General features: G+C 31.2%; 4 protein-coding genes across 6 annotated transcripts in view; 2 read left to right on the top strand and 2 right to left on the bottom strand.

The window, feature by feature from the left end:
* The window catches only part of LOC127262467 (AT-rich interactive domain-containing protein 2-like), a 6,604-nt gene extending 2,872 nt beyond the window's left edge, over window positions 1–3,732 (bottom strand). Inside the window, exons 1-2 of one of the 2 annotated variants that reach the window (XM_051291158.1) lie at window positions 3,621–3,732; window positions 2,502–3,267 (exon numbers count right to left, since the gene is read on the bottom strand). In XM_051291158.1, the coding sequence (XP_051147115.1) occupies window positions 2,502–3,257 (756 nt within the window). In that variant the 5' untranslated portion in view covers window positions 3,258–3,267; window positions 3,621–3,732. Of the gene's footprint in view, window positions 1–2,501; window positions 3,509–3,620 lie in introns of those variants that run through there. The other variant, XR_007841136.1, reaches the window with a different exon arrangement.
* Window positions 3,733–19,595: 15,863 nt separating this feature from the next.
* LOC127262581 (3-hydroxyisobutyryl-CoA hydrolase-like protein 1, mitochondrial) lies at window positions 19,596–24,340 on the top strand. Of its 2 annotated transcripts, XM_051291328.1 has the most exons (15): window positions 19,596–19,918; window positions 20,026–20,180; window positions 20,273–20,353; window positions 20,602–20,670; window positions 20,758–20,821; window positions 21,276–21,355; window positions 21,681–21,764; window positions 22,360–22,444; window positions 22,829–22,914; window positions 22,994–23,115; window positions 23,222–23,282; window positions 23,404–23,502; window positions 23,626–23,727; window positions 23,822–23,863; window positions 23,955–24,340. In XM_051291328.1, exons 2-15 carry the CDS (start codon window positions 20,058–20,060, stop codon window positions 24,072–24,074), a joined length of 1,218 nt encoding a protein of 405 aa, XP_051147285.1. In that variant the 5' UTR covers window positions 19,596–19,918; window positions 20,026–20,057; the 3' UTR covers window positions 24,075–24,340. The 2 variants fall into 2 exon arrangements, with proteins under 2 accessions (XP_051147285.1, XP_051147284.1); XM_051291327.1 differs by having other exon boundaries at window positions 19,596–20,180.
* Window positions 24,341–36,337: 11,997 nt separating this feature from the next.
* LOC127262561 (protein DETOXIFICATION 34) lies at window positions 36,338–41,489 on the bottom strand. Its single transcript, XM_051291294.1, has 7 exons — window positions 41,169–41,489; window positions 39,916–40,541; window positions 39,018–39,074; window positions 38,682–38,920; window positions 38,199–38,317; window positions 37,605–37,691; window positions 36,338–36,431 (listed from the first exon to the last, which is right to left on the bottom strand). Exons 1-7 carry the CDS (start codon window positions 41,487–41,489, stop codon window positions 36,378–36,380), a joined length of 1,503 nt encoding a protein of 500 aa, XP_051147251.1. The 3' UTR covers window positions 36,338–36,377.
* Window positions 41,490–65,540: 24,051 nt separating this feature from the next.
* Window positions 65,541–66,410, top strand: LOC127262394 (uncharacterized mitochondrial protein AtMg00810-like). Its single transcript, XM_051291050.1, has 2 exons — window positions 65,541–65,967; window positions 66,283–66,410. The coding sequence occupies exons 1-2, from the start codon at window positions 65,541–65,543 to the stop codon at window positions 66,408–66,410; spliced, it is 555 nt and encodes a 184-aa protein (XP_051147007.1).
* The last annotated feature ends 5,679 nt before the right edge of the window (window positions 66,411–72,089 follow it).

The following is a 72,089-nucleotide window of genomic DNA, read 5'->3' as shown; positions in this document are numbered from 1 at the left end:
ACGTAAAACTTTTGAAGAAAATAAGCATGCAAAATTGTACATTGCTACCACACAAGCTGATGCAACAGCTCTTGCTTTATTAAATATACTTGCAAGTTGTAGCGTGCATATTTTATGCCTTGGCACACAATATTCAAGGCACTGTTTCGATTTATAGGACTACTTTTCTCGTATACTTTTTAAAAGAAACCAAAGAACATAAAATCTTCACATTTCTTCGTGTCTTGATAATTTTTGTTCTTTAATTAAAAAAATGTTTGGCATTGCCATCACAATTTATTGAATATCTTAAAGATCTAAACACAACTTGAGTGTATAAACTACTTTAAACAACTAGGTGGATTATGAGATCTAAATTTTGTAACTTTATTTTCTAGTCTTACTATATTTTTTCCTTCCAAAAAAATTTTGGATTATATTTCGAACCACGCAATACTCTGATGTTACTAAATATAACGGTTCAACAATTTTTTTAAAATAATTTTCTTATATAAAAGTGCAATGAATACTCAAAAGATTTTTTCATCGTTCAAATATATAAACGTTGAACAAATTTATACACTATAATCCTACATTTTTTTAAATTCAATATAAAGGGTTCAACAAAATATTTACAACTTAGTTTAACATATTTACCTTGTATAGTCCAACAGATTTTATATACAGTTCAACAACATGGTTTTAAGATATAGGCAACATATAATCTAAGCCCTTAAATAACAGTTACATTACCTTATCAAAAAGAATATCTCATTCAAAAAATAATATGATGCATCTTATAAACACTTAAAACATTTTATAAGAGCTATGCAAGTTTATCAAATTCTTAATGTAACATGTTATAAAAACATCTTGAAGTTTTGGATTTGTTCACTTGTGGTTAGATTTTGTATTTTGGTTATAAATTTTTATTTGAATAATATTTTTTATGCTATGTTCAATGAGAAGAAACAATGGTTTAGTTTGGTTTTTGTTCGAATTTTTTATTTGAATTCTATTTAAATAGTATTTTAATTTAATATTTTGTAAAAAAATTATTGTATTTTAATTGAAAAAAAAAATCTGAATACTAGTATTTTTGTTTGAAACAAAAAGAAAAAAAAAAAGACAAACCCAATGTTTTCTTAGTGATAATCGAGAAGATTGCATAATAAAAAAAACTAAAATAAAGCCCAATAAACAAAAGTCTTTCCCAATTTGTTTCTTACCATGCAATCTCATAGTTTTCAATAAAAGAATAAGAAACATGCATCAAATAACTATTTAGCTTAAAAAATTAAAAAAAAAAAAACTTTTACTGAGCTTTCATTTTATCTTATTGCTTCATATCTTCTTGACATTTGGATTCATTTCTTCACTTTCATTTTCTTATTCTTCCAATTCTTCTTTCTATTATACATTATTTTAGCCTCACCAACAATCTGTTATTAGCATTCATTTAGTTTTATAAATTTTCATATTTGCTATTAATCAAGACATCACATAGCTTACTTTTATCTTATGAAACTTACAAAAAATCTAAAAATATTACTTCATATATAAATTCTTATTGCACCATGGCCTCGAAAAGCTTTTGATTAACTATAACTAAGAGAGCATGTCTTCTACAACAATTTTTGTTATGAAATCGTATGGTTCCCTAATAGGCCGAATCCTTGTCAAAGAAAACAATGATATTCAAAACACAATATTTGGGAGGCAACTATACCCTTTTTCTCCAAATGAAAATGCGCTATTACCACACTAATCCTCATCTTACATCATACAATTCCGAAACCATATTATGATGCTTTAATTCATGATAACATTAACTTTATTTCTATTTTTATCTTAGTGATTTATGAGGGAATCAATAAGACATTGGGAAACCATATAAAACCATGTTTAGTTTCCAATAAAACGATCAATTTCCTAGATCAAGTTCCCAACAAACCCAAAAGCTAACTTAGCTAACTAAACATGTCCAAAATACATCCTACCATTCCAAAACTATAGTATTACGCTTTAATTCCTTATAATACAAAGGGATCACATTAACTTTATTTCTATCTTTGTCTTAATGATTTATGAGGGAATCGACAAGATATTGGAAAGGAAATCCTATAAAACCATGTTTACTTTCCAATCAAACAATCAAATTCCTAGATCAAGTTCCCCACAAACACAAATTCTAACTTAGCTAACTAAGCATGTCCAAGATACACCGTCCAACTTCGAAACCATATTATTGCGCTTCAATTCCTCATATAAAGGGATCGCATTAACTTTGTTTCTATCTTTGGCTTAATGGGTTATGAGGGAAACGAATAAGATATAGGAAAGGAAGATCATATAAAACCATGTTTAGTTTCTAGTAATTAACTAATCGATCAATTTCCTAAAACAAGTTCCCAACAAACCTAACTTAGCTAACTAAACATGTCCAAAAACATCACAACATATCTGAATCGAAAGCACCACATGTATATGCAAGCATAATTGAAATGCAGTCTAAAGTATACCTGCCAAACCGATTGATCGATCTTTTTCACAAGAACAGCCTCCCGAGCCATCAAAATCTGCTTCCATTGCACCTCACTCCCATAGCTCTTCCACTTTTGCATCTCCGGCATTGTACCGACATCCCGACTGCAAGGATCCTTGGCAACATTGTGCAGCCACTTCAGCACCCCCAAGCAACACTCACGCTTCCTCTTCCTGCACGGACCACCATCATCTTTTCCCGAACCTTCGACATCTTCCGTATGTCCCAATTTACCATCCTCATCCTTGGCATTGCCCATTTCCTCATCACCACACAGCACAACCTCCAAACCTAATTCTAAGTCATCCACAAGATTACCAAACCCCCCCTTCTCCCCGCGCCTATCCTCAACAATTTTCCTCAAAAACCTATCGAGTGTATCCAAATACTTGACGTAAACCAACTTCAAGGCGGCGCCGGCGTTTGGATCGACACCGCAGTCCGCCGCCACTGAGCTCCAGAGACGATTCTCCGACACGATGCAATACCCGCCCCTGCTTCTCACAACACAATGGAGCTTGAACAAATCGATTTCCTTACCCTGGTCGACCACCGGGGGGAGCGGCCTGTAATGAGAAATGGTAGGGATTTGATTCAAAAATCTTTCGAGAAACTCGTCGAACAACTGCTTAAGCCTCCGATCGCCGTCGATTTGACGACGACGCCGACATTCGCGATCCTTCTCGAGAGCGAACGATGATTCCTCCACAGACGCGTTCAAAAATCCTGCCATTGATTAAACCCTAAAAACAAGTCGCATAAATATCTCACACACAAGTCACAACGCGAATGAAATCAAAAGGCACCAAAACCCTTCCAAACATCGACGGATTTGAAAAGTGGATCGAACACCATGTAAGTATGAACATTTGGGAATCTATTAAGCAACATGGAATTTGAATTGTCCCTTTTGGCGGGCCAAAAAAACCAAAATTTTCAAGTCCCGCTCTTTTTTCTCTCCAAGAAAACAGTGGCTTTCGATGTAAGAGAGAGAGAGTGTGTGTGTGTAGGAGAGAGAAAGAAATGATAATAAATCAAGAAAATGGAATTCCTTGGGGCCACTGCCCACTGGGGACACAGCGAAGACGAGACTTACCCACAGTAATTGAGAGATTTGCAGGGCAATCAGGGTTGACTGTTCTACTCCTTCGATGAAAGTTAGGACAAATCAATGTCAATTTCGCCCAAATGGATTTGGGGAATGTTCCTGAGGGCAAAGGCGAGCGCTTTTCGGGCCAAATCAAAAAATCTACAAACAAAAAAACTGAAATGGGGAAAGAGGAACCGCAAATGGAATTTTTGGGATTGGTTTTTGAAAGGGTCACACTACTTGCTTATTATAATTGGGGTATTTAGGTTAACCATGGTTAATTTACTGGGTTATGGAGTTGGTTCAGAGTTAAAAGTAGGAGTACTTTTGGCTATTTTGAATTTGATTTTGTATTATCTATTACCTCGTTCAAAATTATAAAAAAAATATATATAGAAAGTGCTTTAGAAAGAATGATCGGATGACTGTAGAAGTAAATTTTATTTAAAAATTATTAAAAAAAGCGACGGCAAATTTTCACATCATAAATATATATATTTGTTTTTTTTAAATAAAAATTCAATTGTTTATTTCTTAATTAAAATATATAATTTTTTATTATAAAATCACGTTAAAATAATATTAAAATCAAAATTCAAATTACAATTTTAATTTCAAATCCAAATCAAACCGTTGGGAGGAGTTAAACAGAAGCAACAATAGTAAAATAAAAAAAAAAAAAAATGACTATTGTTAAAATAATTATTATAACAAGTTTAACGGATAAAATTTTGAAATCAAAATCTAAATTGAAAAACAAGTGTAAATGAAGTAAATAAATCTTTATTAGAAAAAAGAAATAGAAAAAAAAAAACACAAGTAAAAGTCAACATACAATTTGTGACTCAAAAGTTTTAAGTTAGTCCTTATCGATCAAGAGCAATAATAATAATAATAATAAACAGTGTGAGGCCGACGATGACAAACGGACACTTATCGGAGATGACCAGGTCTTCAAAAGCAATGATGAACTTGCACTTCCACCCGGTCCGATTACACGAAAAAAAGCCAAGAATTTTCAAACTAATGTTATGACATTAGTTCTACATTTGGAAAAGAAGAACATGCATAAAGTGGAAGTATAAAAGTCAATGCGAAAAGTCTTGTCAACATCGGAGTAACTTCATGATCTATGTACTTCATTCCCTCGAAGACCACAATTTATAACACCTATGGGAGTTGCTACTCACAACATTATCCCATATGAGATAAGAAGTGTTCTACTTTATTTAATAAGGTGAGCTTTTTTAATCTAATTAATTGGACCTATTTTAGTTATTTAACTAATTGGGCCTTATTTTTATTCTTAAGTTAGTGGACTTTAAATAATGTGCATTTATTGTCCCACATTGGTTATAGAATATTTTGTCAATCTAGTCTTCCCTATAAATACGACACTCTCATTGGTAAAACACCTTGAAATTTATATCAATTGAAAATTTTCTCCATTATTCCATTATATTGGAATTAGTGTGTGAGTGAGAGTTTTCTCTTGCATACGCGTATTATTATCAAATCGGGTATTCAGATTGATTCCTTGGGCTCGTGGTTTTCGAAACAGACCGGAGAGTCTAGCCATATTGTTCATATGAATTTAGCTTTAAGTTTTAAGTTTTGACTAGTATAGTTTAGCTATATGGGTTGATACCGAATTGATGATGCAACCCAGATAAATAATCTATACTAGTCAAAATTTAATACTTAAAGCTAAATTTTCAAATAAAAACTAAATAAATAAAGAGGGATATTATTGGTGTCCAATTCGTCAATCAATTCAATGTGAACTCAAGAAATCAACCCAAAGACCTAATTTGAGAATAATACGCCCATGCAAGGAAAAAATCCTCACTCACACACTAATTTCAACCTAATGAAACAACGAAGGAAAACTTTAGTTGTTGTAAATTTCAAAGAGTTTTACTAATGAGAGCAAATGTCTTATTTATAGGTGAAGCTAATGTTTGATAAATTAACTGGACTCTACAATGTTACATGCTCTGAAGATAGTCAATACATAAATTGCATCCATCTGAGCATAAATATATGTTGAATCCATCTGAGCATAAATATATGCTGAGTTCAAATAGGAAAATATCTGAAGCTAATGTAATTCTAGCAGCATTGAATCAAGATGCAGAGATTCAATTAGGACATTCTTATGATTTGATGGAAATAGTTGCATGAGGGAAACAAATGTTGGGTTTTTTAAATCAAATCTTGGGAATCAAATGAAGAAGAATCGAGAATAAACATTAAAAGAAGGAAAATCTAGTACTATGTTAAAGTATCAGTCAAAGAACAATAGATAATTCATACTTCTTCTATGAGCTTGAAGTTGATATGGATGAAAGAATTGCAAATATTTTCTGGTCTGATGCTCAAATGAGAATAGATTACACATTTTTTTGTGATTGTATCGCATTTGATAAACTTACCAGACAAACAAGAATAGTAGATTTATTGGTAAGAAAAATTATAAACATTTGTATTTGTATGATTTTTTTACATATTCTAATGCTTTTTCAATGTGTAGGTGTTTTTGTTCGATTTAATCATCATGGACAAACTTATGTATTTGGTGTCACATTATTATATTATGAAATGGAACAATCTTTCTTTTGACTTTTTACGGCATTTATGAAGTTCATGAATGTGAAAATACCAAAAACTATATTTACAGATCAAGACTCAACGATGACCAACAATAAAGAGTGCTATGCCAAACACATCTCATGCATTGTGTACATGACATATATTGCAAAATGAAAAAAATAAAAAATAAATAAATAAATTGTGATGCGTGTACAATTCCAAGCTTGGTTTTCTTGTAAAACAGGTACCTATTTCATTAAATATTTTTTTCACATTGCTAAGTCGATTTTGCTTTTTATATAAACATTTTTTTGAGCATTTTCAAAATCTACTATATAGAGTTCGAGATGAAAATGAATTTTACATTGCATTGTGGAATATGTCTGATATGTGCTTTCGTAATTGATTGCATAAATGAATGGAAGAGATTTCCAATTAAAAGAGCATTGGTCCTCAACATGGACAACAAAATTTTTTACAGCATTAATGAAAAGTACTCAACTTAGTAAATATTCAATAGTTCTTGAAAAACATATTTGATTCACTTTACTTAGTGTAATTTGTCAGGATTGATTAATTATATAATGAGAGCATTAAATACACATATTAAAAGCGCTATATTGTTAATTTTATAGAATGTTTATGTGTTCTTTACTTCTCTGTTTGTGTGCTCTTTTTAAAGAGAATTGATTATGTTAATTTTTACTTTATTCTTATAGTTATTCTTGTCTGCTTTATATTTTTTTAATCTTATTTTATTAATATTTACATATTCTTGCAATCAAATAGGAGCATCGTTAGTTTTTCCATCAAGTTGAAAGGGTTCTTGAAAATATCAGGGAAATAGAAATTCGACAAGATTTTGATGCACGGAAAAAGCGATTGGTGGTAAATCATATGTTTAATCATTTGTTTAAAAATACATCACTTCACGTCAAATAGTTTGTAGATGATTGTTTCATAAGAAGTCATTTGAATACATAGTTAGCTGTGTTGAGGAGGAGAAATGTATCATTTTCAAAGAACTACAAGGCATAATTTAATTCAAGTTTGCATTGAAAATATGAGTATGAAATGCGGTTGTTGGATGTGGGTGTATTGTGGGATTCTTTACTGCCACTGCATTAAACTGATGCATATTCTTGGTGGAACAGGCTATTCATAGTTTCAACAATTTTTAAAAAATTGTATTTTAAATAAATAGACAAAAGATGTAAAGAAAGATGAAGAAGTCATTCTTAGCAGTGTAAATATGGAGCAGCACAATCAGATAACATTTGAAGAAAGACACAAATCTTTGTGCCAATTGTTTTTAAACTCTGCCCGATTACATGCATCTAGCCAGACGTCTTATGATATTTGTTTGGCTAAGTTTGACAAGCTAATCAAGGAGATATATTTCTCTACGGCAGCAACAATGACAACATCAAGGGTTGAAATGAATAATACAATTACCACAAGTTTGACTTAAAAAAAACAATAATAATAATCCAAAAGGCAGAGTCCTAAGAACAATAGCTATAAGTAATTATGAACGACAGAAAAAAGCGAAGGAGAATAGTAAAAAAACAAAACATGAAAACTACACAAGTTAATAGTTTAGTTAATAGTGATGGGACAAAAAACAATGAAGTTGCACAAGAAACTACTTTGTTTAATAATAGTAGGACACTAGATTTATTTTGAGAGTTTATATAGTAATAAGAAATAGTGAGTAAATGTTGGTATATTCATAATATTCAATATTCTTCTTTTTTGTTTTAGTGATAATATCTTTTGCATTTATATAACGTATTTTAAAATTTATACTCTCATTTTTGTCTTAGTCATGCTCTTGGTATTTTTACTAAAAAAAATAATATATTTGTAACGGAGTTTTGTCCCTAAAGTTTACATAATTAACATAATTTCTTTTCTAATATTATTAGTAACGAAAAAAGTAGATTCAGAGACAAAAAAAATTTGTTACAAAAATAATTTTTTCTTGTAGTGTTTAAACTCGTGTTTTTTGTAATATTTCTTAATTTTTTTATTTTGAATTACATACTCTAAATAACATTTTTTTTTTAATTCAAACATTCTCCTGAGTATTTAGACTTTTATAAAAACAAAGCACGGTAATTAAAAATCCAGAGCACAAAGTATATTACTATAAAACACCATAATTGAAAAATATGAGTATGACAACAAGAGCATGAACTATAATTCTATTCTTAGTGTTCTCAAGTGCTTTTGTCTGTAACTGAAATTAGAGACAATGACTATATAGAAATCGAAGCACTAATTATATAGTGCAGAAAGCACAAATTTTATGTTAGACTATACAAATATTATGCTCTCTATACTAATAATAATAATAATAATAATAATAAAGTGTTCTATCATGTAACTGAAAGACGAGAACAATGAATGTTAAGGGTGTGTTTGTTGGAGGTTTTCGATTTTGAGATGAAGTTTAAATAGTTGTATAATGTGATATAAATAGGTGTTGATGTGATATTTTGAATGTAAAATTAATTTTTAGTATAATATAAAAAATTGAAAAATAGGTGTTTGATTTGATATTTTTGGAGGAAAAAAATAGGATGAATAATGTATTTGAGGGAGAATGCCCCAAACAAACACACCCTAATAGTTAGGGTGTGTTTGTTTGGGGGATTGGGTTAAATTTCCACTATTCATCCCATTTCTTTCCCCCAAAAACATCAAATCAAACATTTATTTTTTATTTTTTATATTATACTAAAAATCAATTTTACATTCAAAACATCACATCAATACCTATTTATATCACATCATACAACTATTCAAATTCAAAATTTTTACTATTCAAATCCCAATTCAAAATTCAAACCCCCAAACAAACACACCCTTAATTTATAAAGCATTGTGTAATTAAAAATGAAAGCATCATATTTCCATAAAGCACATTATCGAGTCTTTAAGTAATGTTAATATTTATTTTTTTCTAATTTTCCAGGTTATATGTAATGTCTCGGTTTCAGATGTATAAAATAATATTATTATTGCAGATAAATATTTTTATAATATTTTGAGATCAAAAAATTAATATTTTAAATTAAATTTATTTTTATTTATATATTGATTATGATTAAAAAGACGATTAAAAAGACGATTAAAATGATAAATATTGGTAAATATAAAAATAAATATATAATATAATATAATATAATATATAAATATATATAAATAATGATGGCGGTGGATGAAGACATTGATAATAACGAAAATAATAATAATAATAATAATAATATATAAATTAATAAAGAAAGCAAACTTATTCAACCCCTTACCCATTTTCGAAGGAAGCAACGCCCGGGAAGAAAATGAGAAGAAGAAAGGAAGAAGAAAAAGGAAAAAAAAAAAAAAAATTTAGCTGTTCGATTTAAATTCGAGTTTGATATTGTATTTTTTTTCTATATGTAGAGTTTAATTATAAATTTTAATATAAATTTTTGAATATTGGAATATTAAATTAGAAATTTTTCGAAAATTCATAATTAGCTATTTGGTTATTTAGTCGACGAATTTCTTTAGATAATAGGCTATTTAGAGTCCCAGTGTTATATTCCGAGAATTTCACATCGATCTAAGCTGAATTGAAAACGATAGTGTATTGTACTTGACTGTTTTTTCATATTTTTAAAAATTTATATTTAATAATTGGGAGATATAAATAATAGGAGGTATAATGTTTTATAGTTAGAATATCGTATTCTACTAAATATAAAAGTTTGAAGTCCGATAAGCTAATTATAAAAATTAGTTTTTGAATAAGCAGGTAGCTTATATGAATAAACATATAACTCATTTGATTTGAGTAACTAATGAGGCATATGTACGTTGGAGGAGATTTGGGTGAAATTGCAAAAGTAAAAAAGAATGTCAATAAGAGATAACCAATAGGTTTGTTAGCTGATTCAATTAGCTGATTTGACTAGCTAATTCAATTAACTGTTTGTATTAAAGTGTTTAGTAAAATAACGATTTTATATTAGTTGTTTATATGTAAAATGATAATTGAGGATATTTATATTTTAACTTTTAAAATTTTTTAATTATTTTTTTTAGTTTTAAAATTTTTTAATTTTTGTTATTAGTTATTTGAAATTACCAATATGTTATAATTTTCTTTTTTTTTATTAATTTTAGATGTGAGAAAAATAATAAATAGTATATATTTTTATTAAGAAATATGAATATTTTTTATTAAAAATAATGTAAAATATAAAATAATATGATTTTTGTATATATATATTTATTAGTGATTAATTGATTATATTTATAATTTTTAATAAATTTATTCTATATTTTTTTAATTTTAATATAAAAATAAAATAATAATCACTACAAAAAAATAATATATTTGTAACGGAATTCCGTCCCTAAAGTTCACGTAGGTAACGTAATTCCGTTCCTAATTCCGTCTTTAATGTCATTAGTAACGGAAAAAATAGATTTAGAGACAAAAAAGTTTTGTTACAAAAATGATTTTTTCTTGTAGTGAATATTTATGTTTTTATATTTATTTTATTTTAATAAATATATATAGTTTACAAATAAAATTAATTATATATAAAAATCAATTAATTTAAATTTATAAAAATAAAATTATAATTTAATGAATAATATATTAAAATAATTTATAATTATTGCACTAGAAAATCTATTTATATGCATATGAAATAAAAACCCTATGTTATATAGCTTTTTAGAAATTAGTTTTTTGAAGTCAATAAGTTATTTCAAAAGACTAATTTATCAAACATCTAAATTAGTTTTTTGACCGGTCAAACTGCTAAAAACTGTTCAATAAGCTAAAAGCTTTTAAAAAAGTTGTTTGTCAAACACCCCCTAAATCTAATTTTAAAAAAATAGTTATGCATGTTGCATGCAATTACGATTATAATGTTAATGTGATATTATGTGAATCATTTTGTTAGTGCATGTATATATATATCTATATGTGTGTGTGTATGCATGTGTGAAGCTTCGCACTTTATGATATTTGATATACGTATTTGATCGTGTTTGTAAATTTATGAAAAGGAGGAGAGGTGAGCTGTCTCACCAGTTCTTTTAAGTAAATTCACTTATTTGACATGTGCACACATATTGCATGACTTATCGGATATTTTATGGTCTATCGTTTAGTTGTCGTGTGCGGTAGTGCTAGGCGAAGGCATCATCTGGGGTTAGGGTATTCGACCCCGATGTACTATAACACTTTGATGATAGTGGATGATAGTAGTCGGACAACTGGATGACTTAGTCGCATGGTCATTCAGATATTAGACCAATTGTAGTTGAGACGTATATGATGTAATTATTCGTGTTCGGTGTTGTTTCACTCACTGGAGTAGCTACTAGTGAGGTCTACCGGTAGTTTAGGATCATATGCCAAACTTCAAACATGATCCCGTTACGACGCGCAAGAAGAAGTAGAGTTCCCGGGTTTCCCTTGGGTGATTTCAGGTTGCACGGATTCTACTACATTACACGAGTAGGGCTAGATATGGGGGTTCTATCTTCTATATTACAGACTATGAGAAGTCTTATGGTTAATGCCAACAATGTTCGGCTATCCATTTATTGATTGTGGGAGTCGTATGGTAGGTATATGAAAGTGACTGGATGACCTTTATATTATTATGGGTTTATCAGATCTTTCTTTGAGCCGTGATTTTTTCGGCTATTTATCGATGATGGTCTAGTGAGCTTGTTATTATGGGGCCGAAGTTATTCCGGTTGCCTACTTAGACATATGCAATGAGCCTATTATTATGGAGCCGAGGTTATTCCGGCTGCACACATCGTCGAATGCATATATATATATGTATGTGCGTGGTTGTTGAGTTTTATATCTTTGTTGCATCATTTCATTATTGACATGACACGTATTTTGTGATTGACGGAGATTAGACGTTATTTTAAAAAGTATGACCTGACATATTTCATGGTAGTTCTTAAAATGGATTAAGGTGTGTAGCTATTTTTCAAAAAAAAATAAAAAATGACATGAATCGTGGACAGATATAAATGGCAATGTGGAGATGGTAAGTGTAACGGATGGAGTAATTAATCTATCAAATCTATATTTATTTTTTTTCTCTTTTATTTGTCTATAAACAAATATCTTTTTTTGTAGAAAAGAATTTTTACATACTCTTTAATTTATATTATTAAATATTACACTTATTTATAAAAATGCTACAACTATTTACACATTTAATCTATTAAAAAACATCTCTCACTTTATTAACTCACTAATATAGTTTCAAAATACTTTTAGTTGATGTCACAATCAATATATATATATATATTTGGTGTATGGTAATTAACTTTTTGAACAACTTTGACCTTATTTAATCGGGTTTTAGTTATTTGACTAATTAAAAAATTAATTACGATGTTTGATAAATAAGTTTTTTAAAACAGTTTATTGGACCTAAAAGTTAATTTTAGAAAATCTATTATACCTAGTGTTTTATAACTGTTTTTTCACTTTAATTATATTTATTCCATATTTACACTTATATATTAATTATTTTCCTTACATATATTTTTCTTTATTATTTTAATATATTATATTATTGATAATTATGGTTTTATTTTTTAAATTTTAAATAATTGAAAAGTATTAATTATTTTATATATATATTTTAAAATATATATATTGTTATTTGATTAAAGAAAAAATATAATATTATTAATTTATGATATATATTTATTACATAAATTTTATATTTAAAATAAATAAAATAGATTAAATTTATTGAAAACTATAATAATAAATTAATATAATTAAAATAGATATATTATAATTTTGTTCTTTTTATATTTTATATATTTTCAATTCATATATTATTATTTAGTTAGTAAATATTATTTTTTACAAAAATATTTAAAAATAGCAAAATAAATATATTAATAATACTTTCATAATTTTCTATAATAAAAATTATTAAAAATTCTAAAACTCCAAATAATATAATTAAATATTTTTAAAATACAATATAAATGTCTTCGATTGTCATTTTACATATAAACCGCTAATACCGAATAATTGTTTTACCAAACACTATAATATTGAATCAGCTAGTCAAACCAGCTATTGAATCAGCTAACACTTAGCTAATTGAATCAGTTAACAATTAAAAGTTATCAACTAATTGTCAAATACATCAATAATGTATATATATATTTTTTTATTAAAACTCATATTCAACCCAAATAAGCATACGTTTGATAGACAAAAAGAATATATAGTATATGTATAGTTTTGGTTGAGAATATGGGAAAAATAGCAAAAAAACCCCATAGTTTCCCGAATTCGTTGGAAACCCGTCGTGGTTTTAAAATTCTAAAAAAATATACTCGTGATTTCCAAAATATTGCACACTCGCCCCTCTCCTCTAAATTATACTAGTAGACATTAAAATTTATCATATTTGACCGTTATGACCTTATTTATATTTTTTCTAATTTATTTCTCTCTTATGTTCTTTCTTCCATTTTCTCGCACGCATCACTCTTTGTCTTCTTCTTCCCTCTTCTCCCAGGCATTCACTCCCATCATCTTCTTTTCTTCTTTCTTTTTTTTTTTTTCCCTCCAATTTTCTTTCAGAAGATCGGTGAAAGAATCGTAGCACTAGACACCATTATTGTTCGGAGTCGAAGCCGCCGTTGCGCCGAAGGAGCAGCCACTGAGTGTTTGTTTTTCTCCAATTTTTTTTTCTTATTTTCTTCTTTCCCAATTCTTTTTCAGGGCGAACGGTTCTTTCTTTTCTTTTTTTTTTAATTTTTTTTTCTTCCCCAATTTTTCTTCAAGCGAACAGGTTAATTATTATTTTTTTCTTTTTCTAATTTTTTTCTTCCTTGCTCTTCTTCCCCAATTCTTCTTCAGGCCAACATGTTATTTTTTTTCCCAATTTTTTTCTTCCTTGCTCTTCTTCCCAATTCTTCTTCAGACCAACAAGTTATTTATTTATTTTTTTTCTTTTTTATTCTTCTTCTTCCCCAATTCTTCTTTAGGCGAACACATTATTATTTTTCTCTCCAATATTTTTCTTCCTTCTTCTTCTTGCCCAATTCTTCTTCAGGCGAATAAAGTTCTTTCTTTTCTTATTTTTTTCCAATTTGTTTTCTTCATTTTTCTTCTTTTTCTCCAATTCTTGTTCAGGGGCACATGTTTTTTTTCTTCTCTTTTTGTCTATTTTTTTTTCCTTCTTATTCTTCCCAAATTTTTCTTCAGACCCACCACGTTTTTTCTATTTTTTTTTTTCAATTTTTTTTCTTCAGGCCCACCACGTTTTTTCTATTTCTTTTTTTTTTTCAATTTTTTTTCTTTCTCTTTCTTCTTCTCCAATTCTTCTTCATCAAGCGCTCCAGGTTCAAGAATCGGCGGCTTGGAATCAAATATTTATTATTTCTGAGCTTGAATGGACAAATAAAAGAAGGGGAATGAGAGAAGGAAAAGACGAGAATAGTGCTCAGAGGGTCATTTTAGTAACTTGCGGAAATATTTATCACTTTTTAGACAAAAAAATCGCATTTGAGGCGCGTCTCATACACTCTCCGTTAAGTCCTAACGGATGGGGGTTTTATGCAACGTTTTACGAGCTACAAGAAGGTTTTTTTTGGAGTTTTAGAACAAGAGGATTTTTTTATAGCAAATTCAACAAACCACAAGGGAGTTTCATGCTATTTTGCCTGATAATATTTAATTTTTTCTCAAAAAAATTTTTTTGAAAAAATGTTAAAAAATCCTTCCCATATACTCAGTTATCACTTTTGTCATTTATTTATCTTACTAGAAAAATACTCAATTAATTTTTTATGACATATTTCAAATCAATTAAAATTTTCTACATATAGGTTAATGTATGATCAATTAGCACAAAACTTAGTAGAATTCATCATATCGAAGATGTTTGCAACCTTTGAATTACAAAACATCGCAAATGTCAGAAAAATTCATATTTTTGATTTATGATATAAAAAAATGTACATACTCTATACTTAGCATATATATACAGGTAAGATTCTATATCATTTTAAATAAAAACAAATATAAAATATACAGGTTCCGTTTGATCGTATACCTGCGCACATACAATAAATCGACGGACATGATATGAAATTCTTTGTTCAATTCATCTTTGTAACACATTGATTTAAAGTTTATATTCCAGTTTTACCGTTCGTTCATAAAACACTTGATATAACATGTATATTAAATTAGAGATGCTTTGTTTATGTATGACGTGTTTTCAATTTCTTACATACACATATATGTGGTGGCTGGTATAGTGTTGAGAATGCAATGAGTTCAACTCCATGCCGAATTTATAAAAATCATTAGATCGATTTATTTTTTAAACTTGCGGCTTAAAATGATCATATCAAGGGTAGTTTAGTATGGAGTAATAGTTGATTTTATAAATTTTTAATTAAATGAATCAATAAAATTAATTTCATGCGTTATATCTTGAAATAAAAATCAATCCAAACTATAAAAATTTAAGCGAAAGATTTATAACCAAAGTAATATGATATTAGCAACATACAAATATGCTCCCAACAAGGCAACAATATGATGTATTATTTAAAATTACACATAAATGATATGATGTGATGAATATTCAAATAATGTAATTATTGCGATAAGATGATGATATATTTTTTACCAATAAGTCATTATAAATAAAATTATTTGGAGTTTAATACTTTTTTAAAAGAATATAGTTGACTACAAAAATGTAGTCTCTACATGTGGATCTATTTTTAGGAAACTAAATCACAATTGTTTACTAATTTATCTTTTTACATAACACACCTAAAATAATATTTCTTACCATATTTTGTTATAATGATCTATATTATATTTTCAATAATTTATATACTTTTCATATAATACACTTAATTTATAAAATATTGGGACTACCTCCAACAATTAAAAAAAAAAAAAAAAAACAAACAAAAAAACAAAATCAAAACAAAAAAGAAAAAATCAAATTAAAATTAAAATTAACCTAAATTAATTTATCCTCCCGCACCGTCCACCCAGGGCACCAAATTTCCACGCCCGTTTTGCATCACCAAAAACCTTCCCGAAGTGCCATTCCAAGAAGTCGTCAGATTCGACCACCCCCGCACCATCGTCCATTGATTCAAACAGCGCCACCGTAACATTTCATTTCCGACTTGATTCATCACTCATTTGTGTCATTCGTTTTATAAAATATATTTGATATGCATACCGACCATTTTTTTTATATATAAATAAAAAGTAAAACCGACTTCCAGCAATGGCTATGAAAATCAATTCAGTTAAAGTATCCGTTGTTGTCTTACTTCATTATCATTTTTTTCTCTCTTATCCACATCATATTTATCTTAACATTCAAATTACTTTATTAATCACATTCAACATATTACATTTTCTAATTTTATAGAACCCACAATAATTTATTTATTCTATATGTTTTCATTACATAATATATATTGTCTAATAACATTTTTATATAATATTTATAATTTAATTTTTAAATATTAATTTATATAAACTTTAATATATTGAAATATATAATTTATTATTTTAAAATTTAAATTATTCGAATACATAGATAGTTTCTATTAAATTTAAAATTTTAAATAATAGTTAATTACTTTTTTTTAATTATTATTGAAGGTAATCCGTTCTTGAGAAACTGTATTTCAAAGTTAGATAATGACAAATATAGCTAGTTGAATAGTTGTTGTAGTAAAAACTGAAAAAGACAATTATAAGACCATTTTCAACCATAACTCTATTTTTGCATGACCTACTATATATTTTTCTATTTTTGCATGAGGTTTTTCTGTAATTTATCGTCAATCATATCCTTTATTTTTGCACTTTACACTAACTCATCTCTAATTACACTCTCTATTTTTGCATGTTAAAAAATATTTTATTTATATTCTATTTTATATACTTCCTCCGTCCGATTCAAAGGGACCCTATAGGGTTTTGTAGTAGATTAAGAAACAATAACATTTTATTAATTACTGAAAATATGTAAGAGGTTTTGACATTTTTTTTCTTTGACTTTATGTAAAAAATAATTGTATATGTAATGATATATTTGTAATTTAGATAAAAATTAAAGTTATTTTAGTATTTGTATATGATTACTTTTACTAAAATAATAAAAAGATACTTTGAAATGAGATTGATGAAAATAGTAAAAAATGTACTTTTAGTTTTCATAATTTTTGAAATTTATAAACAATACTAAATATTTTATTGTTTATATATTTAATTTATAAAAATATTTTAAATAATATATTAATAAATTAATTTTATAAATTTTTAATTGTTTGATTATACAAAATAATAATTTTTTTAAAATTAAATAAATTTAAATATTATTATTATTAAATAATATTTATGAAAAATATAAATAAAAATAATATATAATATCATTTGATTAAATATAATAATTTAATGTTAATAAAATTAAAATATAAATATACTAATTTATTTTATAACTAATAAAATAAAAAACACAAAAAGTAAAATAAATAAATATAATATAATTTTTAATTTTTAAAAAATAAAAAATAAAGAAAAAAATCATCTATTTCAGAGAGAATTAGAGCTGGCAAACGAATCAGGTCAGATCAGATTCGGATTCGGGTTAGCTATAAATTGGTTAGAAAACCTTTGACCTACATGCAACCTTAACCTAATCTTTTATTAATCGGGTCAACCTGACCTGTATAAGCTGTTTAATTCTGAAATTTTTAAATTTCAATTTCTCCTAACAAAATTTTCAAATGCATAGTATATAAGCAAAAACTATTTATTCATATAATTAAAACTGATTTCAAGAATCGAATTAACAAACGTTATATAATAATACACAATACAATATTTTGTTTAATCCTAATTTTGTAGAATTTTAACTTAAATTTTATTTTATTTTATTTTTATAAAGTTGGCCATGAATATTTGAATTGAATTGGTAAAATTTAAAATAATATTAATTAAACAAGTTACACGGATTATTTTCAGGTTGAAAATTTGGATCTAAATCTAACCCATTTAATTAATGGGTTAAGCGGGTTTGACCAAATTATTAATTAGATCAAAATTTCAATCTAAACTCAATTATTTCGGATCAAGTTCAGGTCCGATTATCAGGTCGAATCAATTTTTGACAGCCCGAGAGAGAATGCCCTCTATTACAAAATGAAATCTGTCTCACACTCTTAGAGGGTGACGAGAAGGTGAAAGACTAAAAATATGAAAGTAGAGTGGAGTAACCCACCGTCCTATACAGGCAAATGCTGTTAATAAATATTACTCCATCTGTTCTATAAATATAGTCTTGAGTTAGATACGAGATTTAAAAAATATTAATATTATATTGATAGTCGGTAAAAAAATAGGGATAAATGACTTTTTTGCTCTTGTGAGTATATTAGTGTAAAAGTAGTGACAATTGTGTAATAAAAATGAAAAAGTAGAAGTAATTTTACGGTGATATAGTTATTTATGGAAATAAGAATATTGTTTTGGGACAGACAAAAATGGTAAACAAGACTATTGTATTGATATGGAGGGAGTATCATGTTCTCTCCGTCCGTCCGCTTCTAAGGGTGATATTTACCTTTTGTGTAAAATTAAAAATATCCTTAGTAGTTGTGCAGTTTTTTTTTTTTTTAATTTGTACTACATAATAATTAATATTAAAGATCAACGTATAAAAAGTAAACGAGACCTTAGAGCCGAATTGTGTAGTATTATTTATCACGTATAGAACAAAAACAACAATAACAACAACAATAATAATAATAATAATAATTTTAATTTTAAGAATCCATCCAAATCTCTACAATTTTATACTATACAATATTTTTTTATAATTTTTTGATAATTTGAATATAAAATGAATTTATAGTATAATATAAAAGAGAAAGATAATTATTTGATACAATATAAAAAAAATCTAAATAATAAAAACTTATGAATTATTAAATAATTTTAAAAAGCCTTAAAAATATAGACTGAATATTTTTAAATTTTAAAAACGGTGTGTTTGTTTGTGGGTTTGGATTTTTTTTGAATAGTAAAATATTATTGTGGGTTTGAATTTTTTTTTAATAGTAAAATATTAAATTTGAATAGTTATTTGATATGATATTTTAAATATAAAATAAAATTGTAATATAATATTAAAAAAAATAATTATTTAATGTGATATTTAAAAAAAAATGAAATTTAAATAGTAAAAAGTGTGATAAAATTCATAAAAGAACACAACATAAAGTCTTGAATATCCTCATATCTTAAATAAAATTTTCAATGCACCTAAATTTTAAAATGTCCAGCAAAAGTTTACCTGATTGGATAGACCCCTGAAAGGCTATATATAAAGTATCAGCTTCGCCTCACCCACGCCGCCGAGCGCCGCCGCCGGGTTCGGAAAGGAACTATAAAGCCGAGGCCAGTAGGGGCGGCGATAGATTTCATGCACTACCCATCGACGGAATCCATATCGAGTAAACACAATTTATAAACCTGGAAGGAACAAAATCAGATCAAATGCAAGGGATTCACTGTAGCTGAGCGAAAAGGGCGTGAGAGAATTTCAACTCTTCGGAACTCGGAACTACTACTAACATTCTCCTTCCTTCATTCAGTTCATATCCACTGTTGAAATTTTTACTATTTTACCCTTCCACGGAAGATCTTCTCTGTCCAATTTACCCTTCCGTCTTCCATTTCTCCGTTTTGTGTTTCTAATAGAGAGTAATTGTGGAGTAATTGGGCGAGGAAGTATGCGAAGCTGTAAATCTGCATTGCTTCTCCGGCGATTATTGTCTCGGACCACTCCCAGCTATGGCTGCAGGCGTCTTGCGTCTCTGTCCGGGACTCCGCTTGTTGATGATTCTGATAATTTAGTCGGTTTTCGCAACCCACTTCGATTTTTTTGCTAGATGCTTTGTTTACTACATCAATAGTTAGAGAAATGGAGTTTTAAAATTTTTTTCAGGTGTTGGTTGAAGGTGGAGGTAATTCGAGAACCGCAATTCTGAATAGGCCACATTCTCTGAATGCTATTAACACCGCCATGGTTTGTTTCTGTGTATCCAGCAATGTTATAATCAGTGTGTTGATTGAATGTACCTTGGTTCTGTGTTTTTTAAGCCAAAACCTTGGCTTGACTGTATCTATAAATTGCTTGCTTTAAATTAGCAGAAAATATAATCTATTTGTTTAGGCTCAAGTTTGAGATATCTTGAATACTGAAATGTTACTTAATAATCAATTCAATTCTTCGGTCTCATAACTACATGATATTTAAATCTATGTGCATAACAGGTAGACAGGCTTCAATCGTTGTACAGAAGTTGGGAAGAAGACCCTGACGTTGGGTTTGTAGTTTTGAAGGTTGTCTTTTTACCTCTCAAATCACTTTTTTTTTTTTTTTTTTCATTTTTCTGTTTTTGCCTAACATATGGTTGGAAATTTTTAAAGGGTAGAGACAAGGCATTTGCAGCTGGTGGTGATATTGTGTCCATTTATAATATGCTGAAAGAAGGTAGAATTATAATTTCATAACCCTGTATGGACATGTGTAATATGTGATACATTGAAAACCATTGCATCACTACCTCTGGGACATTGCTATGGTCTATCTCCGGAAGTTAAGTCGTACATGTTTGTCTAGAGTACCCATCATCACTCATTGCTCCACTTATTTCTCATGTTTTTGCTTTATTCAGTATTGCGATTTTGTTTGATTGCTGGATTATTCAGCTAATGAATGTGTCTGTGTGGTTTCTTCTATATGCATTATAGTCAAGGGTTCTATTTCGGTAGGATGCAAATACTTTTTATTAACTGTTTTATGTTAATACTTTTGGGTTTGGTAATAAATAAAGGTCATAACTTCTAACTGAGAATAATTTTGTCTGCTGTCCTTGCCCCTTCTCTTATATTCATTCCATCAATTTTGTAAAAATAGTTATAGGTTATTGTTTCGATTCATGCAGGGAATCTAGAAGCTTGCAAACATTTCTTCTGGACAATATATAGTTTTATATACTTTCTTGGTACTTATTTGAAGCCACATGTGAGTATCTTTTAGCTCATGATTGTTTTGTATATTAATTAATGTTGCAGTATCGATCATCCTCTTTAAGATCATGTAATTTTGATACATATATATTGGTTAAAAAAAAAAGTTGTAAATCATTAAGATAAATTAGCCGGTTGTGACTTCCATATCAAACTCTGTTTATATCTTCATGCCTTATGCACCACCAAATAGTAAAATTATTTGTTCAGTGAGTCATTGTTTTCACCAAATTATAAATTCTTTTGTGTAGTTACTCTTTGGTCACTAATGTTTCTCAGACAGGCCTTTGTTGGCTTGCTAATTAATATTCTTATTGCAGGTGGCTCTTTTAAATGGAATTACGATGGGTGGCGGTGCAGGGATTTCGATCCCAGGAACATTCCGGATTGCAACTGATAAAACTGTATGCTCTCTATATACCCCCCACACTGAATACTTTTGATTCTTTGCAGTATTTCATTCTCTATTATCAGGATTGTGGTACGTAGGTTGGAATGTTCCAATCCTAGAATTAAATTTTAAGAATAAATGCATAAATGCAAACCTATATGATCTGTTCAGCTGGTGCTAATCCTAGCCAGGAACTTATATTATTAAAATAAAACATGCGAAACAAAAAACAACACACTAAGGTAAGTCTGAGGTTCTCTCTTGAAACACAAACAGGGCTTTCCTGTACACGCTGCTAATTATCAAAAAGAAAGCTAGATTACATGCAAATTCTTCAAAATGGTATTTACTTGTGTAAAGACATGTCTATTTCCAGTTGGTTATTTCTTTGTCTGCCCTCCGATTTGACTCAACTGTATCAATCTCGCTCGTCGCATTGTATCGCCAATTCTGTTTAATTGCTGTTAGTGGTTTTGAGTGCAATGCTATTTTGTTGAGAAAAGGGGCTTTCTGCTCAAATTTTGTGTAAGTTGACGATGGCATATACACTGAACAACAGGATAAAGTATTTTCTGTACACCTGAACTAGCTCTTTGCAATTACTGCAGATCTTTGCCACACCCGAGACATTAATTGGGTTCCATCCTGATGCAGGAGCTTCTTTCTACCTTTCCCACCTTCCTGGCTATTTGGGTATAATATGTTGCTTCATTGATAACAGTTTTGCAGTATATAATAGTGGAAGGCTCTCTAAATAGTTATGGATGATCATCTGGATTTTCACTCAGCTTGTCTTGGGTTTAGCAATACTGTTCTCAACTTCAATTTTGTGTGATTATACCATTGAAAGCACATCACAAAAATTAGTTTCTGCTTTTGCAATTGCTCCCTTATTTTATAACTTTTGCTCCTAATTCACAGTCTTGTTTCTTATGTGCTCATTTAAACATACAATCTCGAGCTTCTTTTTATTTGATGAAGTTTTTTTTGTTTCTAACTCGGTTTTTTGTCCCGATGAGATTACTCTATACCGAAGAGGAGCTGATAATGCCTTTTACATCTTTTATGTGTTTCCAGGAGAGTACCTGGCTCTTACAGGGGACAGACTAAATGGTGCAGAAATGCTATCCTGTGGGCTTGCTACGCACTTCACTTCAATAACGGTTTTTCATGCCAACACAATTGCTTTCCATTTATTTTGGGTTGTATTTTTCCTCAAATGATCATTCATCCTCTTTTCAGAAACTTCCTTCAGTCCAAGAAAAGCTTAGGAATTTGGTCACTGATGATCCCTCGGTTATCGAGGCTTCTTTGGGCAACCATGGAGATGTTGTCCAGCTTGATAAGGCAAGCGTGATTCACAGGTACAGCATTGCAATTATAATGGTCAATCTTAGATCCATACCTTTTCCGCTTAGGATTTGATGTATCAGCTGACGTGCTGATAATCTCTTCAACTCTCTTGAACAGGATTGAAACTGTTGACAAATGTTTTTGCCATGACACAGTGGAAGAAATTATTGAATCCTTGGTAAGCATGCAGCCTCAGGAGAGTATCTGCAACCATACATTGTAATTTCTTCTCGTTTTATTCTCTGAAATACTGTGTAAAGTTTTGGGCAGTAACTGGTTTGGGTACATAAATTCTCTAGGAAGAGCAGGCTGCGAAAACAAATGATAAATGGTGCATCTTGACTTTGAAGAAACTTAAAGAAGCTGCACCATTGAGCTTGAAGGTTTCTTTAAGATCTGTAAGTCTTCAGTTACACACACTCTGTTGCATCTCAAATATCCTCAGCCTCTTTCTACTTAAATTTGAGGGATTCTAGTTGTAAGATATCTAATAAATTGAGATCTTATTTCTCTTCTTGCAGATTCGAGAAGGCAGGTTTCAGACTCTTGATCAGTGCCTTATTCGCGAGTATAGAATGTCCTTACAGGGAATTTCTGGGCAAATAAGTGGAGACTTCCAAGAGGTACAGCTTTCCATAACATAGCCTCTCCCTGAGGATTGCTATTTTAACTCGGTCTTGAAATGATGATCTCACAAGTAACATCTCCTGTTTTCAGGGGATTCGAGCAAAGCTGGTGGATAAAGACTTCACACCAAAGGTAAACTTGTTTGACCTATTCCCATCCTTTCAGTATAATGAAATTTTATCATCTCCATGTATTAATTCAAAATATCTCTCCGAAATTGCAGTGGGATCCTCCTAGTTTAGAGCATGTGTCTCAAGACATGGTTGATCAATACTGTACACCTCTGTCTTCATCCAAACCGGACCTCGAACTACCTACAATGCAGCGAGAAGCATTCACCTGAGCACTAGCCAAACAGGTGATCAATTATCTGCTCACTTTTGGCCTTTTTAAGTTTAAAGCCAGATGACAACAGGATCAGCTATCAATGCATGTTTTTTCGATTGAGTATAAGACATGCTTTGTTGAACAAAATAGCAGCAATCAATGACTGATCACCAGTCTGAAGATGATGAAAATTATCATTATACTTATACCTGGAGAACTGTTGTATACTTTTACATGCATATTGTTGGTGCTTTTGCCGAATCTCCATTGATGGAGAAGTTATGATCCACTGTAGCTTCTGACCTTAATCATCTTTTTATGGGTTGGGACTCGGTTTCCTCCTTATTCTTTGAAATACACTACTTGTGTGTGTGTGTGTGTATTGTGTATACTAACAAACACAATATAAGCCAATTTAGAAGGATCAATGCAACCTAATATGAAAGAACCCCAAAATAAGGGTGGATGGTAGATGGTAACAGTAACACCAGATTTCATTGCCCTATAGAAAATAGATAGGCAGGCAGGCAGCAAATGTGAGTTGGCTAGTGCTTAGAATGTGAAGTAGCCTAATGGGTTGAATTCATAGCCAAAGTTGTAAGTAAGTAAGTATTAACCAACTGTGGATATTCATTCCATTGTGAATTCACCTTTCCCCTCCCTGCTTGCTGCTGCGTAAACATAACATAACATTAACATATTGTTGAATGACCTCAGATAAAGAAACTACTATTAATAGTCAGATAGATATCATAAAATAATTCCATTAGTCAGATAATAATTGGCGACTTCTGTCCTGTAAGGCAGGGCAGGGCAGGGCAGGGCAGGGCAGGGCCAGTAGCTAATAATAAGTAGTCCATGTCCATCAACAACAAGTGGTTGCTGGTTGAAATAACAATCACATCAAACATGTATTATGTTGTCTGTGACTGTCATTTCTTTCACAAGCCAGCCAGCCAACACACTTAAAGGGTGTGTTTGTTTGGCTGTTTGGATTTTGAGTTGAGATTTGAATAGACGGAAGCTTGTGACTTTTACTACCAACAAAAAAAAAAGTCTTTTGCTACAAATTAGGCTACTGTCACAATATGTCGTAACAAATATTATTTTCAGTTACGAAAATTATTGTTGCAAATAACATTTCGTTTGGTTAACTTTCATATTTATTTGTTATGATTATTGATTCGTAACTATTATAATTAGAACGAAATATCCTGTACAATAAAAGGAATAAGGGTATGGGTGTAAACTACGGGGTCAATAGATTATAGTGTAAAATAAAATGTCACGATAAAATAAATTATTGTGGGAGAATGTTTTTTGTATTGGTTTTTTCTTTTTGGGAAAAATTACAAATTCGTGAGTAAATTGATTACTCACGAAATTTCGTCTGTAAGTATTTTGTTAGTAAATACCTCGTAAGTAATTATTTATGATATTATTCATGAAATTCTATTCGTGAGTAATTTACTAACGTAATTACTCATGGAATTTGTTTGTAAATAAATTTACTTACAAACCAAAATTTGTAAATAATTCCGTGAGTAAAAAATCAACAAATTCCCTTATTTGCAACAGAATGGTTCTGTGAATAATTTTGTGAGTAATTTACTCACAGAAATTTCCCTTGCAATATGTCAATATGATGTTTGAGATGGAATAATTTCTATGAGTAATTTCTTGAGTAATTTTTCCAACCCCCAAAAATTTATATTTTGATTTATCCATACATGTCACAAACATATATTATGACAATACAAGTTCAAACCATAAAGTAAATCGAACCAAGTCGAATATGCAATAAATAAAATACGATCGAATCACACGATATTTATAAGCATAGTTCTGTAATCGATGGATACCAAAAAAATAGTAAACATAACCATACATTTGAAATAGTAGAATCCGTACAATATTAAAGTTCAAATACTTAGTACCAAAATCAACAAACAAGTGGCGCACTAGAATCACCATCGGGGTTGTGGCGGTCCGGTCGGACATTCATCATCTTAAGCTGCTGCATGATCGTTAGGTCGTAATTCTCAAAATAATCAAACCGTTCCTCCAAGAGCGTTAGCCGATTGTCAGTCGTTGGTGCACTAGGCGTACGACCATCATTAGTGAATGAGTTGCGATCCGGTGGCACTGTCGATGCTTGCGACACAAGTCCAAATATCCTCTTATTCTTATCCCGATGCACCAAGAAAAATAAGGCATCATCATAGCTATACTACGTATTGTCAAATTGAGACATCACCTCCTCGATGGCATCCATGCTTTCCTAGAAATCGTAAATGAAATATGTTATATATATAGTTTGTATTAAATGAAAAGTATTTAGTAAAATATCAATTGATTGACGTACTTTCAGACGGTCTATCTTCATGCTGCAATAATTTTTGCCGTCATGGTATCTCGTATGCGTCCACTCATATGTTGTCCATTTCTCGAGAAGCTACACTTATAATTTGTTTGGTGTTTAAATAAAATAGTTTAAAAATATTTAAAATTAATATGTAAAACACAAATTTACCTTCTCCATGAATGATTGAGATCCACTAGTATGCGTGGCCTCAACAAAACCGTTCAGATTACCGTCTCGTCTATTGAATTTTGTTGGCATTGACTTCTTAATGGCATCCTGGGAAGTCCATTCATTCCTCCATTTCTGCAGCATATTGGCGGAAACGCTCTTGCTGATCTTCTCTTGTCCAGAACGTATTTCACAACGTATTTCATACAACCAGTTGTTGTATGTCTCACAGGATTTTTTCTCTTAGTAAGAGTGCACGATCCCATGACATCCGGGTTACCACTTAATGTATTTTTGCAAATAATAAATTTAATCATTACAAATTAGCATAACATTCGATGGTACAACGTAATAAGTGTGCTTTAATTATATTACTTTCATTTGCTCTTCATAGAACTGTTGTGTCGCTAGCGGCACATGTGTCGATGTATGGCTCTCGGAGCTAATTTTTGTTGTGAATATCTGGCGTAATTTTCGCGTGGCACTACTCGGCCAAAATACGTTGTTTGTAATTCATAGCTACAAATTTAAGAAATAATTGGTAACTTGAATGTAGAATTACACATAAACAGTCTCGGCACATACTTTTTGTTTGAGCGCACCTTAATCTCAATTAAGCCGTCATTATCATGTCTCCCTGCCGCAGATTGTTTAGACCTAGGACTAACTCCTATTTTCAAGAGCTTTAATTTACATATTTGAAAATACTTCAACGGTGAGTAGTACAATATATTCTAACCCGATGTATCGCCTTGCGTGGCCCCAAGTGAAACAACCGTTGTTGCATCTGCTGATGTTGATGTCGTGGTACTTGAAGAGAAATTATTAACTGATATTACTGAATGATCTATTGACATACGAAACACTAAATCTACATACCAATAGATATACCTGCCACGTCCTCAACCCGATCCTCTTCCACAACATGCTGCAAGCACATGGCAGTTCGAGCAAGCTGACAAATTCGTTGCTGGCGTAACATCTTCTCTTCTTCATGAAACATCTGCATTATAGAAGACATGTAATTTAATTTATAATATATTAGTAAAAAAAAAATTATTAAATATTGGAGGACCTATTCATCATACACATCATCATCTTATTCCTACTTATATCATCATCTATCTATCCAGGCAATCACATGTTCCATTCTAATCTTAATTTTACTAAATCAAAAACATTATTATGTAGAACAAAACATTTACCAATCGTGTAGGGTTAATATGGCTATGAAATTATTCCATAAAGTGAACAAGTGCTCTTAATATTTATCAAATATTTGAACTAGAATATTGGGGGTGATTATAAACTTTAATACCAGAAAATATAAGATCCCATCACATAATTGAAATGCATTATTCAAATGTTACCTCATTAATTTTATTGAACTATTTATTTGAACATTTAAAAAGAAATAGAATTAAGCACATCATATGCAAGAAGAGTACACACGTATATATACATATATAGCTCAGGATTTTGGCACAAACTGTGAGCCACAACGCTTCTTGTCACCATCTTCTCTTTGACGACAATCCCAGCTTATGTTTGTTGCAATTGCGAAAAAAAATCTATAAAAATAATCGGCTATTAGCCATGCCATTTCCGACCAACTTATAGAAGATCTACTGTAAGTAAGCTGAATACATAATTTAACCTTAAGAAAGTTCAACGATTTTGTGCTTATTCTGTAAGTAACTATTAACCTTAAGAAAGTTCAACAATTTTCTGCGTATTCTGTGAGTAACTATTAACCTTAAGAAAGTTCAACGATTTTCTGCGTATTCTGTGAGTAACTATTCAAGAAATCGATTTCGTGTGTTGTGAATACCCATCCGTAATTCCTCACGAAATTAATTCCGTAAGAATTTTCTTGAATAAAATGTAGTTTTAATAAACAAGAGTATGACTTTAGTGATGGTCAAATTCTGATTTTTCAGTTCAGTATACTGATAATATCGAATCATATTATATACCGTTAATTAATTTTTTTTTTTTAATGTTAAAAACTCATACCGATATCGTATCAAAAATTCGGTATGACATATATATACAAACACCATACCGATAATTTGGTAATACTGAATTATAATTTAAGTATCAATTTATATTGTTTCGTACCGAAATAAAAAAAAAAAAATTTTGTATTAATATATCAAATTATCAATAATACCCATATAATAATATAACGAACACCAAAATAGTATTCGATATTTTATTACCGAGATAATTTTGATATTTAGATATATATATATATATATATATACTAAAAATATCTACTCGTGTATCTTCGTGGTACCTAACTTTTTGGTATATTAAAATTTTGATATAAGTAACCGATATTGGCCGTGCCTATTCCATGAAGTTAGCATCTAAGGATTTTTTTTAGTATGGTATAATGGTATTTTTTTATATTTTTTTCCACCCCTAGGTATGATTAAATATATTATTAAATGTAATTAATTACCTTTTTAAGGTGTGTTTGTTAATTTGTGGATCTGAGAGTTGAGTTTTAATTTTTATTTTTATAATTGGGTGTGTTCTTTTAGAAAGAATAGATATAAGCTTTTTTTTTTTTTTTTTCAAAATATTAATATATTATGTATATTTATTATATTTATATTTGTTTATACAATTCTTCATACTTCATGATCAAAAAATACTCATTTAAATTATCTTACAAAATAAACACACATAGTTATATTATGTGATATAAATATATATTAATATGATATTTTAAATACTCCATCTGTCATTCAAATCTATTCTCACTTTCTTTTTTTATTGTCATCAAAATTTGTTGTCGTTTATCTTTTTAGTAAAAAACTACCACTTTTCTACTTTTTCTTTACCCAAACAAATAAATATTTCTATTTTTATATATTTTTCTTAAAATTTATGCCCGGTCAAATGAACAGACAATTGGATGACGGAAGAGTATAAAATCAATATTTATCGTAATATAAAAGACATAAATAGTTAAAAATGAAATTAAAACTCTTGAACAAATATAGTTTAATTTATTTTTGTTGTAATACACAAGATAACAACAATAATAAAGCAAAAACACTAAGTATTTGCTCTCTAAAGATTCCTCTCTATTGTCTGCTTCTATATAAATATATATATATATATATCTGCACACATATTTTTATACATGCAATATATAAATATATATTACACCAATATATATATAATATATATTGCGGCTTATATTAATATATATATAATAGCGATTAACATTAGGGATAATTAATATTCCTATTTGTTATTCTTACATTAATATTTATAACACGTTATCAATACGATTTATTTTTTCGGCACGGTAGGTATATTTCAATATTATTATGGCTACTAACATTGCAAAATAGAAATTCGTCTCACTTGTCATTTCTAGCAAAAACTATTTGTCGTGGGCCATGGATGTTGAAATGCATTTGGTATTGATGGGCCTGGGTGAAACGATTGTGAGAGGCAATAATGCCACAAATCAGAGCCGAGCAAAGACAATGATATTCCTCCGACATCATATCGATGAAGGACTGAAAATGGAATATCTCAAAGTCAAGAATCCTCTTGACTTGTGGAATAAATTAAAAGAAAGATACAATCACCTGAAGTTGATCGTACTGCCAAAAGCCCGCAGCGAATGGCACAATTTGAGGTTGCAAGACTTCAAGTCAGTCACTGAATATAATTCCGCTATGTTCAGGATCACTTCACAGTTGAACCTATGCGGCGAGAATATTAATGACAGTGACATGATGGAAAAAACATTCCCCACCATGCCTCAAACCTGCTTTTATAGCAGCAATATCGAGAGAGAGGCTTCAGAATATATTCAGATCTTATTGCTTATCTTTTGTTAGCAGAACAAAACAACCAACTGTTGTTGAAAAATCATGCATCCAGGCCAACAGGTTCCAGCCCATTCTCTGAAGCGAATGCGGTACAGTCTGCAAATCCAGGCCGTAGAAACAACAAAGGCCAGAGATATGGCAGGGGCCAAAAATGCAACCATCCCCAACCTCGTCGAAATAATGGCAAGAAACCATACAAGCCTCTGAAGTGGCAGAATGACGAGTAGAAAAGAAATTATGAGGATTAGTGTCACAGGTGCGGCACAAAGGACATTGGTCGCGCATCTGCAGAACGCCTAAGCATTTGACTGATTTATACCAGGCTTCGCTGAAAGGGAAAAGTACTTCTGCTGACGTAAATCTCTCATAGCAGAATAATGATGACGCATATGATGATGTTCTGAAGAACACATCTGCTGATGTAAACCTTGCTGAACAGAATAATGATGAGATATATGATGATGTCCTAAATAGCGACCTTATGCATCTTAATACAACAGACTTCTTTGAGCACCCTGAAGGTGCCAAGTGACTATGTACTTTACTGCTTTATTACTTTTTGTACCCCCTCTACTTTTTGTAATATCTCTCTTTTTGTATCATTTTGTATTCCATCGGCTATATTAATATATTTTCTTTTTGTTTGTTTTATTCTGAAAAGAATATGAATGCCACGTGTCACAATACATATTATAAAGAGGACAATATTTGTCTAATCGATAGTGCGACCACGCACACGATATTGAAATACAAAAAGTATTTCTCCCACCTGAAGTTAGAAAAATCAAAAGTCGGCACAATAAGTGGCAATGCGACAATTGAAGGCTCCGGAAGGGCCCTTATCTGTTTCCCTGGAAGAATTAGACTTGAAATACAAAATAAATTGTTCTCGATTAAAGCTCGAAGAAATTTGCTGAGTTTAACTGATATTTGTAGAAACGGATATCATATTGAAACAATGGACGAGGCAAATAATGAATATTTGGTGATTACAAAAATCATCAATGGAAATAAATGTGCAGTTGTGAAGCTGCCCTCATTGTCCTTTGGCTTGTATTATGCCAAAATAAGTACCGTTGAAATATATGCAGTAGACCTGAAGTCTACGCAATCAAATGAATTTTTGATTTGGCACAAGACAAATTGATAATCAGGCCGTCACTAACCAAAGTTGGGACTAGATCCCCATCATTTCTGAAAAGAATTCAGGGTGATATATGTGGACCTGTAGATCCACCATGTAGGCTATTTAAATATTTTATGGTGCTCATTGATGCATCAACGAGAAGGTCACATGTATGCTTGCTATCTACGCGTAATATTGCGTTTGCAAGGTTACTTGCACAAATTATTAAATTGCGAGCACAAATTTCTAATTATACAATAAAGAAAATTCATCTCGATAATGCTAGTGAATATTCATCACAAGCATTTGACGATTATTGCATGACTTTGGGAATAACTGTTGAACATCCTGTTCCTCATGTTCACACCCAAAATGGTCTAGCAGAATCATTTATCAAAAGATTGGAATTAATTTTCAGACCATTATTGATGAAATCCAAACTCCCCGTCTCTGCTTGGGGACATGCAAGATTACATGCAACAAAACTTGTGTGAATTAGACCGACAAGTTATCAGAAATACTCCCCAACACAATTAGTGTTTAGAAAAGAGCTCAATATTTCTCATTTGAGGATTTTTGGGTGCGCGCTTTACGTGCTGATTGCACCACCTCAGCGTACAAAAAATGGGCCTCCAACGTCGATTGGGAACCTATGGTACGAATCACCGTCGATAATTAAATACCTCGAACCAGTGACGGGTGATCTGTTTACTGGCGATTTGCAGATTGTCATTTTGACGAAACAAATTTCCCGACATTAGGGGGAGAACAAAATCAACTGAAAAAGGAAATTTCTTGGAAAATACCTATGAATTTTCTGGATCATCGTTCATAATAGTTTGAGTTAGAAGTACAACGAATTGTACATTTGCAACAAATTGCAAATCAGTTACTAGATGCATTTAATGACTCTAGCAGAGTCACCAAGTCATATATTCCAGCAGCAAATGCTCCGACAAAATTAAATATCCCAGAAGGACAAATGAAAAGTGCCAATGAATCCTCTATGCGTCTGAAGCGTGGCAGACCTGTAGGTTCCAAGGACAAGAATCCCCGAAAGAAAAGAGTATCGATTAATTATTCAATCCCTCAAACAATTTTTAGCGACAAGGAACAAATCCTTGAAGAAGATGCTCCTGAAGAGCCTACCTCAGAAGAAAATAAAGTTATCGACAATTCAATTAACTTCATCGCTACAAATAAAAGTTGGAACCGCAATGAAATAGTCATAGATAATGCATTTGCATATAACGTGGCACTTGATATAATGGAAAATGACAAGGATCCCGAGCCAACATCAGTTGATGAATATCGGAAAAGAAACGATTGGCCAAAATGAAAAGATACGATCCAGTCTGAACTAGACTCACTGGCCAAAAGAAATGTCTTTGGACCTATAATTCAAACATCAGAATGTGTGAAGCCAGATGGGTGCAAATGGGCATCTGTGAGAAAAAGAAATGAAGACAATGAAATTGTACTTGTAGCCCAAGGATTCTCACAAAAACCTGGGATTGATTATGATGAGATATATTTCCCAGTTATGGATGGTATCACATTTAGATACCTTGTAAGGCTAGCAGTGCATGAAAAACTTGATATGCGTCTCATAGATGTAGTAACTGCTTACTTGTATGGCTTACTAAAAAATGATATTTACATGAAAACCCCTGAAGGATATTACATGCATGAAGCATGCAAATCAAATTCCAAAGAATGTTATTCTATTAAAGTACAAAAGTCTTTGTATGGACTTAAACAGTCTGGACGCATGCGGTATAACCGTTTCATTGAGTGTTTAACCAAAGAAGGTTACACTAACGACCCAATATGCCCGTGTGTTTTCATAAAGAAAAATGGGTCAAAATTCGTGATCACTGCAGTATATGTCGACGATCTCAATATTATCGGAACTCCTGAGGAGCTCCAATCAGCCGTGGAATATCTGAAAAGGAAATTTGAGATCAAAGACTTTGGAAAGACAATTTTGTCTTGGTCTGCAAATTGAATATGTGGATAATAGAATGCTCATCCACCAAACCGCCTATACCCAGAAGGTATTGAAACAATTTTATATAGATAAAGCACATTCATTGAGTACCCCAATGATCGCCAGGTCACTTAATCCTAACAAGGATCCATTTAGACCAAAAGAAGATGATGACGAGATACTTGGTCCTTAAGTACCATATCTCAGTGCAATAGGTGCACTCATGTATATAGCAAATAGCACTAGACCAGATATTGCATTTGCAGTAAACTTATTGGCTAGATTCAGTTCATCTCCTACAAAACGACATTGGAATGGGGTTAAACATATTTTGCGTTATCTTCAAGGGACAAGTGATCTTGGCCTATTTTACCCGAATGATTCTCGACATAAGTTATAAGCTATGCCGATGGTGGGTATTTGTCTGACCCGCACAAAGCAAAATCACAAACCGGCTATATATTTACATGTGGTGATACTGTGATTCCCTGGAGATCCACAAAACAGACAATAACTGTCACGTCATCAAATCATGTTAAAGTATTGACTATTCATAAAGCGAGTCGAGAATATGTTTGACTGAGGTCGATGACCCATAATATTAAAAAGGAATTGTGGGTTAATATCGGAAAACGAAAATCCCCTAACAACTATATATGAAGACAATGCAGCTTGCATTGTCAGTTAAATGATGGATATATTAAAGGAGATAGAACAAAACATATTTCCCCAAAAATTTTCTTTACTCACGACTTGCCAAAGAATGATGAAATCGATGTGCAACAATACTGACGGCAACATTCAACAGATTGGTGAAAGAAATTGAAATGCGTCATGTGTGACAGATGTCCTGAAGCGTCGAAGGTTTGAACCCATGACCTCGCGGTCACAAGTCCATCTCCACACCATCAGGCCATCCCTTACGAAACAAGTTGGATTCATTCATTTTGTAAGACAAAAAGAGAGAGTATATAATGTTTTTTTGTAAAATAAAAAGAAGATTAAATATAAAAAAATCGAAACAGTACTCTTTCAAAACAAATTGAAGAAACATGGGGTAATTATATTTTATGTTCCCGTAATTGACCTTTTTTTTTTTTTTTTTTTAATTTATATCCTTATATTTCTCAATTAGAATTAATTATGTTAAAAAAATATATATTCAGTTTAAATTTCATTCTTTCCGTTAATTAGGGTCTAATATTTAATGGGAATTGATGGAACAAATATGTGATGATAAATGATAAGTTTTTCAATAAGATTCTATTAGTACAATCATTAATATTCGTCTTTCTCTTATTTGTGGTAAAGTTTCTCTCTCATTCTCATTTTCATTCTCTTTTCTTCTTATATATTCCCTCCATCCCGTCACAGATGATCTCATTTCTTTTATGGTACGTTCACAAAAGATGACTTTTTTAATTTTTGGTAAATTTATCAATTTTAAACATATTAACAAATATAAATCAATTTAATTAAACTTCTAACATCTCACATGTAGGATCCATTCAAAACTCATTTATTTTCATCTCTCATCGATTAACAAATATTTTTATCTACTTTTAAAATTCCTCATTTTTTATAAAACTAATTTATGGTAATGATAAATAAATAAATATATATTTTTATTCATTTATATTATATAAAATTTTATTGTTTAGAAAATGATATTCATATTGTATATATTTTATTGAAATATAATTATAAAGATATTTAAAATACCAATAACGCTACACATATAAAAAATAATAAAATATTTTCATAACTTATTATTAATAACTTAATAACCTACGCTACCTATAATATTGTGTCCGTAACAAAAGGGTTCATCTTCACGGGAGGAAGGGAATACATATTATATTATATAAATGTATCTTTCTACTGAAATTTTTTTAATTTATTTTAAAATTTTATAAATTATATTTAACATGTTAAACTAGTCTACTTGAAATATTTTTTAAATTCTATATATCAATTAAATTTTTAATTTTAATTTTAATTTTATTAATTATAATTATAACTAAAATAAAAATAAAATTTTTATCTAATTTCATATAAATTGTTTGTATTTTATAATTTATTTTAAATATTATAAATTATATTTTAAATATTAAATTATCTATATAATAAATTTTTTATATTTAAAAAATATGTTAATTCTATTTTTTTTAATTTTTATTTAAAATGTCAATTAAAAATTAAATATGATTATATTTAAATTTTAATTTAAGTATAATATATAAAGTGGAGTAGTTTTTATGTTATGTTAGTAAAAAAAACTACTTCTATTTTTAATGAAATATCAATACAGGTAAGAATAAATTTTTCTTTTAGAATCAAAAGTTAAAAATAATTTGTAAAGGTCATGTAAGGCTATCTCCAACCCATCAATTTTATTTATTCAGTTTTTAACTCCAAAAATATACAGTTGCTACATAATTTTACTCAAATTATAACTCTATTTTTTACTATTATTCTTCAAATATTCAATTTTCCTATTATTTTAAACAACTTTATCTTTTTATAATTTAAAAAAAAATTTAAAAATTTTTAAAAATAAAAAATAAATTTAAAAGTCAAATTTATAATTTAAAAAATTTAAATAATAATAATAAATTTAAAAATGGCATTAGATTTGGTTTTGGTTGTCTAACCAACACCAAAAATAAGCCAACCCAGCTCCATTAATTGTGCAAGACTCATTATAATCTAAAATTGTTAATTGCGTAAAGATACTGAGGATGAAATTTGGTTAAAAATAAGTACATAAGCGACAATAACAATAATAATAAATTAAACCTTCATTTTTTTTAACCTAAATCTTCTGCGCTCCATTCACGCATTCTTCTGGATACTTGTTCCACCTGCAGGAATCCAAAAATGGGGTTTAGAATTTTAAAAATAATAATAATAAAAAATAAATAGAAATACAATTAAAGGTGTTTTTTTTGGGGGTTTGGATTTTGAGTTGGGATTTGAATAGTAAAAATTTTAAATTTTTAATAGTTGTATGATGTGATATAAATAGAGGTTGGTGTGATGTTTTGAATGTAAAATTGATTTTTAATATAATATAAAAAATGAAAAATAGGTGTTTGATTTGATATTTTTGGGAGAAAAATATGGAATGAATAGTAGAAGTCCACCAAAATCCTTCAAACAAACACACCCTAATTTTTTCACGTTCGTATAACAACGTTGATTTGATTCAATTAACATATTTAGTAAAAATATTCAATATATATTTTGATACTGCACAACAAACATGGCATTTTATACTCCCTCTGTCATCCAATTTTGTGTTCATTTGACCGGACACGAGTTTTAAGAAAAATATGTAAGAATAGAAATTTTTAATTTTTTTTTTATAAAGAAAAATGGTATTTTTTTACTAAAAAAAGAAACGGAAATAAATTTAGATGAAAAAAAAAAGTGAGAATAAATTTGAATGAGAGAGAGAGTATAGAATATACAATCATTTATTTCATCACAAGTTATATGTAGATACATCACATTTTTTTCAAATAAAACAATATGTATGATTTGAAAACATATATTGTCGGAAATTTTTTTTTATGTAGTAATTGAGTCAAATCAATTAGGGTGTGATTGTTTAGGGGTTTGGATTTTGAGTAGTAAAAATTTTGAATTTAAATAGTTGTGTGATGTGATATAAATAAGTGTTGATACGATGTTTTGAATGTAAAATTGATTTTTGGTATAATATAAAAAATGAAAAATATGTGTTTGATTTGATATTTTTGGAGGAAAAAAATGGAATGAACAGTGGATATAAAATCCAATTCCCCAGACAAAAGTATAACAATTATTTTTGAATTTACTAGTATATGTGATGAGTAAAGTTAATATTATTAGATTACCAATAAGATATATAATTATCTTTAAATAGAGATATTTAAAAAAGTTTATTAAAAGTGCAATTTATAAGATATTTTTGTATATAAGTTGCCAATAAAAATAATTGCAAAGTGAATAGAATGTGAATAAGTAAAAATAAGAGAAGGAATGCAAATGACCTCTTGGCTCCAATTTGTTCTCAAGACGATAAAGAGAAGAATTAGAGTTTGAAGAAAAGTTCCGAATATCATTCCCATCCATATTCCCTGTAACAACAATTTCAAAGAGATAACTGAATTGGTGAATTCATGCATTAAAAACAATGTTGATACGTGGGAAACGGTTAGGGTGCTGATTTGGAAAATTTAGTACCGTTCAAATCAGCACCCGTAATATATATATAAACAACACACAATTTTATTATACACAACACATGTTGTATATAGTAAATAGAAGTGCTGTTAGTTTATAATTATAAGTGTGTTGTATAACAATTTGTGATGTGCTGAAATCAACTATTATAGTATGTGATGTCAGTTCATGTAGTGTATTTGTGTTGTTGATTCATAAGTACAAGTGTGTTGTATAACAATCTGTAGTGTGCTGAAATCAAGTATTGCTTGTGTTGTATAGACTATAGCATGCTGTTAGTTCATGTCCTGTATTTATATTATATGAATACATATACAGTATGTTGCAGGTGTGTTATCAGCATAGTTTTAAAGATTCAGCAGTGTAGCCGCCGCCTAATATATGTATATAAATATACATACCTGTACGCCTAATCCTGCTTTGTGGCCAAGAACAAATCCAACGGGAAGCCCGATTACATAGTAACAAATCAAATTAATGTATGCCACAAGTCCTTGCCATCCTCCCCCTATAGCAACTCCTGAAAAATTCACATATATTTATTTTTAGTGATAAATATATGTCTAATATCATGTGATACTTTTTATCATCTTGGTTCCTTTATATAAAAACTAATCTTCTATCTAATATGTAGTTATTGAAAAGGTATCACACCACCGGAATTGACATGAAGTAGGCAAATTAAATAGCTTCAAATATCGACGTGAATTTGATTTTTGGTAGCGGTGAAAATTGCTACATGGGTGGTTAATTTCCCATTGAAAATGACCTTTCTGATGTAATTGTAAATTAGCTTAGACGTATGACTATTTTTATACAAGTTTCGATTACATAACCAAATTTTTTATCATTTATATAAAATACATTTTTACCATTGTATTTACCTGATATGACTGGTTGAATGCTGTTGAGCACCATGGTGACGGCGAGCAAGTAGGCCAATTCGGAGACAGCCTTTTGCATTTGGTCGCTGCTAGTGAAAAGCACAGCGAAATGGTCTTTTGTGGCTATTACGACCATCATACTGAATAGGCCTATGGCAAAGGATTCGGTGACCGTTACAAACACCGAGTACTTGGCTGCGCGAGGGTGTCCCGATCCCAGCTCATTCGATACACGAACACTACAAAAAATAACACAAGAGATCAAAGTTAGCCATGATCGATATATATATATATATAAGAATATCAAATTAATTGTGTGCTTGCGCGCACATACACCTTATCGCCGTCGTCACTCCAATGAATATCATGCCTTCCCATCCATCCAAGTTCATGCTAAAAAAAGAAAATTCACAAATGAATCAAATACAAATAGATTAAAAAACAAAGCTCATAAACAAGTGCTACCATATGATATAGTCTTACACAAGATATAATTCATCAGAAATATATATATATATATTCGTATAACATATGAACTGATAATACATACTGTTATTTAATATACCATATGTTGTATTAAGTAAAATATGTACCATTTATTTGTGTTACATGTATTAATCAAGACAAATAATTATAGTGTTGATTTGCCTTTGTCACTATAGACTTATAGGTTATGTTCTTTTATGAATTTTACTATAAGTTTTTACTATTCAGATCCTATTTTTTCTTAAAAATATTAAATTAAACAATTACTTTTCTTTTTTTTATACTCCCTCTATCCCAGCTCAAGATACTTTTTTTTACCATTTTCGTCTGTTCTATTCCAAAGTATTCATTTTCTATTTTAGTAAAAGTAATTATACATCAATACCAAAATACCTTAACTTTCACTTAAATTATAAACATACTATTACTTTTTACATAAAGTCAAAAGGCAAAAAATGTCAAAACATCTTACACACTTCCACTAACTAAAAAAATACTATTATTTCTTAATCTACTATAAAACCCCCAAAAAACTCCTTTAGACCGGGACAAAGGGAGTATTATACTATAAACAACTATTCAAATTCAAATTTTTCCAATTAAAAAATCCAAATCTAAAATCCCAAACCCACAAACAAACACACTCATAGTATCATCAGGATCGTAAATTTACATACTTTGAGGCATTAAAGTGAAGAAAAGTTAATCATGTTAAAGTGATTCGGAGGATGTTAGATAGGATGGGTACCAGATCGAAAGAGATCCAACGGCGAGCACAGGATCCGGGAGATGTCCGGTCATGACGATTATACTCATGAAGTACCAAATCTCCAAGCACAGCATCACCGCCGAAGCTAAAGACAGCTTCAAAAACGCCCAAATCTCCTTAAACGCCAGAGGGGACAACCCCGTCCAGCTGTCGGGACACCACCCCGCCACGTAAGCTACCTGAGCTAGAGCCACCCCCCACGCTGACACGTCATACGCCGCCGCAGCTCCGCTCAGCCCCCAATCCAACACCTTCATGAACAGCATCAGAAATCCCACGTGGAACACCAACGCTACCAACCCGATCCACGCTAGAATTCGGACTTTGCTCTGAGCTTGTAAGAATTTCTGCGTCGCGAAGTTCAGCGCCAGCGCGAACATCTGAGGAATGATCTTCACCGAAAACTCTCCCGCCAAAATGGCGATGTCCTTTCGCTGCCCTAGTAGCTTGAGAATCGGCGTCGAGTAAGTGTAGAGAGGCAACATACAAATGCAAGCGCCCGTCAGGATTATCCACGACCGTTGCATGTAGATCCCCAGCATTTTTGTTTCTCCCGCTCCGAATGCTTGCCCGCATAATGTCTCCAGGGCACTCGACATGCCAAACTGTTCATTCGTTCACTAGTACCGTAAAAACCATGTATTTTTTTTTTGGTAAAATTGCACGTAACTTTTTTATAATTTCGAAATTCAGCGTAAATCTTTTTTTTTACTTTAAAAATTGCACGACGTCCTATTATACTTTAAAAAATATTGCATGAAACCTCTCTGTGATTTCAATACTCAGCGTAAATCTTCACTTTATTTTAGGAATTGCATAATGCTTTTTGTACTTTAAAAAATCTTGCATGAAACCCCGTTATGCAAAATATATAGATAGGAAAATATTTTCTCTATCACACAAGAAAAGTTTAATGATGGTGGGATTTCATGCAACGTTGGTGTTAGAGATATTTTACACTGAATTTTGAAACTACACATAGTTATGAACAATTTTGTTTTTTTTTTTTTAATCTTCTTTCTTTTGAAATTTAATTTCTATTTTTCTACTATACAATCTCACGAAACATCAAATTACTATTTAAGCCTTAATTAGTAGATCGACAACTACTTTGAGCTTTCAAGCATTTTGATTAATGGATGATCGAAACTAACTATTGCAATGCAATTTACATGCGAAAAAAAAATCAAACCAAGACAATCGTAACGTAACGTAACGAAAGAGAGACGGACCAAGAATCCGAAGGAGAAGTTTTCAATGACCGACAAAGAAATAGCGACAGCGGAGAGCTCCAAGTTGCCGATGTGCCCAACGAAAATGGAGGTGAAGGAGTTGATGCCATAGTTACACAAAATGTTGAAGGCGATGGGACCCGCGATCGCCCAAAGCTTCATCGACTCTATTGCCACCATTGTCTTAACATCCTCAAATCCGCGCATCCGAGGATAATCGCCGCCCTCGCCCTCCTCGTCGTCCTTTGCCAGCAAGGATGACGGCGCATCGTGCAACACCTCAGAATCGTCGTGTTCGAATTTGGACAATGGCATTTCCATTTCCAAGGCAACCATTGACGATGGCGGTGGTGGCGCAGCAGAGAGGGGCATTGGTGGCGTCCAATGCTCCTCCTCGGCCATTTCCGGTGACCCCTACAATGGTTATTTTTAGGTGTGTAAGAGAGAAGATGTGATGTTTTGGGAAAATATGGGATTGGGCGTCCGATCAAACTAAGGATGAATTGTCATGAATCCTGATGAGCTCGATGAAATTAATTAAGGTTAAATTTTCTTGATGAAGATAAGGATGAATACTTCTTGAGATGTTTCTTGCATGCATGGTTTGTTGTGGGTTGTTTTTTGTTAAGTGTAGCCTATAGATCAGGGAACTGTTACAAGTGGATTTGCATGAGTAAGTCCAGCAGTAAATATTTTGAATACAAAAAATATATAATATATTTAACTACAGACCAGATCCGTTGTTTTGTTAATACATCATATTTCCTATTTCGTTAATAAGTGTGTATATCTATATTATGTGTGTAGGGATAGAGAAATAAGATTTAATTTTTTTGACAGATGATCTCATAAGATTTAGTGTTATATCCGTGCGGATGTATATCACTACCAATATATATATATATATATGATATTATTGCGGAAAATTTGTTGCCTAATAATGTATTGTCATAATTTTTTTTGAATATTTAATAATAATTACATATAATTTAATTGTTGCGGATTTTGGCAACAATAGTTGTTAAAGTATTTATTTTTTCTATTTGTTCGCAGAAGTTCCCAACAAACAAGAAATTAGCGAGCAACGCATTCCGAAATAGCACAAGCAATTCTTCGTCTAGGTAAGAATTTAAAATTCCATTTCCGATCTCAAAAAAAAAAAAAAAAAAAGAATTTAGAATTCCATGACTGACACCAAATTTGTGGCCCAAGAATGCGTCGATCACCAGAGAATGTCAAATGCTACTCGAAACCCTAATTTCAATCCCTATTTGAAAAATTGGACATTGGGGGAATGTAATATACATGTGATCGCGATTGGTTTATTTGCTTATTTTTGTTTTAATTTTGTGTCAAAAATATTAATTAATTAATTTTATTAATTTCATATAATGGAATAGAATGAGAGGACATAACGGTCATTTTTTTCAAATTTATTTAACTTCGTTGTTGAAAAAGAAGCGTCTGCAAAATATCCATAACAACGGATGTTTTGAAATAATTTATTTTACACATTGAATTCATGCATATTTATGAAAACATAGGTGTTGAATATATAATTTATCTTAATTTTATTTTTCATAATTAATCTTTTAAATTTGTTACGGTTATCCACAACAATATTTTATTTATACTTTAGTTGTCTTGCGGCATTCCGCACTAATTTTTTTTATTTTTTGATCATAAATCTTTTGAATAATACATTATGCTGAAAAATATATTAAGAAAACAATATATTTTTCTAATTTTTTGAATAAATATTATTAATAATCTATAAGATTTGTCGTAGACTTTGCGATAATATTTTTAAATAAATAATAAAATAAATTGTTGATAGTTTTTAAGTATTACCATTTCAATAATAATTACGAAATAAAAAAAAATTATAAGTTTATCATAATATAACTTTTAAAATAAAATATTAGTAATCTTTTTAATAAAAAAGAAAATTGAATTAATAATGGTAGAGTACATGAACTTAATAATTACTACAAGAAAACATTTATATAACTATAAAAATTTGCTATAAAATAGTTATATAACACATTTGCTATAAAATAGTTATATAACAAAATTGCTACATACTTTGTCACATAATATAATAAAAAATAAAAAATATTATATATTCATAACTATTTTCATAGCAAAAATAGCAATAAATTTTTTCCATAAAAAATATTGAAGCAATTTAGCTTTAAAATACTTCAATGGCAAATTTGCCTTACGTGTAGTCATATATATCTAAATAATAAAAATATATATATATGTATATATTCATGTCAAATATTGTGACAAACTTTTATTTGATAGAATTATTTTTAATGACCCTAAAAAGCAATAATATTTATTTTTTAATATTTTCTCCGTCCCAAAAGTATAGTCTGGGTTTTGTTTCGCACGAGATTTAAGAAATATTGATATTATATTGGTAGTAGGTAAAAAATACAGGTAAAAGACTTTTTTCCCATTTGAGTGTATTAGTGTAAAAAATAGTGACAATTGTGTAATAATAATGAAAAAGTAAGGGTAATTTTATAGTGATATGATTATTTATGGAAATGAGACTATTGTTTTGAGACGGACAAAAATGGTAAACAAAATTATTGTATTGAGACGGAGGGAGTATATGATTAGAAAGACATATGTACCAAAATTTAAAATTATATATTATGAATATACAATTAATTAATAGGTTTATTAGAAAAATAAAATAGATATAATTAAAGAATAATTTAAATTGTGATAGTTATTTGTATGACATAACATTAATAATCACTAATAATTATAGAAATCAATAAAATATATCAGTTAAATATTTACCATATTCTAAAATATAGATGAAATAAATTTGACATGTATGATATTTTATTGATAGGACTAAATCAATCCAACCTTACAAGAATCAATTAGGAGGTATAATATCAAATAAAGATAAGAATTCAACAACGCAAGAGACACGGCAATTTTAACGTGGAAAACCCTTCAAATCGAAGGAAAAAACCACGGGTCGTCCAGACCAATGAAAACAGCTACACTATAATCAAATCCGGGTACAAAAATGTTCTAAGCAATAGCACCAAATAGTGCACCAACAATCTCAAACTAATCAAATGAAGCAACAACACAAAATAACTAGAAATGACCAAATTATTCCCCAAAAACAACTACTTCCGTCTGCCTCAAATACCTCAAGCTACAGACCTCCAAACAACGATTCAACCGGTAAAATCCAAGAACAGAGTGTTACAAACCTTGTATCCAAATTCACTCTGATCAAACGGTCGACGAAGCGGGAATCGTCAATTCTCTGAAGCTGCGCAGTGTGTTGCGGGAATGTGGCGGCTCGACGGTATATTGTGTTCTAAATTGATTTAGGGCTTGTTTTGTTGTGCTGCAGTCCTTGCCATAATATGGCTTGCAAGTGGACTTAAAAATTGGGCTAAAAAAAATAGTCTACATAAGAGTGAACCGGCCCAATAAATCTCCCCATCATGACTATGTGAAGATAATTGCCAAACCGGCGATTTGGCAACAAACATCGAACTTCCACATTGGAAATGGCTTCGTCATCATATCAGCACCATTTTCATCAGTATGAATTTTAGCCAATTTCAATGCCTTGGCAACCAAGACATCACGTATCCAAAAATGATACCTTACATCAATATGCTTGGACCTAGAATGAAATGTAGGATTCTTACCGAGATAAATGGCTCTTTGACTATCACAAAACAGAACGTACTTGTCTTGAACGAAACCAAGTTGATGCAAGAATTTCTTTACCCAAAGCAACTTCTTATTTTCTTCTGTGATGGCAATGAACTCCGCCTCAATAGTCGATAGTGCAACACACTTCTGCAATTTAGATTGTCATGCCACAGCTCCCCTTGCAAACTTAACCAAATAGCCTGAAGTGGACTGTCTGGAATCAGTGTCTTCAGCCATGTCTAAATCTGTATATCCCACAAGAATAGGCTTATCTTCTCCAAAACAAAGTTTCAAACTACTTGTACCACAAACATATCTGAATATCCACTTCACTGCATTCCAATGTTCTATGCCCGGATTAGATAGAAATCTGTTGACTGTACCAACGGCATGTGCTAGATCTGGTCTTGTGCACACCATTGCATACATCAAGTTTCCCACAACAGATGCATAAGGAACTTGCACCATATCAAATTTCTCATTTTCATTTGAGGGACTTTGTTCAACACTTAGCTTGATATGAGAAGGAAAAGGAGTACTCACAGCATTAGCATCTTCCATTCGAAATCTCTGCAGCACCTTCTTGATGTAGTGTTCTTGTGACAACCAAAGCTTCCTCTCTTTTCTGTCACAAGTGATTCTTATACCAAGAATCTGTTTAGCAGCTCCCATGTCCTTCATAGCAAATGACTCCCTCAGTTGCTTCTTCAACCTGTCAATTTTGAAAAAATCTTTTCCGATAATAAGCATGTCATCGACATACAACAATAGAATAATGAAGTCATCGTTAGAGAATTTTCGAACAAAGACACAATGGTCAGAAATAGTCTTCTTGTAGCCGTGTTCGCACATGACAGACTCAAACTTCTTATATCATTGTCTTGGAGCTTGCTTCAAACCATATAAGCTCTTTCTCAACCTACAGACAAAGTCTTCCTTGCCTTTAAAAAGAAAACCGTCCGGTTGCTTCATATATATTTCTTCTTCAAGATCCCCGCGCAGAAAGGCAGTTTTAACATCCATCTGCTCAACCTCCAAATCAAGAGTAGCAGCAAGACTCAATACTATTCTGATAGATGAAATTTTCACTACCAGGTAGAATATGTCATTGAAATCGATGTCTTTCCTCTATCTAAAACCTTTCACCACTAGCGTAGCTTTGTATCTTAGCGATGAAGAATGATTCTCATGTTTTTTCCTAAAGATCCATCTGTATTCCAAGGCCTTCTTTCCATCGGGTAGTTTCACCAAGTCAAAAGTGTGATTATAATGCAAAGATTTCATTTCATCGTGCATCGCATCCAACCACTTTTGCTTTTCTTCACTTTCAACTTCTTTTGAATAGCACTCAAGTTCATCTGCATCAGTTAAAGTAATATATTCATTAGATGGATACCTTCTAGATGGTAGTCTCTGTCGGAAAGACATTCTAAGTGGAGCTTGAGACGACTCAGGATGATCAAATTCAAGATTTTCATCTTGTGACATTGCATCCTCTTCATCAGCATGATCAGGAACATTCAAATCATCCTCAGTGTGTTCATCATTTTGAACTCCACGTTCTGTGCCATATTGGCTGTGACTAGACAATTGTACTGGATCAAGATCAATCAGAATCGTATATTTCTCGGGTGCAGCCTTTTTTGTGTTGTCAATATTTTCAATAGTTTGGTCTTCCATGAACTCAACATCGCGACTTCTGATAAGCTTTTTCCCAACAGGATCATAAAACTTGTAGCCAAATTCGTCTTGCCCATAACCGATGAAGATACACTGTCTAGTCTTCGTATCCAACTTGAATCTCTCATCCTTTGGAACATGCACAAACGCCTTGCAACCGAGGACTCGTAGATGATCATACTTGAAAGATTTACCAAACCAAAATTTATCTGGCACATCAGTATTCAAAGCAACCTTTGGACTCAGATTAATAACATGCACAACCGTGTGCAATGCCTCACCCCATAAATGATTAGGCAATTTCGATTCAGAAAGCAAGCATCTAACTCTTTCAAAAAGTTCTATTCATCCTCTCGGCTAAACCATTCAGCTAAGGAGTCTTTGAGGGTGTCTTTTCATGTTTGATACCCTACTGCTTGCAATAAACATCGAATGACCCACAATACTTGCCCCCGTTGTCTGTACGTACACATTTCAACTTCTTGCCAGATTGTCGTTCAACCAGGTTCTGAAATTATTTAAACTTCTCAAGTGTCTGGTCTTTAGTCTTCAAACTATAGACCCAAAGCTTTCTGGAACAATCATCAGTGAAAGTTAGAAAATAAAGTGCACCACCAAAAGATTTACCTTTAATGGACCACAAATATCAAAATGCACAAATTCCAATAGCTCTGGCTTCCTTGATGGAGAATTCTTCTTGAATGATACCCTGGTTTGTTTACCAGTCATACAGTGAGAACACTTCTCCAACTCTGTATTCTTCAAACCCGGAAGCACTTCCCGTCTAGTTAAACACCTTAGCCCTTTTTCACTAATATGACTAAGTCTCCAATGCCACAAATTGGAAGCATCCATATCTATGGCATGTACCATATTTCCAGCAAACAAAGCTTTTGTCCAATACATTTTAGACACTTTATCTTCTTTAGCCACAACCAGATTTCCTTTAACAAGCTTTCATTTTCCATCACATAAATGGTTGTCATAACCCACACCATCAAGCATAGGAACTGATATTAAATTGAAACGGACATCAAGAGCATGCCGAACACCTTTGAGTAACAATTTCATGACCGTATTAGTTGTCAAGCATACATCGCCAATGCCTACTACCTTTGAAGCACCATCATTGCCCATCCGTAATATTCCAAAGTCACTAAAAGTGTAGGATATGAAGAATTTCTTCCTAGGTGTAACATGTAAGGTAGCACCACTATCAACGATCCACGAGCTTTCATCGAACACATGAGTAATAACTTCAGTATCATGAAGAAGAATGAGATCATTACCTATCGTAGCAGTAACACGATCATCATTTTCTTGATCTTTCTCTTTCTGTTTTCCCTTCTTGTTTTTCATCTCTCTTTTGCGCAGGAAACAATTTTTCTGGATGTGACCGGTCTTGTGGCAGTAATGACACTCTATATTTTTGTACTTAGACCGAGACTTGCTCCTGTTTTTCTCTCTAATTCCCAAATCTCTCTTCTGAGTTCTCCCCCTACTTTCAGTAAAGAAAACCTCTTAATGAGATGAAGATCCTTGTGCCTTTCTTCTCATCTATTTATTAAGCATACTACTCTTTGCCGCTTTCAACGATACAATGCCATCGGGAGTAGAACTAGTAATAGAAATATGAAATGTTTCCCAAGAATCAGGTAGAGTCAATAGAAGAAGGAGCCCCAGAAGTTCATCATCAAACTTGATTCCCATTCCTGACATTTGATCGAGAAGCCCTTGAAATTCATTAAGATGATCCGAGATAGAAGACCCTTCTTGATACCTTAAATTCAAGAACCGATTCAACAAATATAATTTGTTATTTCCTGACTTAGAAGCATACAAAGATTCAATCTTCTTCCACAATGTTCTAGCATGTGTCTCATTAACAATGTGGTTATAGACATTATCATCTACAAACTGTCGAATAAATCCAAGACCTGTTGATGCTGAAAACTCCAATCTTCCTCGGGCATTTTTTCAGGCTTCTGCGAAGTTAAGATAGGTAGATGCATACTTTTCACAAACAACAAGTCTTTCATCTTGCCCTTCCATAAATGATAAGTAGTCACATTCAAACTAATCATTCTATTCGTATCAGCCTCCATCATTCAAGCAAGTAAATAAAACTGGAATTCAACCGAGCTCTGATACCACTCTGATAGAACTAAACCAATCCAACCTTGCAAAAATCAATTATGAGAAATAATATTGAATAAAGATAAGAATTCAACAATGCAAGAGACACTGCAATTTTAACGTGGAAAACCCTTCAAATCGAAGGAAAAAACCATGGGTCGTCCAAATCAATGAAAACGGCTCCACTATAATCAAATCCAGGTACAAGAGTGTTCCAAGAAATAACACCAAATAGTGCACCAACAATCTCAAACCAATCAAATGAAGCAACAATACAAAATAACTATAAACGGCCAAATTATTCCCCAAAAACAACTGCTGCCGTCTGCCTCAAATACCTCAAGCTACAGACCTTCAAACAACGATTCAACTGGTAAAAACCAAGAACAGAGTGTTAAAAACCTTGTGTCCAAATTTCACTCCGATCCAACGGTCGACAAAGCAGGAATTGTCAATTCTCTGAAAATGCGCAGTGTGTTGCGGAAATGTGGCGGCTCGTCAATATATTGTGTTCTAAATTGATCTCAGGCTTTTTTTGATGTGCTGCACCCCTTGCCCTAATATGCCTTACAAGTGAACTTAAAAATTGGACTAAAAAAAATAGTCTACATAAGAGTAAACCGGCCCAATATTTATGGCATGTAATATATATTATTCCCTCTAATGTAATATGTGGGGTTTAAATTAGATATTTCTATACATCAATACTATAAAAATTCTAAATATTTGTAAAATTGATGGACAAAATATAATAAAATATTAATATAAAAATAATACATAAAAAAACACACAAATTACATAGTTCGGGATAAATCCATACATCCACGGAGAACAACAATAGTGATTTCACTAATCAAAAAAAGTTCTCGAAAACGTCTTCAACGATAAAAAAATAGTCAAAATGCCTCAACGAGCAAATTTCTTTAATTGGACATGGTTAAAAGCCACACTAATAATGATAATCATCATCGTCGTCGTCATCATCATCATCATTATCATCACTGTTAAAAACATCATCATACTCATTTTCTTCATTACCATTTATTTCTTCAACTTCACTATGAAATCTTCATTTTCTTCACTGTCAATCCTATGTCACAAAATATAGAATACGGTTAGCAACATGTTAACTAATCGATTATGATAAATTAGATTAAGAAATATCCATTGAGTCATGAAGTAATGGCACTTCTATCAATATGATGAACTCTGGCATAACAGTTTCATCCGGCTGAAATGGAATATTAATCCACTTCTGTTCTATCTTATGTCATGCCGTAATTTTGCACACAGTGAGCCAGTCATATCTTTTCCTACTTATACTTGGATAACAAGTATCGTATACCTGAACGGCTTGTTGAGCCAAAATATATTTTTCATCGTTTAAAATTCATATCCACAAAATTATATTTAGCATGTACTCGTTGTCCACAAATAGGATCATCCCATTTGCATTTAAACAAAACAACGTGCATTCCAGGACCTTCTAAAAAGTCCACCTGTATTATTTCTTCCAACTGACCATAGAAGTCATCTTCAAGAGATGAATAATTGCAAGATCGCGCGCATACCCCACAGTTCATAGTCTGGTTACCATCAGCAAATTGTATGAAAATTGAAACCATTCACATAATATGCTTCAAATGTTGTCACTTTATTCGATATACCCGATGCTAGTATTTTCAACAAATGATCGTCCATACAATTCCGAGCATCTTGGAGCTGAAATATACAAATTATATGTAAAAAAAATAATTATGTATAATGTTCATATTAAGACAAGATGCTAATAACTTATATATAATTTAAACCAATTTACAAAGTGCTTCCACACAAGTGCATCAAGATCCACTCTCTCATTAGATAAAGATCGTTCATTTGATCTTTGAATAGACTGCATCAACAATGTCAAAATTTTAGATGAGAAATCTTAGTATAAATGAATAAATTTACTTTAAAAAAATAAATAAATATAATATAAAATTACCTAAAGTATGGCTTCACTTTAGGGCAATTTAATAATATATGTCCCAATAGCATGCTGTTCTTGTGAGTTAAGATATCGAATGACCAGGTTGATTGAAAATTGAGAAACTTAAATCCAAGACTTTCTCAACATCCTGGTTGTTCCTACTATTGCGAACATGTTTTGTGTTAATGCCAAAATCAAAATAATAAGATGCAAATGTTGCAACTTCCTCCACTGAATTTGTTTTGCATATAGAGGCTTCAATAGCTGCCTTATTCGTCGCTTTGTTTTTCAAATCACGCAAAAACCTTCAAAATAAATATTAAAATATTAAAATAATTTACAAATAACATAATTACAAGTTTTTTTAAAATTTACAATATTACCATACCTTTCAAAAGGATACATCCATCGATATTGCACAGGTCCTCCTACATGTGCCTCATATGGTAAAAGAACCATGAGAAGCTCCATTGAATCAAAAACGTTTTGTGGAAATATCTTCTCAAGATTGCAAATTATTAATAAAGATTTTTCGTCTAACTCTTTCATATATTCTTTTTCCAATATAGGACTTCACAATTGCTGGAAAAATAGACTAACCTCTACAATGGCACTCTATACGTACTATGGAAGCATCTTCTTGAATGCAATCAGAGTCAACCTTTCCATAAATATATGACAGCCATGACTTTTCATACCGCTCAAGTTAAGTTCAGTTACATCAACACATCTGCCGATATCAGAAGCATAGCTTCAATGTCTTAATCCATTGACATATCTTCTTCTTTTGTTCTTGACTTAATGTGTATATTGCTTTAGGCATAATACCCGTATCTAGATTCACAGTAAGCTCTGGTCGATTGTATAGAACTTTGATATCATTTCGAGCACTGAGGTTATCCTTATTTTTTCTTTTGATACCCATGAAAATATAGAAGATATTATCAAACACATTCTTTTCAATATGCATCACATCAAGGTTGTGTCGAATCAAATGAGTTTTTCAATACGGTAAATCCCAAAAAATACTTCTCGAAATATGCAATTATGTTCGATTTGTTCTATCCTGGAAGACGATCGGTGGCAGATCGAAAGGGCTTTAAGGAAATCGCATCCCACGCGAGGCTCGGATTAGATCTCAATTCTTTGTTATCAGATTTGCAATTTTTTTTGTTTTGTTTTCACCATATCTTATATTCGCCGAAAATTTTTCTAACAATCTTGAAGTTACTTCATAAAATCTGATATGGCTGACGAAATTCCTCAGATTCTTCGATCAAATTGCGGCTGTCCAAAACATACTTGAAGACGAAGCTATAATAGATGCGATGAACGATCCTGACAGAAATCGGAATGATTTGAATGACGACATTTAGATTGGCACAGATGGGGAGTAGATTATCATAATCCTTTCATCCAATTCTAAAATTTACATTTACTTTTTACACACATATTAAGGAATATTAATTTTAATAGTAGTGAATAGATATAATAGTGTAAAGACAAAATTGTTCCTCATTTTTAGATATAAACGTATAATAAAGTAATGGTAGAATGATAATTAAGTGTAAAAAATTATATTAGTAGTTAGTGGTAGAGTAGGTTACTAAAAAAGAAAATAAAAACCTTTGAATTAGACCGACAGAAATAAAAATATGTAAACATTAGATTGGACGGAGTATCATATAATATATATATATATATGTATATGTATTTAAGGTGGTATGATCTATCTTGCGTTCATACTAATTTTCTAGATTTTAAAATTTTTAATTTTTTATAAATTTTGATTGATTGATATAAATATATATCTTAAATTTAATTAATATTTTAATTTAAAATATATAATCGGATAAAATTATGTTTTGTTATAATGATATATGATTAGATTGACTTTTTTTCCTATCTGGAATATAAACTTAAATTATATATAGTCCACCTTAATCAAGTATTAGGATTGTGGTTATCAATAATCAAGCCAAGATTGTATATGACAAAAGTGAAAGAGAGATTTCAATCCAAGACTGCGCATGATCCGAAAAACAACAATTTTTGCTTTGTTAACCATCAGATTAAGCTGAAATTTTCAGAAAGTGTTCCTAATTTATTAATATTTCAATTTAATGATGGGATTTTCGATCGTATATTTGTAGTTCGACCAAAATTTTACAGAACGTAGAAAAATTTTTGGGTTCATTTTTTTTTTTATCTTGATTCTTCTCAAGTTTGTGATTTTTGTTGATAGAGTGGTGATTAAAGTGTGTTTATACGAATTCTTGATGGACTCTTATACCCACTTTGATAATAGTTTATTTGCTTCTTTGATCCGAACGATATGTAGTTTTTTTTTTTTTTTTTTTGTATCTTGAAGAATTTTCCACATTAAAATTTCTCATATCTCGTCATATTTTATTTGTGTATATAATTCATTATCGCTCCTCATATTTTTAAAAGGGATTGTGTTTTCCATCCATACATATGGTGAAATTCTTATAGTCAATTCTTTGTTTAATTTTGGCAAAAAAAACATAAAAAAATTTATAAAAATTGCACGAAATCTTCTATTATTTTAAAACTTCATTAAACTCTCTTATAGCTTCAAAAACCTTAAATTTAATTCCTATTTTATCATTCATTAACCACAATTGTTCTACACGCTCTCTAACTACGAATGTAATTAGAAACTCCAACTACTAAATGACAGTTAACTAATGACATAAGAGAGTATCAAACATAGGTTTTTGAAACTATAAGATAATATGATTCAGATGTAAAACAATGAGAGATTTCTTGCAATTTTTATTAACTACATATGGGTTTTATGGTTACTCTGTTTTTTTAATTTTTAAAATTTTTAACTTGACTATGCATAAAATGATTATTATATTTTTTTAAATTGAATTTCTTATTTTATTGTTATGTTTTTTTTTTAAGCTTCTACTTATCGATTTTCTTATTCATATCGTGAAACAAAAATAAGAAAAAAAAGATCGCAAAAACTAAGCAAAGAAGAATACAATTATGTGTTTTTTTTAATATATTTAAAATTAATACAGTTTCGAGTATTATATGATAATACTTGTTTAAAAAATTTTAAATTCCGTTCAAATTTTAAATAACACTAAGTTTTAATGTATAAAAAATTTATTTTTATTTTTATAATTTCATTCTTATTGTATATGTATTTTTTAAAATTATCTATTATGTTCTTATTTTCTAATAATCAATTATTTTTCATTCTTAATTATTGACATGTGTTTTTCTAATTGAATTGATTTCGAGTATTATATTCTAATATATTTTTCTATTTTATAGATTATGTCCAAATTTTATAGATTATGAAAATTTTTAATATTTGAAAAAGTTTATTTTATTTTATTAATTTTATTTTTTTGTGTATGTATTTTTTTAAATATCATATTATTTTTTTTTGTATTAATCAATTATTTTTCATTCTTATTGAATATGTACTTTTCTAAATTGATTTGATTTTGAAAATTTTATTCTAATATTTTTAATTGTATAGATTATGTTCAAATCTTGAGTCTTTTGATTTAAAATATATTTGAAAATCCATACATACTATTAAAATAATTTTAAATATATAAAAGTTTTGTTTTTATTTTAATATATTCATTTTAATTTGTATGTATTTTTTTAATGATCTATTTTATTATTTTTATTTTTTACTAATGAATTCTTTTTATTCTTATAGTATATGTTATTTTTTTTTAATTGAATTGGTTTCGATTATTATATTCTAATATTTTTTCTTTTCAAATTTGTTGATTATGTTTAAATTTTAAAATTTTGATTTGAAGAAAGATTTGTGGAATCTATACAGAAATTATAAAAAAATTTCATATATTAAAAAGTTAATTTTATATTACTTTTGTTCTTAATTGTGTATATGCATTTTTTTAATATTTATATAAAAAAGCATATGTCATATTTTTCATTAAATAATAAAATATTATTATTTTTTAATTTAATTTAAAATATAAATGTATACATTCGATTGATATGAAATGAATAATATTATATGTTTTTATAAAAAATTGTAATAGTTAAAAAAAAAAAAAAAAAAAAAAAAAACACTGAAACTAGACCGGTAAGAATGTAGTCAAATGTTTTACAAGATTATTTGGAATGTAAAAGGTCATTATTATTAATTTAATTTGCCTATTTGATTTGAGTTTAAAATTCAATTTATTATTATTTAGTTTATATAATTTTTATTGAAATATATTATTACATTCAATAAAAATATTTTTTTCCTCCCTTCAAATTATGCTATTATTTTATTGTCCACTAAATTTATATTTATTTTATTTATAGTTCACAATTTTATTAAAAAATAATAATTAATTTTTATTTATCCAACTATATTTTTATCAAGTCTTAAATATTTTTTTTTATTTTATAATAAATCTAATTTATTTTCTATGTACTATATTTTAATATTGAAATATTATTATTTTTAAATCTTTGTCACAAGGCAAAGTTATACTATAATTTTACCAAAATGTATTCACATTAAAATACCGGTTAAACTAAAATTTAAATGAAAAACTTCAATCACAAACCAAAATCTAAATAAAGAAAACTTCAATCTCCAATAAAAATCAAACATAAAATATGAGGAAATATTCAGAAAAGTAATTTAGGTATCTCAGCCTTTTAGAGCAAATGATTGAAAATTCTCGTGTCAATGTCACCTTAAAATTATTTGTATAAAATAATATACAGCCTGCTTGGTTGGCATTTGAACAAAAATCGACATTATATTTTAAATTTTTTTTTTCAAAATATTAAAATCATATAGAATCTATACAAAATTTATTCAAAAATTTTTATTTCTCTTAAATAAATAAATATAGTTATATACATTCAAGACTTCTTATTAATTAATTTATAAAATTAATTTATGTTAATTATAAATAAATATTTTTATTTTTATTTATTTATATTGTTGAGATAATGTAGATATTCAATTTTAGATTTAGTAGATTTATATCTAGATTTGATCGTATCCATAGATTATATTACTTATATTTGAGTTTATTTTGTATTGCCTATATATAGGTTTCTTATTTTGATAATCATTATGACCATCTCATTATTTTCCCTCAAAATTTCTAACATGGTATCAGAGCATGGTTTTCCAAAACCAAAACCCTAGTCGTCGCCGCCGTTGTTCGCCGTCCATTGTCCGCCCTTCTCCGGTCGTCGTTTTTATTTTCGGTCGCCGCCTCCTGCTTTGTTCCCTACGTCGTGGTGTGGTTGGCTTTGTCATCGGAGTTGATCTCGTTTTTCGACTGCTACCTATTGGATTTTTCTATCTACTTTTTTTTATTTGGGCTTTGATTTCGTGATTCACATATTTTTATACGTTTTTTTGTTACGGAACGTATGGACGTTTATTTACCTATTACTACTATCTTGTCCGGCGATAATTATGATCTTTGGATGCAGTCTATGAAAAGTTTCTTGATTGATAGGAAGTTATGACGAATTGTCACTGGCGATATCCGACCACCTGTCTCTCCATCTCCTTTTGTGCATGTTGATCCCACCTCTCGGGAGCATGAAGATTATGTTGCCAAATTGAAAGATTGGGATAGTAAGAATCATCAGATTCTTACTTGGTTGCGCAATACTTCTATACCTGCGATTCAGGTACAATTGACTCCTTTTGATATTGCAAAGGAGGCATGGGATTTCCTCGCTGCTCGTTTTTAGACTATAGGTCTTGCTCATTATTATCAGCTTTGGACCACGATGAGCTCCGCCCGATAGTAACCTGGTCAGTCTATTAATGAATTTCTTGCTCAGGTTCAGCCTATTCATTATTGTCTCCGGCAGTCACAAATTAGTCAGGACCATCTTGACCTTATTCAGATCTTGATGGCCCTTCGACCTGAATATGAGGTTGTTCGTGCCTCACTCCTACATCGACATCCATTGTCTACTCTTGATGCTGCCATTCAGGAGATTACTTTTGAGGAGACCCGTCTCCAATTGGCTAAGACACCGAGTTTTGATTCTGCTTTAGCTGTGTCTCGCCAGTCCCAATTTTCTTGTACTGGATGTCGAGTTTGCAAGTCTCCTTATCACACTTGGTCTACCTGTCCGAAGATTGAGTGCCACTCATGTCATCTGCGTGGCCATATTGCTCCGGTCTGTCCCACAAGATCTCAACGTTCAGGTAGTTCTGCTCCTAGACATTCCGGTAGCTTTGCTCCCAAACCTCGGGAGCCTAGTGGGTCTTCTTCGACTGCATTTTCTACGATTACGGCTGCTACTGATGAGACTCAGCATGCGCCTTATAATCCTCACGACATAGAAGCCATCATCAAATAGGTTATGCAAACCAATTCTGCTATGTCTACCACTCCAGGTACATCTACTTCGTATTTTGATTCTGGTTGTTGTCACCATATGACCTCTAACCCTCGTAACTTGACCTATATGTCCCCTGTCTCCCATTTACCACCTATACATACTGCCAATGTTACTACCATGCATATTACCCACACCGGTCTTGCGTCCTCCCCTTCCCTATATCTTCCTGATACATATTGCATCCCTGACTTAGCCTTAAATCTTATCTCTATTGGTCAATTAGTTGAACAAGGTCTTACCGTTACATTCTCTTCTGGTGGTGAGCAGGTTCAGGATTCTCAGACGGGTCAGCTTCTCGGGACGGGACGCAAAATGGGTCGGTTATTTGAGCTTGAGTCTCTTCATACCTCCTGCACATATCCCCGCTCTGCACCTCTTACCTCTGATTTTTTTAGTCTTCATTGGCATCTTCGCCTAGGTCATACGTCTTCTAGTAAGCTTCAGTCACTCCATACTAAAGGTCTTTTAGGTCCAAGTCGTTTTGAGTCTTTTAAGTGTGTCGATTGTCAACTTGGAAAACAACTTGCTCTTAGTTTTTCAGAAAGTTCATCTATTGCTACTGAACCTTTTTCTTTAGTCCATTCTGACATTTGGGGTCCTTCTCATGTTGCTTCCGTCAGTGGTTTTCAGTATTATGTTATATTTATTGATGATTTTTCACGATTTACTTGGATTTATTTTTTGAAAAATTGTTCTGAATTACCTTCTATATATGCTCAGTTTGTTCAGATGATTCACACTCAATTCTCCCGTCCTATTAAAGTCCTTTGTACTGATAATGCTTGTGAGTACAATACGTCATCATTTTTGCAGTTTTTATCTAGTCAGGGTACCTTGGTACAGCGTTCCTGTCCTTATACGTCCCAACAGAATAGGCGGGCAGAACGCAAACATCGTCACATTCTCGATACTGTTCGTGCCCTCCTTCTTTCTGCTAAGTGTTCTGATCGTTTTTGGGGGGAAGCAGCCTTAACTGCTGTTTACAGCATTAATCAGTTACCATCGTCAGTCCTCAATGATGTCAGTCTCTTCGAGCGTCTATTTGGTCAGTCTCCTTATTATAGTTTATTCTATCCATTTGGTTGTGTGTGCTTTGTCCTCCTCCCTCCCCATGAGCGGACAAAGCTTCAACCTCGAGCTCGTTTATGTTTTTTTTTTTTTTTGTTATGGCGACGAACACAAGGGTTATAGATGTTGGGATCCTATTTCTAATCAGTTGCGCATATCTCGTCATGTCACCTTTTGGGACTGCACATATTTCTCCACCTTACCCAAGTTTAGCACACCGTTTCACTCATCTTCTCCCTTCTTTTCGTCTTCTCTCTCCGATCTCTCCCAGACACCTCTTTCTCTTCTTCACCACAACTCATTGATCAATCTGTCTTGTCACCATCTCCTGGAGTTAATCCGCCTGCGCCTCCTAAGCCGACGCCTCCTGAGCCGACGTCTACTCCTACACCTCTCCCTACTTGTCGTCGTTCCACTCGTATAAGTAAACCTCCTTCACACCTTAATGATTACCATTGTTACTCTGTCATTTTATCTCAACATGAACCTAGGTTCTTTCGTGAGGCGAATGCTGATCCATTATGGCAGCAAGCTATGACTGAGGAATTGCAGGCTCTGGAAAAGACTCATACTTGGGATTTAGTGGATTTGCCCTCAGGAAAAACCCCTATTGGGTGCAAGTGGATTTTTAAAATTAAGACACACTCTGATGATTTCATTGAACGCTACAAGGCTCGTCTGGTGGCCAAAGGTTATTCCCAAGAGTATGGAATTGACTATGAGGAGACCTTTGCTCCTGTTGCTCGTCTCACTACTGTTTGTTATCTTCTTACCGTTGCGGCTGTTCGTCAATGGTTCCCTTTTCAGTTAGATGTCAAGAATGCATTCCTCCATGGAACACTCTCTGAAAAAGTTTATATGACCCCTCCTCCAGGTTTCTTATCTTCTGGAAAAGTTTGTCACTTGCGCCGTGCTTTATATGGGTTGAAGCAGGCCCCTCGGGCTTGGTATGCCACATTCAGCACTGCACTATTGGAGTTTTGTTTAACCATATGTGCTTACGACTCTGGTTTATTTCTTCGTCGTTCTTCATCAGGGATAGTTATACTCTTACTTTATGTTGACGATATGATCATCACGGGAGATGATGCATCTGATATTTCTGATCTACAAGCATATCTTAGCCAGCAGTTTGAGATGAAGAGCTTGGGTCCCCTTCGTTACTTTTTGGGGCTTGAAGTCTCTGATTCTCCGATGGTTTCTTTCTGTCCCAGGCTAAGTATGCCTTCGATCTTCTTGCTCGAGCTAGTCTCACAGACTGTCAGGTAGCATCTACACCACTTGCGTACGACGTTCGACTTACTCCTCATGATGGCTCTCTTCTTGATGATCTTACTATTTATCGTCAACTTGTTGGGAGTTTGATCTATTTGACTGTCACTCGACCAGATATCGCTCATGCAGTCCATATTGTGAGTCAGTTCATGGCAGCTCCGAGGACCTCTCACCACTCTGCCGTCTTACATATTCTTCGTTATGTGAAATGTACTCTTCTGCATGGCTTACAGTTCTCTTCTAACTCCTCTTTGACTCTCAGCGGTTACTCTGATGCTGATTGGGCTGGTGATCCCACCGATCGACGCTCGACCACTGGTTTCTGCTTCTTCCTGGGTGATTCTCTCATTTATTGGCGCAGCAAGAAGCAAACTTTAGTTTCTCGCTCAAGTGCCGAGTCAGAGTATCATGCTCTTGCTGACTCTACTTCAGAACTTTTATGGCTTCGACGGCTACTCACTGACCTTGGTGCCCCTCAACCATCTTCTACGGCTCTTCACTGTGATAGTCAGAGTGCTCTGAAGATGGCCCATAATGATACCTTCCACGAGCGCACCAAGCATATTGAGTTTGACTGTCACTTTATTCGACAACATGTTGTCAATGGAGTAGTTCATCTCATTCCAGTATCTTCTGAAGATCAGACAACATATATATTTACCAAATCTCTTCTTCCAAGCCGTTTCCGATTACTCTTGAACAAACTCAAGTTGGTCTCTACTGCACTATCTCGAGTTTGAGGGGGGATGTTGAGATATTGTAAATATTCAATTTTAGATTTAGTAGATTTATATCTAGATTTGATCGTATCCATAGATTAGATTACTTAGATTTGAGTTTATTTTGTATTGCCTATATATAGGCTTCTTATTTTGATAATCATTATGACCATCTCATTATTTTCCCTCAAAATTTCTAACATATATTATATAAAATTTTATTTTATAAAAAATAATATTCGTATAGACAATATTTTATTAAAATATAACTACTAAAAATAACTTAAAATATATTAATTTTTTTAATCTTATATATATATTAAATCATAAATTAAATATTAACAGTAACCAAAAGGAATGTGCATGCATATTGTTGACGTTAGTAATCTATTCAATTTATTTAATTTCTATTCAATCTCGGATGATTTAACACCGGTTCATCCATACACAGAAGTTAACCTAGTACCAACCCAATTATGAAGGTATCACATCCTTCCACATAAGAATGTAATGTCACGTTGCACCCCAATTATTCATCTATCTGTTAGGTCCATCAACAGTCAGGTCAACAACTATGAGTTGTTGCTTTGATACCAATTATAATATCGCGGCTAGAGCTGGCAATGGATTTATTTGTGTCGGGTTGACTACTTTAAACGGGTTAAATAACTCAACCCTAATCCGACTCGCTTATTATCATATCAGATTTGTGTTGACCCATTTATTATCGTGTTGGGTTCGTGTTGACCCGTATACATAATTAAATCGAAAATTTTTATTCAAATTCAATTATTTTTTGTCATGTTGTGGTGTTATGTTAGTTTTTGTTATTTCTAGTGTAATGTGCATAATGAATTAAATTGAATTATTTAAAATTGAACGTAGATTAAATTAATATATGGGTTAATTATATAATCATAATTATTTTACATATATAATAAATATATTAATTAATATTAATATATTATAATCAGGTTGTTGTGTCGGATTCAAGTTGAGAAACTCAACCCTAACCCGACCTGTTTATTATCGTATTGGGTTCGTGTCAACTCGTATACATAATTAGGTTGAAATATTTGATCCAAATCTATTATTTCGTGTCGGGTCAGTTTTTGCCAACTCTAACCGCGGCCCGCAACCCACCAGATAGGGTTCCTTCAGGGACTCCCGAAAATAAATATATACATTGTTGACATAAATAGTATTATTCAATCTAAGATAACCTAACAGCAGGAGATCATATAGGAGAGTTGGCCTAGCACCGGCCCAATTGCAGAGTATCACAATAGCATAATTAGTAAATAATTAAAAATATATTAATAAAAATAATTATATTATATTAAAAATAATTGTATATTAAGATTAAAATAATTAATTAATTTAATTAAAAATTTAAAAAATTATAGATTATATAATTAAAATATAATTAAAGTCTATAATTTTTTTTAAAAAAAAATAATGTTAAATAAATAAAAAATAGATAAATTATATGAAGCAAATAAAAAAATTATGTAAAAAAATAATAAATAAATATGGAAGCCAAGACTTAAAGCATTAGTACTACACCAACTTTGATTTGATTTATCTGCTGCCATCAAACTTACGGCATATTACAATTTTATAGCCCATGATTTTGGTTGTGTTTATTTTGAGCATTTATTATTCAAAGTTTATATTTTTACAAATAAATTATAATAAAAATATATTTATTTTTTATTGATATTAAAATACTTTTACACAAATTCAAATCACCATTACAACGCAACACCAAAACAGACACGATGAATCTACGTGCTCTCAGAATCACCGTACCCAACCTCAAATCTTGATTTTATTATTATTAATATTATTGTTGTGGCTAAAAATAAAAATTGACGGTCTGATTGTTGTGTTTGTCGGTATCGATATTGTTAGCATGTTTTTTTATATATCGTCATTTGGAGCTTATATATATATATGAACATTAGAATTTTTTTTTTTTTTTTTCTGTCAATATATAATTTTTATTTTTTCGTAAATATTCAAATATGATATCAGAGTCGAGCTAGGGTTTATTTTGCCCCCACTGTGCAGCCGCCTGGTTTCGTCGTCGACCACCGTCTTCCGGCTGCCATCTCCTGTTTCGATCCCCGACGTCCTGCTATGGTTGGTTTTGGTCATATGACTTGAATTTATTTCGCGACTATTACTGGGTTGGCTTGCCCAGTTTGATTTTCTGGGTGATTCTTTTGCACGCTATACTATTTTTTATCTTCATAGTATGGCTCTTAATATGGATCGTATAGACACTTCCGAGATTATTGTTCTTCTTTTTGGAGATAATTATGGTTTGTGGGATTAATCCATGAAGAGTTTCTTGATTAGTAAAATATTATGATGCTATGTTACTGGCGACTTTTCTGCACCGGTTACTCATGTTGTCACTTCGACGGCACCCATTGGAAATAAAAAGCTCACGGACTATTGGAATGCCTTGGATGAGTAGGATAGTAAGAATTACATTATTCTTACTTGGATTCGGTATACCTCTTCCAAATCCATTCAGATTCAACTTCACCGTATGAACACTGCCAAGAAAGCTTGGGATTATTTTAAGCATCGATATCAGGCCACTTAAGGCATGCATTATTATTAGCTTTTTGAGTCATTGACTGCACTGACACCTGACTCGCGTTAGGATATGAATGAGTTTTTTTCTACTATACAGTCTATGTAGGATCGCATTGATGAGGTAGACATACAGATTAAGCACTTTCGGATGATTCAACTCTTGATGAAACTTGATCCAGAATATAAGTCTATGCATACTTCCTTATTTCATCGTCATTCTTTGCATTTCTTGGAGACAACGATAAAGGAGATTTTGGTTGAGGAAATCCGTCTCAAGATGCTCAAGGTTCCTACCCTTAATTTGGCCTTGACAATTTTCTCTTCTAATCCTCATAGTTGAGATAATCACAAGGATACCCGACCACCCCAGTCTGATAAATGTCACAGTTGCCCGAATGATGCTCATCTTTATATTCACTGCTCTAAGGGTTGAGTGTCACTACTGCAGAAGGGCCACATCCGTTCCCATTGTTCCAAGAATCCCAAGGCTGGTCAATCCACTTTCGGTTCTTCCTCTGTAATTGTTGTTGCCACTAGCGTATCATAGTCGCCTCAGCTGCCTCCCATTCTTGAGGACCTCTGTCACATGCTCATGCAGGTTTTTATCAATCCATCATTCCTTAGCATCGACATCAGGTAACAATACATGGTATATTGATTATATCTGTTGTAACCATATGACACCTAACCCTCACATTTTACATTCCTACCAACCCGTCACCTAGTCTCTTCATATACTTACTGCTGATGGCACCTCATGCAAATTACCTATACTGGCCATATATTGTCCCCCCACCTTGATGATGTTTATTTCATTCTCAAATTAGCCCTAAACCTTGCGTCTGTTGGTTAGTTGGTTGAGCATGATCTTGTAATTTTCTCTTCTTCTGGTGTGCAGGTTCAGGACACATAGACGGGTCAGATACTTGGGACGGGTCGCAAGACAGGTCGCCTATTTGAGCTTGACCACCTTCGCCCTCGCCAGACATCATCTCTTTCGGTTGTTGTCTCTCATTTCTCTTCCTATCACTGACACCTCAGACTTGGTCATGTCTCCCTTCCTAAACTCAAGTCTCTTGCAAATACAGATGTTTTAGGTTCAGATCGTTTTGAGTCTTTTGATTGTTTGCATTGTAAACTTGGAAAACAACCAACTTTACCTTTTTTTGAACAACTTGTCTATTGTTGTAAACCTTTTTCGTTAGTACATTCTGACATTTTGGGGCCCTTTCATATCGCTACTCTTACTGGGCTTCGTTACTTTGTATTTTTTATTGATGATTACTCTCGATTTACTTGAATTTACTTTATACATAAACAGTCTGAACTTGTCTCAGTTTACTCTGCATTCGCTAAAATGGTGCAAACTCAGTTCTGTGTCCTTGACAATGCCCTCGAATATAATGAGTTTGTCTTTCTTAACTTTCTGTCCACCCAGAGTACTCTTGTCCAATGTTCTTGTCCCTACGCATCTCAGCAAAATGGTAAGGCAGAGCGTAAGCATCGTCATATTTTAGACACTGTTCGAGCCATGCTATTATCTGCCAGTTGTCCAAATCAGTTTTAGGGTGAGGCTGCTCTTATTGCTATTTATAATATTAACCGATTATCCTCATCTATCCTTCAAGATACCACACCTTTTAAGAGGCTCTTCCGCCACGTACCTGATTACTCTTATCTTCATCCTTTTAGTTGTGTCAGCTTTGTTCATCTTCCTTCTCATGAATGAAACAAATTAGAACCACATACCCGTCTGTGTTGTTTTCTTGGGTATGTGATAGAAAATAAAGGTTATCGATGTTGAGATTCTGTGTCAAATCATCTACGTATCTCGGGATGTTTCCTTTTGGGAGCATAAATTATTTTCCTCTTAGTCTAAATTTTCTATTCCCTTTGATTCAGAGTCATCGTTCTTTGTTCTGGATTTCTCTCCCCCTCCTGCAGGTCCCAAACCCCCGTCTGTTCCTGCTAGTCTTTCTGATGCTGATCCTTCCCACCAGCTGACACACTTGCGCCTCCTGAGCCTGTACCCGATCATTCGAAAGTTCCAGTTCTTGCCGCCACTGATCGGCGACCCACCCGTGTAAGTTGTCCTTCATCTCATATACTTGATTATCATTACTTTTTTGCTATTTTATCTCACCATGAACCAAGGACTTTTCGTGAGGTGAATTGTGATCTCTTATGGCACGACGCTATGTCTGAGGAATTGCAGGCTCTTGAGAAGACCGGAACGTGGGATATCATCAATCTCCCTCCTGGCAAGAAACCTATTAACTGCAAGTGGGTGTACAAGATAAAAAATTACTCTGATGGTTCTATTGAGCGCTACAAGGCTCGCCTTGTAGTCAGGGGTTGCTCGCTGGAGTATGATATTGATTATGAGGAGACATTTGCTTCAGTTGCTTGCTTGACATATATCCGTTGTCTCCTTATTGTTGTCGTTGTTCGATGTTGGCAATTATTACGGTTGGATGTGAAGAATGTGTTTCTTCATGGAGATTTGTCTGAGGAAATTGACATGACTCCTCCATTTGGTTCAGATTTTTCAGGGAAGGATGTAAGCTGCGCCGTGCCCTATATAGACCGAAGCAGGCGCTCCGAGCTGGGTTTGCCAAGTTTAGTGTTGCGCTTATTCATTATGGCTTTTCTGCATCTTCTTATGACTCTACTCTCGTTATTTGTCATTCTTCTGCGTGGATCATCATTCTCTTATTGCATGTGGATGACATTGTTATTACTGGCGACGACACCTCTGGTATATCCGATCTTCAAACCTACCTTCATTGACACTTCGACATGAAGTATCTTGGTCAGCTCCGCTACTTTCTCGAACTTGAGATTTTTGACGCTCCAGATGGCATATATCTATCTCAGACGAAATATGCCTCTGATCTCATATCTCGTTCCGGTATGACTGATAGCCAGAGTGCATCCACCCCTCTCAAGGGGAACTGCCGACTTACTCATTTCGACGACACTCCACTAGAGGATCCCTCCCGTTATCAACAGTTGGTGGAATCCCTGATCTACTTGACGGTCACTCACCCTGACATAGCTCATGTGGTCCATATTGTTAGTCAATTCATGGCTAATCAACGGACAATGCACTATGTTGTTGTGTTACGCATACTTCGTTATGTCAAGGGAACAATCTTACATGGTCTTCATTTTTCTGCTGACTCTCCATTGGTTCTTGTTGGTTTCTTTGATGCTGATTGGGCAGGTGATCCGACTGATCATCGCTCCATCACATGTTTTTTTTTTCTTAGGGAGTTCCCTTGTTTCTTGGCGTAACAAGAAGCAGACTCTCGTTTCTCGCTCCAGTGCAGAGTTTGAGTATCGTACTCTTGCGGATTCGACTTCAGAGCTTCTTTGGCTTCGTCGGCTTTTTTTTTATCTCAGGGTTCCTCAGTCTCTTCTACTTCCCTCCATTGTGACAGCACGAGTGCAATCCGATTCTCCCAAACTGATGTATTTCATGAGCGCACTAAGCATATTGAGATTGATCGTCATTTTGTTCTTCAGCATGTTTGTGTAGATATTGTTCATCTATCTCATGTCTCTTCCGAGAATCATACTGCGGATATTTTCACTAAGTCCCTCTTCCCAAGCCGGTTCTCCACATTGTTGAGCAATCTCAAGTTGGTTTCTACTTTACCATCTTGAGTTTGATGGGGAATGTTAACATATTTTAATATATTGTCATTTGTGATCCACATATATGCCTATATATATGAACATTAAAATTCTCTTTTTTGGTCAATATACAACTTTTATTTCTCTACAAACATTCAAGCAGATATCAAATCGGACTCTGGCTACTCAAGAAAGCGTTTAAACTTAATTTCGCAATAGGTGGCACAATGTTATTAGTTCGGCACCGGAGATATTGCTATTATTAAGTTAGAAATTAGACTATAGTAATTAAAATCTGCGCACAAACGATTGAAACTAACCTGGCCAATGAATTATGAAGTAAAACCAACAATAATGTAGCAACAAGAACATGAGAACTAGAAAAAAAAAAAAAAAAAAAAAAAAAAAGGAATTTGATCTCTATATTTTATCCTATAATTCACATTCTACCCCTTGATCCAATTTCTCATGTTCCTCCACTTACCAATCACAGTTGTGACTTAATATGAACTTGTTGAGCTTAGAAATGATCTAGGCTCATCTTTCTTGATGGGTGGCCGGTGTTCTTCTTCAACTTTAGCGCGTGAATTTTGATAAGTAATGAGCGACATGTCATATGATAAATTTATTTTAAAATCATTTTATTATTGAAAATATTTGTTGACAACAATGCCATATAATTATTTTAAAATATTGTAAATACATATGAGTTTGTTATTTTTGTTTGGTTTATTTGTGTTTGATTTTAATTTTTTTACTATATAATTTTTGTAATTTTATGTAAAGATATATGATACTTCATCCATTAACGAAATTTATACATATATATATATATATATTATTTTGGATTATCATAAAAACAATATTTTTTTAAGTAAAAAATACATTATTATTATTATTATTATTATTATTATTATTATTATTATCTCCTTGCTATAAAATACAAAGAAATAATAATTATTGCATATTTTTATTATAATTTGTATCTAAGTATTTAACTACAGATTTACACAACGGAGGGGAGTATTATACTCCCTTGGTCCAAGTAAGAAATATATATTTATTTTTGGCGCAGAATTGAAAAAATAATAATATTTTAATTATAGTGGGTAGGTAAAAATAGTGTACTGACATTTCACTACAAGAAAAAATTATTTTTGTAACAAAATATTTGTGTCTCTAAATCTACTTTTTCCGTTACTAATGACATTAGAGACGGAATTAGGAATGGAATAGCGTTAGCTACGTGAACTTTAGGGACGAAATTCCGTTACAAATATATTATTTTTTTGTAGTGTTTGTGCATTTACTTTTTGGTATAAAAGTAATGATGTTACGTAAAATAAGGATATTTGTGAATAAAAAGTGGGTATTTAATGAAATGATTACTTTGTAATTGGACGTCTCAAAATAAAAATATGTATAAGTAACAAATCTCTAACGGAACTAGCCCTTGAGTTTAGGGGTAAAATACAAGTTTATTTTTATCAATTCGATGTCATTTTTTTTTTTACTTTAATATAGTGGTGTAAAGTATGAGAAAAAATATAAGAAAAAAAAAGGTTGAACAAAAATAATGTGTTTGAAGCAAAAAAATAATAATAATAATAACATAATTATATTAAATTTATTAATTTTTACTAAAAAAAGTTAAATATTAGAGAAAATAAATAAAGCTACATACATTTTATTATTTTTAAAATAAAAATAAAAATAAAATAGAAATGTAAAATTTAGTCTAAATACAATGAACTATAAATAACATTTGCTGAACCATGTTATGAACATGTTGAATATGTATATACATATATATTCAAAATAAAATAAATATAAAAATAAAAATAAAAATAAAATCTTATTTTAAAGTTTACTGAAGAGATTTTGAAATATCGATTGTGTTTCTTTTGGTTGAATTTAAAAAAAGTTAATTTGTATTTAATATTAAAATAACATTAGACGGAATATTCTGTGAGAAGAAAAAATGCATTTTTTTTAAAAATATTAGTTTAAGTAAAATTTAAAAAAAAATTAATGTAAAGAAACATATACATAATTTTTTAAAATTATTTGAAAATATAAAATATAGATATTTAATATGTTGTTTTATAAGAAAATTAAATATTTTATGTGATATTAATAAAAAATTAATAATAGTGTAAATAGTGGGTTTGTTTATCAATTTCTTTTAGTAATATCATTCTTGATAAATATTTTAATAAAACAATATATATTTATATAACAAATACTAATATATAGTCCGGGATGTTTACGCTTGTTTGGTTGTACACTAAGAATAAAAAATAATTATATTTTAATATAAAACTATGATAGATAAAAAATAATATAATAATATTACGATAAATTTATTAAAGATACAATTAAAAAATAATGGAATAAATAGAAAAAATAATTATAAAATAATTATTATTTTATTAAAATAAAAAAAAATTATGAGTGGATAAAATATTTTTATTATAAATAGACTATGCATAATTTTAATAAATAAATAAACTGATATAATTTCCTCTGGACAAAGAGTATATTATATTAACTTTAAAAAAAAATTAATTAATAATTCAACAAAAATATATATTTTATTAATAATATAATTCTCCAAACCTCATACTTTTTTGTTGCAATTAAATAGTCTTATTTTATTATTTATATTTGTCCAAAAATAATATTCCCTCTGTCTCATAAATATAATCTTAATTGAGTTGGGTACGGGATTTATTTGCCCTTGTGAATGTATTAGTGTAAAAAATAGTAGTAATTGTATAATAAAAATAAAAAAGTAGGGGTAATTTTATGGTGATATAGTTATTTATGAAAATAAAACTATTGTTCTGGGACGAACAAAAATGGTAAATAAGACTATTGTATTGAAACGAAGGAAGTAGTTTTATTATCATAAATAATTATATTATCATAAAATTACTCTTATATATATTTTTATTATAATTACACATATGTCACTATTTTTTATATATTTATAAGAACAAGAAAATAATTTCTTTATACTTTTTAGTCACTATTAATATTTTTTAAATCCGTGTCAAACATAAACAAATTTTTTATATGAAAAAAAAACCCTGATTTTTTAATGCTTAAAAATCGATAAGATAGGTGCTAAAAATATTTTTTCAGCAGCACCTTTGTTGACTGTTTCAAATTGTAATTATAATATTACCTCTATCCACTGTGAATCTATCTATTTACTTTTTGCATGTTAATTTTTAAATATTAATTATTATATTTTAATATTAATTATTATATAAAAATATAGTATAAATTAAGAAAAAACTACAAAAATACTTTTATTGGTGTTTTATAATACTAATAAAATAAAATTTGTACAAAAAATTATATAAATATAAGGATATTTTTAAAATTAAAAAAATGATGACAAATGCAAATGGATAAATTGGTGGTGAACGAAAGTAATAATTATATTAATAATATAAATTAATGGTACAATTTAAATATTAATTTTCTAAGACATTCGGCATGAATGCTGAAATATTTTCATCAGAATAGGATCTTTAGCTTTAAAAATTATTAATTTTTTTATGGGTAAACTGTTTTTTTAGTCCGTAACTGGACCTCTTATCATTTTAGTCCCGTAAGTGGAGCCTGTCGCAAAATAGTCTCATAAGTGAAAAGTTTTCGCTGTTTTAGTCCTCCGGCGCCGGAGATGCCCGCGTGGCTCGCCGGAGGTGACGTGTCCGTCAGGTGTCGCTGACCTGTCGGACACGTGGATTTTTTTAAATTTTTTTTAAAACTTATTTTTAATTTAGTTTAAATTTTATTTGTATTTTTTTATTTGGTACAATTAAAAAAATCTAAAAAATAAAAAAAAATGAAAAAAAAAGCCACGTGTCTGCCAGGTGTCGCTGACCTGGCGGGACACTTCACCTCCGGCGAGCCATGCGGGCGTCTCCGGTGCCGGAGGACTAAAACAGCGAAAATTTTTTACTTATGGGACTAGTTTGCAATATGCTCCACTTACAGGACTAAAATGATAAAGGATCAGTTACGGACTAAAAAAAGAGTTTACTCTTTTTTTATTGTTAATTATTAAAAATTATGAATATATTTTTAAAATATTTTATTATTATTATTATTTACATAGTAATTTATTTTATTGAAAATTGTGATATTGAAAACAGTGTTAAAAACAAACACACCTTTGTTACGGGGATTGGTTTGTTTGTTTGTTAATTTATTGGGTAAATTGTTTTTTTAGTTCCGTAACTGACCCCTTTATCATTTTAGTACTGTAAATAGAGTCTGTCGCAAACTAGTCCCATAAGTGAAAAACTTTCGTTGTTTTAGTCCTCCGGCGTCGGAGATGTCCGTGTGACTCGCCGGAGGTGACGTGTCCGCCAGGTGTCACTGACTTGACAGACACGTTGATTTTTTTTATTTTTTTTCATTTTTTTAAAACTTATTTTTAATTTATTTTAAATTTTATTTGTATTTTTTTAATTTTTTTAATTTGGTCCAATTAAAAAAAATGAAAAAAAATAAATAAATCCACGTGTCCGCCGGGTATCGCTGACCTGACGGGACACCTGGCGGACACGTCACCTCCGGCGAGCCACGCGGGCGTCTCCGGCGCCGGAGGACTAAAACAACGAAAATTTTTTACTTATGGGACTAATTTGCGACATGCTCCACTTAGAGGACTAAATTGATAAAAATGTCCAATTACGGAATTAAAAAAACAGTTTACCCTAATTTATTTTAAGTTTCACATTACTAAGGCAATTATTAGTGATTTGGAGAAATGCCACAAATTAACCAACAGGTGAAGTGCCCTTGAAAGCCAAGTAATGATATATGAATTATTACATTATTTTAATTTTAATTTAAAATTAAGTACTATAATTATTGGTATGGTTGGTAACTTGTTACATTTCTTGCTATCTGAATTTTATATTACACACATGAAAAACATTTACCAACCATCTTTGAATTTTTGGTTCATTTTTGTAAAATTTATAAGAAGACATGTAAAACCATACTAAATTTATAAAATCAATTAGTCTTCCAATCATTGTGGGATTTAATTTAAAATTGAAGTTAGTCAAAGAAAAAGCCAGCTGGAAATAAAATTAATTTATTATTATTATAAACCTGGACTTATTTATTTCTTTTGATGACTTTAGAAAAAAATTAGTTTGCATTTTGTTTGAAAATAATATATGATGTAATGTTTTGTGAGAACAAAAAAAAATATATTTTTTTTGAAAAAAGTAAAATTCAAATAGTAAAATTTTGAAAAAATTGACTAAAGAAAAATTGACTAAAGAAACATGCCCTTAATTATTTCATATGACTGCATGGCGGTGGGGCCAGGTTTAACTATTTTAACTGGAACCTCCTTTTCTTTTCTTTTCTTCTTCTTCTTCTTTTTTTTTTTTTTTTTTTTTTTTTAATTCTATACAATTTTTTATTATTTGGATATTTTTCTAAAGATATATATCCCTCAATTTTAAATCAACATGTACATTTGGGATTGTGGGTATAAAAGTGTTTCTAAAAAATTAAAATATTTTTACTTATTATTGTGAAAATGTGAGAATAATTTTGTAAATGTGGAGAGTTAATTATCAAAAATGAAAATGTAGACTATTGTTTTGGGACAGACGAAAATGTAAAATGTAAAATGTTTTGGGATGACTTGGTGATGTAGGGGTTGAACGT

The sequence above is a fragment of the Andrographis paniculata genome, unplaced genomic scaffold (assembly GCF_009805555.1).
Source record: "Andrographis paniculata isolate CXL003 unplaced genomic scaffold, ASM980555v1 Contig65END, whole genome shotgun sequence".
Taxonomy (NCBI): domain Eukaryota; kingdom Viridiplantae; phylum Streptophyta; class Magnoliopsida; order Lamiales; family Acanthaceae; genus Andrographis; species Andrographis paniculata.
Note: the sequence above shows the minus strand (reverse complement) of the source record. Positions and strands in the feature narration are given on the sequence as shown.

Bases quoted from the DNA above. Each gene is read 5' to 3' on its own strand.
- LOC127262561 (XM_051291294.1), bottom strand. From the start codon at position 41,489: ATGGAAATGCCATTGTCCAAATTCGAACACGACGATTCTGAGGTGTTG. The intron at 37,692-38,198 runs GTATGTATATTT...TTGTTGTTACAG, and splicing joins AAGCAGGATTAGGCGTACAG to GGAATATGGATGGGAATGAT. The intron at 36,432-37,604 runs GTCATTTGCATT...GGATTCCTGCAG, and splicing joins GAACAAATTGGAGCCAAGAG to GTGGAACAAGTATCCAGAAG.
- LOC127262394 (XM_051291050.1), top strand. From the start codon at position 65,541: ATGAAGTATCTTGGTCAGCTCCGCTACTTTCTCGAACTTGAGATTTTT. The intron at 65,968-66,282 runs GTGATCCGACTG...ATGTTTGTGTAG, and splicing joins CTTTGATGCTGATTGGGCAG to ATATTGTTCATCTATCTCAT.
- LOC127262581 (XM_051291328.1), top strand. From the start codon at position 20,058: ATGCGAAGCTGTAAATCTGCATTGCTTCTCCGGCGATTATTGTCTCGG. The intron at 23,283-23,403 runs GTAAGCATGCAG...TAAATTCTCTAG, and splicing joins AAGAAATTATTGAATCCTTG to GAAGAGCAGGCTGCGAAAAC. The intron at 23,864-23,954 runs GTAAACTTGTTT...CCGAAATTGCAG, and splicing joins ATAAAGACTTCACACCAAAG to TGGGATCCTCCTAGTTTAGA.